The sequence below is a fragment of the Sorex fumeus genome, unplaced genomic scaffold (genome assembly GCF_029834395.1).
Source record: "Sorex fumeus unplaced genomic scaffold, SorFum_2.1 ptg000050l, whole genome shotgun sequence".
Taxonomy (NCBI): Eukaryota; Metazoa; Chordata; class Mammalia; order Eulipotyphla; family Soricidae; genus Sorex; species Sorex fumeus.
The window spans coordinates 4,457,684-4,529,772 of NW_026606107.1; positions in this window are offsets into that span (position 1 = coordinate 4,457,684).

The window sequence follows — 72,089 nt, forward strand, 5'->3', positions numbered from 1 at the left end:
AATAATGCTTTAAAAACCCTTTAACATGATTTGTACATTTTCTGAAACATTAGTGCTACCATTGTTTCTCTATTATGTAGGAAATAATAATTAAACATATTATTGAATCACCTTGTTTTTCCTAAAAGTTATAATTCCATGAACACTTAATTTTGATAGCTATTGATTTTACACAGAAAAAGATTGCATCTGTGCAATATTAAGCATCTCCTCCTTTCTTATAAAACATGTTTTGAAATTATGAAGAGTGACTATACTCTTTTGTATAGAATGCATAAAATTTTAGAAAACATATAGAGACAATTTTTTCTGTTTGTTGTATTTACTTCAAAATGTCAATATCTTGTAGGGTAGTGAATCACAAATTCTGTGCACAGTTATTTATCATTATTTTTAAAGTTATAACATTTATGGTATTGTTCTATAAAATTTCTGCATACCAACAACCACCAAAGATTCCATGACCCTCCACCACTATGCCTATGCCACGTATGTTCTCATCTTCTTTAACTACAAACATAGCATTTTAATTTTCTTAAAACTTCTAAAATGTTTATTAAACATCAACTACTAGGTAGACCATGAAATAAGCAAAAAAGTGAGTCAAGTCCATGTTATCAAGATTTCAATTGTTTTTTCGATCAAACCTTTGCTTGCATCAATGTCCTTTACAAAAAAAAAAAAACACTCCAAAAGCACCATCAATAGGATCCACTTTCAAAGTATAAAATTATTGTCTTTTTCTTTCCGTCGCCCAAGCTGAGCTGGTCTCTTCTCCCCACCCAGGTAGAGGATGAGGAAACGAGTCCAGAAGGCTCAGTAGGTGCTAGCCACCTAAAGGACCTCTCTGACAAAGAATTCAGATATGAAGTCATCGAGATGTTCAATCAACTCAATGAAACAGTCAGACAGATACCCAGTAAATAGAAAGAAGACATGAAAGAATCAATGGATCACACAATCGACAAAATACAGGAAAAAATGAGAGCAGAAATTGGAAAGCTGCGCACAGAAATGGCACGGATCAAAGATTCCATAGATGAAATGAAACACTCAGTCTGTGCCCTCAAAAATAGAATGACCACAGATGAGGAAAGAATCAGTGAGCTGGAAGATCAGCTGCACCAAGCCAACAGGCAACAACAAACTGGCAAAGGACCTCAAAATAACTCTACAGAGAATCCAAGTCCTAGGAGACGATTCCAAAAGAAACAACATTCGAATCATTGGATTACCAGAAGCTCAAGGAAAAAATCCCAATGAAAAATCCATGGTTAAACAAATCATCACCGAAAAATTCCCAGAGCTCCACAATGCAGCCATTCAGATTCAAGAAGCCCAAAGGGATGCCAGCTAAGAGACCAGAACAAAAAAACTCCAAGACATATCATAGTTAGAGTGATGGATGCTGCCAATAGAGACACAATACTGCAAGCAGCAAGGGCAAAGAAGGAAATAACATACAAAGGAGCACTCCTTAGATTCACAGCAGACCTATCAGAGGAAACCCTCCAAGCACGAAAGCAGGGGTGAGGATAGTGAAAAAACTCACTGAAATGAATGCTTCACCAAGAATACAATACCCGGCTAAACTCTCACTCAAAATCGAAGGAATGGTACACTATTTTCTAGATAAATAGCAGCTCAGGAACTTCATAGACTCAAAACCAAACCTAAAAAATGGCTAAAGGGGCTAATATAAGAAAAGACAAACCCTACAACCACAACATACCCTTAGAGAAAGATGACACAAAACCCCATAACAATAATCTCTCTCAATGTCAACGTTCTAAATTCACCATTTAAGAGACACAGAGTGGCAAAAAGGAATACAGAGACAGAACCCAACATTCTGCTGCCTACAAGAAAATCATCTCAACAGTCAGAGCAAACACAGACTCAAGTCAAAGGACGGAAAACAATCCTGCAAGCATACAGCTCCGTCAAAAAAGCTGGGGTGGCCATACTAGTATCCGACAACATAAATTTCACATTGAAAAAGATTAGAAGGGACAGCGAAGGCTATTTTCTCTTCATCAACAGACGAGTACAACAGGAAGAAATCACACTCTTAAATGTATACACACCTAATGAGGGAACAGCTAAATATTTAAAACAACTGCTAACAGATTTTAAGGAGGACATTGCTAGCAACACAATAGAACTCGGAGACTTCAACATCGCCTTATTACCTCTGGATAGATCAACAAGAACAAAACCCAGCAAGGAATCATTGGCTTTGAAAGAAGAAATAGAAGAGAAAGAGCTTGTAGACCTATACAGGGCTTAACACCCCAAAAAGAAAGAATATACATTCTTCTCCAGTGCACAAGGAACATTTTCGAAAAAAGACCATGTGCTAGGACACAAAACATACCTCAACAGAATCAGGAATATAGAAATAGTATCAACCATCTTTTCAGAGCACGATGCACTGAGGATAGAAGTCAATCACAAAGAGACATGGAGAACCAAATCAAACACCTGAAAATTAAACTACTCAATGCTGAACAACTAGTGGGTCAGGAACGAAGTCAACGACGAAATCAAAAGATACCTGGAAACAAATTAGAATGAAGACACGAGCTAACAGAACCTACGGGATGCAGCGAAAGCTGTATTAAGGGGAAAATTTATAGCTCTGCAAGCATACCTTAGTTATGTAGAAAGGATGCACATAAACAACTTGACCTCGCAGCTCAAGATCTTAGAAAAGGATCAACAGAAAGAGCCTAAATCAGGCAGAAAGAAAGAGATCATAAAACTTAGAGCAGAAATCAATGCCATGCAAACCAAAGAAACAATCCGAAAGATCAATGAAAACAAGAGCTGGTTCTTTGAGAAAATAAACAAGATAGATAAACCACTAGCAACACTCACAAAGAAACAGAGACAGAACCCTAACAAACCGAATCAGAAATGAGAAGGGGGATATCTCAACAGAAACAAAAGAGATCCAAAAGATCATCAGAGACTACTTTGAAAGTCTGTATGCCACGAAACAAGATTACTTAGAAGAAATGGATAAATTCCTGGACTCCTATAATCTCCCAAAGCTTAATCAAGAAGATCTAGACTATCGGAAACCTATTAACATCAAGGAAATTGAAACTGTAATCAAAAGTCTTCCCAAAAACAAAAGCCCAGGTCCAGATAGATTCAGTAGCGAATTTTTCCCAACATTTAAAGAGGACCTACTTCCAGTCCTTCTCAAGCTTTTCCAGGAAATAGAAAAAACGGAAACTCTCTCAAACAGTTTCTATGAAGCCCATATCTCTCTAATACCAAATGGAAAAAAAGACACCACAAGAAAAGAAAACTATAAGCAGATATCCCTGAATGAACATGGGAGCGAAGATTCTCAACAAAATACTAGCAAATAGTAATAATGGAAAAGATCATACACCAAACCAAGGGCGATTCATCCCGGGGATGCAAGGCTGGTTTAACAATTGGAAATCAATCAACATAATCCACCATATCAACAAAAGAAAATATAAAAATCATATGATCATAACAATAGATGCATAGAAAGCATTTGACAAGATCCAGCACGTATTTATGATGAAACCTTAGCCAAAATGGGGATAGAGGGGACTTTCCTCAATATAGTTAAAGCCATATACCACAAGCCTACAGCAAGCGTCATCTTCAATGGGGAAAAACTGAGAGCCTTCCCCCTAAGATCAGGGACTAGAGAAGGATGTCCACTCTCTCCACTGCTGTACAATATAGTACTGGAAGTACTTGCAATAGCGATTAGGCAATAAAGAGATATTAGGGTCATCCAGGTAGGAAAGGAAGAAATCAAGCTCTCACTATTCGCAGATGATATGATACTATTCTTAGGGCTGGAGCGATAGCACAGCGGTAGGGCATTTGCCTTGCATGCAGCCAACATGGCCGACCCGAGTTCCATTCCTCCGCCCCTCTCGGATAGCCCGGCAAGCTACCGAAAGTATCTCGCCCACACGGCTGAGTCTGGCAAGCTCCCCCTGACGTATTCGATATGCCAAACACAGTAACAACAAAGTCTCCAATGGAGACGTGACTGGCCCGCTTGAGCAAATACTATACTTAGAGAACCCTAAAACCTCTACCAAGTAACTCTGAGAAATAATAGACTTGCAAAGTAAAGTGGCAAGCTATAAAATCAATACCCAAAAGTTCATGGCGTTCCTATTTGCAAGTAGTGAAAGAGAAGAAAGTGACATGAAGAAAACAATCCCGTTTACAATTGTGCCCCAGAAAATCAAGTGCTTAGGAATCACCTTAACTAAGGAAGTAAAGGACCTGTACAAAGACAACTACAAAACGCTACTTCAGGAAATAAAAGAGGATACGAGGAAATGGAAAAATATTCCCTGTTCATGGATCAGGAGAATTAACATTGTCAAAATGGCAATACTTTCCAAAGCACTCTATCAATTCAACGTGATCCCTATTAGGATGCCCATGACATTCTTCAAAAAAATGGAGCAAACATTCCTGAAATTTATATGGAACAATAAGCCCCCACGGATAGCTAAAGCAATTATTGGGAAAAAGAAAATGGGAGAAATCAACCTCCCTAACTTGAAGCTCTACTACAAAGGAGTAATAATTAAAACAACATGGTACTGGAACAAAGGCAGAGTTTTAGACGAATGGAACAGGGTTGAATATACTGACATCTCCCCCCAAGCATACGAGCATCTAATCTTTGATAAGGGGGCAAGAAAAGTGAAGTGGAGCAGGGAAAGCCTCTTTAACAAATTGTGCTGGCAAAACTGGACGGCTACATGCAAAAAGGTGGGCTCAGATCTCTGTCTAACTCCATGTACAAAAGTAAGATCAAAGTGGATTAAAGACCTCAACATCAGACCGGAATCCATAAGGTACATTGAGGAAAAGTTGGCAAAACCCTCCATGACATAGAAGCTAATGGTGTCTTCAAAGATGTCACACCGCTGGCCAAGCAAGTGAAAACAGAAATAGACAAATGGAACTATCTTAAACTAGGAAGCTTCTGCACTTCAAAAGAAAGAGTGACCAAAATACAAAGACAGTCTATAGAATGCGAAAGGATATTCGCCAAATACACATTCAATAAGGGTTTGATATCAAGGATATACAAAGTACTGGTTGAACTTCACAATAAGAAAACATCCAACCCCATCAAAAAATGGGGAAATGAAATGAATAGAAACTTTCACAAAGAAAAAATCCGAATGGCTAAAAGGCACATGAGAAAATGTTCCACATCATTAACCATCACAGAGATGCAGATCAAAACCACAATGAGATATCATTTCACACCACAGAGACTGGCTCATATCCACAAGAACCAAAGCAACCGGTGCTGGCACAGATGTGGCAAGAAAGGGACACTCTTTAACTGTTGGTGGGAATGCCGACTGGTTCAGCCCTTTTGGAAAACAGTATGGACGATTCTCAAAAAATTAGAAATTGAGCTCCCATTTGATCCCAGCAACACCACTCCTGGGAATATATCTCAGAGAGGCAAAAAAGTATAGTTAAAGTGACATCTGCACTTGTTTGTTCATTGCAGCACTTTTTACAATAGCCAGAATCTGGAAAAAACCTGAGTGCCCAAGAACAGATGACTGGTTAAAGAAACTTTGGTACATTTACACAATGGAGTACTATGTAGCGTTTACAAAAGATGGAGTCATGAATTTATATACAAGCGGTACTACATGGAACGTATCATGTTAAGCAAAATGACTCAGAAAGAGAGGGATAAACAGAAAGATTGCATTCATCTGGGGAATATAAAGTAACAAAATAGGAGACTAACACCCAAGAATGGCCAAGATTAGTACCAGGAATTTTACTCCATGTCTTGGAGGCTAGCCACACATGCTAGGGGAAAAGGGAGCTCAGATAGATCAGGGAACACCAAATAAAGGTGTTGGGAGGATCCACCCAGGATGGGAGAAGCATGCTGAAAGTAGACTATAGACCAAACATGATTGTCACCCATTGCCTCTTTTGCAAACCACAACACCCAATAAGAGAGAGAGAACAAAAGGGAATGCCCTGCCATCGAGGCAGGGTGGGATGGGGGTGGGGATGGGGAGTGGTAGGGATCCTGGGATCTGTGGTTGTGGGAAATGGGACTGGTAGATTTATGGGTATTTGATCATTGTATAATTGAAACCCAAGCACAAAAATTTGTAAGTCTGCAACTGTACCTCATTATGTCTCACAAAAAAAAAAAAAAACAGTAACAAGTCTCACAAAAAAAAAAAATTGTTGTCTTTAACTTAGTGGTGTGGGTCTCCATCTTGACAAATCTTATGTTTATTATTCTGACTAAATGAAATATTTCGAAATGTTGTCAACTGAATTTTATTCTGGGAGTGGGAAAATAGAGGAATATACTGATAAATGAATGCCTATAGAAAAATATTCACTCTTATTTATTTTTTAAATTATTTACTTTCTTAAAAAATTTAAAAAATAATAAATTATTTACTTTCTAGTGGGTGTCATCCAGCAAGGAGTAAGGCTTTTAAAAAATATTGATTGCTAATTATTTTACTTTGCATTTTTTTTACACTCTGAGCAACTATAGCTCTAAATTAATATCTGATTCATCTTTTTCTTAGTTAGGAATCATTTTATACAATCTAATATATATTATATATTTAAATTAAAAAGGTTATTTATTAAATGATGCCATAAGCATATTTGTGAACATCTACCCCTCTCGTTTATAATATTAAAATAAGGGGAAGTGTCTGGCAAGATAATACTGTAGGTAGGGTGCCTAGCTTGCATGTAGCCACCACAGGTTCAATCCCGGGCATTCCAAATGCTCCCCAGTTCATAGCCAGTAGTAATTTCTACTGCAGAGCTAGGAGGTACCCCTAAACTATAAATCTAGATTGTAGTAATGTAAAATTCATTTAAACGTGATCATATACATCCATTTATACTACTATAACTTTCAATTGCGATTATTTTTCTTTTATTATTATTAAGGGCTGGAGCTATAGCACAGCAGTAGGGCGTTTGCCTTGCACGCAGCCAACATGGCTGACCCGAGTTCGATTCTTTCGCCCCTCTAGGAGAACCCGGCAAGCTTCCAAGAGTATCTTGCCTGCACGGCAAAGCCTGGCAAGCTCCCCGTGACGTATTCGATATGCCAAACACAGTAACAACAAAGTCTCCAATTGAGATGTTACTGGGCCCACTCGAGCAAATCGATGAATAACGGGAGGAACGTGATTATTATTAAAGACTCAAAATTGTCTTCAGTTTTTACTTTTTCCCGTATACTTGTTTCTCAACTCAAATTTTGCTATTGCAATTCTTTAAAAATGTGAGGGGACAGAAGATAGTACTGTGAGTAAAGTGCTTCACTTGCACTTGCAAATGGCCAATGCAAGTTTGATCCCTGACTCACATATGATCCCTTCATCCCTGCTAGAGTAATCTCTGAGTTCAGAGCAAAGTGTAAGCCCTGAGAACAGATGGGTGTAATACAAATACAAACATAAAATTAAATTAGATCAAATCACTCATTTGATCAACACTTTCCAATTGTATCTCTTTTCACTTAGAATTTAAGCAAAATTTTATCAATGAAATAAAAGTCTGTATATGATTAACACCCACACAATCTCTCTAGCTTCATCCCCTCTCTTTATCACATTTCCCCAATTTAATTTTTTCTCTAGTGATATTTTGTATCCATGGTATTATCACTTATATATTCAATTCACATATTTTATTCAGATAGTTTTCTGCATGAAAATCACACCACCTAGATAGAAAAGAATTTTTCTTCTGCACTTATATCACTTAACCCTACTAATCCATATACCTGAGCTGTGTCACATATAATCAGTATTATTTATAATTTCTTTTATTACCACAGTATTTATTACCTTTCTACCATAGCATTGATTACCTCTGTCACTTCTGCAAGTTCTTTTTTCTTTGTTGTCTTCTCTCTTCCACAACAGAAATGCGAAATGCAATATTCAAGCATTACAATTTAATAGTGTCTGTTACATTGACCTTTGTTTTTGTTCACAAGTATATTAATGACTAGTGGAATAACTTTTGACATTTAAGTGTTATTTGTTGCACAAATGAATTATGTGTGTGGAATAACAGATTATTGAAGAGATAGAAAATAGTCCTAGGTGGTAATTGACTCTTTAATTAGGATTCAAAGGGATCTCCCAATGTATTATTGATACTGCAATATTCTTTTCTTACATATCTATATTTATTATGTATATATAAATAATAAATAAGTAAATAATCCTTTCAGTGACATTCTTCAGTGACAAATATCAGATCTGGAATCCAGATGTCATTTTTAACTGTGGAGATGGTGATAGCTACACACATATAGGTGAATAGAGCTAAATTCCTGGGATTTAAAAAAACAATAACACAATGATAATTGATACATTGTTTTAAAATCTATCTTTTTACAGGTACGTAAATTAAAAATGTGTTATGAATAATTTTGTGCTAATAGTTGTGAACATGTACATGAAATAGAAATCAAGTATTTTTTAAAATGTATTTACATTTGACTATTTAAATGTGATTTTGTTTAGATTCAGTTTTATATATGTATTGTCTAGAACAATTGTTGAATTTACATTAGTTCTGCATTCTGAAATCTTGAAGAAATTAATTATTAGCTCATATTTGTTTATATGACGTTCTTGAGATTTTCTGTATATAAAATCATATTACTGTAAGTAGCAATTAAATATTCTTTATTAATCCCAATGCAGTTTTCTGGCTTACTGTTTTGTTTGTCCAGTCTAGAACCTATAAGACATTATAACAGTGGTAAAAATGTAATAGTCTTGATCTTAGTGTGAAATCTTTTGATAATTTATTAGTAAATATTCTAATTTTGATTTATTTTATTGATTTCCTTTATGATGTGAATAGGTTTCTATTTACTACCATTTTATTTAACATCGTGGTCTTTGTTTGCATTTTTGTTTTTTGGGCCATCCCAGGCGGTGCTTTTGGTCTCAACTCAGGAATCACTCCTTGCAGTCTCAGGTGACTATTGAGGAAACTGCCTATTGAACCAGTTTGGGAGCATGCAAAGCAAGTGTCTTACAAGTTATACTACTGCTGCAGCCCTGAGCATTGTTTTATTATGAAAAGATATTATTTTGTGTCAGTAATTTTCTGTATACTCAATATTGCATGCTATACTGGTCATATCAAATATTGGATCAATACTGCATACCTGGAAACAGTCTTACTTTGTCACAGAATATAGCCTTCAACATATTATATGTACCTTATTTAAAACTCAGTCGTAAAAATTTGCTGATTATTGTGACAGATTCATAAGAAATTAATTTCTAATTTTATTTTATTGTGATACCTTTGGCTTGTTTTAATATTAAGCTAAAATTTTCCTAATAAATTTGGGAAATATTACATTTTTAAATTTTAGAAATTTAAACGTTTATTGATGATATGTCTTTTGTTTATAAGAGTTAGAATGTTAATGATTAACAGATGCAACATTGTCACATTAAAGCACTCACAAAATTTCAGTGACTTCACTAATGTCCATATGAGTCTTCTTTTATTCTTTCACATTTACAGCCTGATTTTGTAGTGAGAGATTGGTATTTCTATTCATTTGTTTTGATATTTTATTGTCTTTTTTGCTTCTTTTTCTAATTGATTTCTCATTAGAGAATAACCTCTAGTAACACCCAGATTATCACGGTCTTTCCGTTGTTCATTGATTTGTTCGAGCGGGACCAGAAACATTGTGAGACTTGTTACTATGTTTAGCATATCGAATACATCACGGGTAGCTTGCCAGGCTTTGCCATGTGGGCGAGATACTCTCGGCAGCTTGCTGGGATCTCCGAGAGAGGCAGAGGAATGAAACTCGAGTCAGCAATGTTGGCTGCGTGCAAGACAAATGCCTTACCCGCTTTTATAATGAGGTAATATTTCATGTTTTAATAGCTGATGATCACTTGATCACTTGACTTCCCGTCAATCATCGATTTGCTCAAGCGGGCATCAGTAACGTCTCCATTTATTCCTGTCACTTGCTACTGTTGCCCAGTGGCATCTATTCATTCTAGGAACACAAAGAGCCTCAAAACAATCGTTCAAGATCTTGATGAAGAAGTCTGACCAACTGGTAGGTCGGCGAGCATGAGGTCTTTTGACATCCCGTGGAATCAAGTCAGTAACGGCTCTAGTCCAGTGGTTGTCTCCAAATCTCATTACGTGTCCAGCCCATCTGATTTTTGACACCTTGGCAAACGAGACAGTATCCCTGATTCTTGATCGTTGATGGAGGTCGGAACTCCGGATTCTTTCTCTCATTTGAGTAAAACGTGATATTCTAAGCATAGCTCTTTCGATTCCTCTTTGAGAGACCCAAATAGCATTCTCATCCTGTTTGCATAGGGCCCAGGTCACTGAGGCATAAATTAATGCAGGAAGAACAGTGGAATTAAAGAGATGTGCCCAGAGCCAGAGGTTCTTCATCCTCTTAGCTACTTCTTCGACGCTCTTGAAGGTGATCCAAGCCACTCTCTTCCTCCTGTGCAACTCAGGTGCCAGGTCATTCATCATGTTGATTTCTAGACCTAGATACACGTAACTGTTGCATTCAGAGATGGTCGTTCCATTGAGAGCGAATAGAGCATCAGGAACGAGGCTGTTTCTCATAAACATTGTCTTTGTGAGATTCAGCTGTAGTCCGACCTTTCCACACTCACAGTCGAAGTCGGCCAGCATTTGTGCCACTTGGGTAATGTTTGGAGTTATTAGAATGATGTCATCAGCAAAGCAGAGGTGGTGTAGTTGCCGACGGTCTAACTTTACTCCCTTTCCATCCCATTCCAGTTGTTGCATGTTCTCGAGGGTGGCACTGAAGAGTTTTGGTGAAATGATATCACCCTGCCGAACCCCTCTCTTGACATCAATGATCACTTCTTCGTTTAATGGTGAGATCCTGGAAGTGAAACTGTAATACAGCTCATGGAGGATCCTGTTGTATTGATTTTAAACACCCTGATTGGCTAGGGCCTCAATGACCGCTTCCATCTCAACAGAAACAAAGGCCTTCTTTAAATCAATGAACGTTAGACAGAGCGGCATCTTGAATTCCCGAGAAACCTCAATGAGCTTAGTTATTGTGTGTATATGGTCAGTGGTGCTGAATCCTTTTCGGAATCCGGGTTGCTCGCATGGTTGTCCTTCATCTAGTGTTCTGCCAATCCTCTTCAGGATGACTCCAGTGAACAGCTTGTAGATGACAGACAATAGGCAGATTGGGAGATAGTTGCCAATGTCGTGGATGTCTCCCTTCTTGTACAGTAGTACAGTTCTGCTGGTTTTCCATTGGGATGGAACCCTGCATTCCGACAGGTAGCATGTGAAGAGTAGAGCCAGTATATTGATAAGTACTAATGGCAGGTTCTTCAAGTGTTCAGGTCTGACCTTATCTGGGCCAGTAGTACGGTCCTGCTGGTGTTCCATTGGGACGGAACCTTGCATTCAGACAGGTAGCGAGTGAAGAGCCGAGCCAGTGTATTGATGAGTACTGACGGCAGGTTCTTCAGGTGTTCAGGTCTGACCTTATCTGGGCCAGGTGCTATTTGTTTCTTTACCGACGAAATGGTGTGTCATTTTTCAAAGGGAGAACATTGGGAATGACATAACCATCCTGCGGAATTTGGTATGTCGAAGGTGGACATGGCTATCAAAGAGATATGAGTAAAAGTCATAGATAATCTTCTCCATTGCCCTTCTTGAAGATGTCATAGATCTATCAGGACATCGGAGCGCAGTCATCTTGGTCTTGTAATTGGCGAGGGACAGGTGGGTGTTACAAATACTTTTCCCAGCTTCTGCCACATCTACCAACACTTCTGCTCTTCTCTCTTTGAGGTCTTCCTTTATCGTATCTCTGCACTGCTTTGCGAGCTCAGACTTTAACTTTCTGTTGCCTGTGGCATGCACCAAATGACGTTGGTGAATATGCTCAAGAGTTTTCTAAGACAGGCGGTTTTTTGTGGCTATCTTTCTCTTGGCGTTCCTCTCACAATCATGCAAGTGCTGAACCAGTAAATCATATTCCTCATCAATGTTGTCAACAACGGCATCTTCCCATGTAGCAGCAATAGTGTCAAAAAGCTCCCAGTTGGTGGTTGTTCTGGGAGTTCCCTTCTTAAACTTTGTAGCCCATTCTCCCTGCTTTGTGAAGTAAAATTTTGCAGTAAGGAAACGGTGGTCCAATCCCGTTTGGAATTTTGGGACAACAGTGACATCGGTCAAACAAAGACAACAATTGAATATGATGTGGTCTATTTCATTGTGGTACTGTCCACCGGGAGATTTCCATGTCCAACGTTTAGATTTGGCTTTCAGGAACTGTGAGTTAACATGGATGGTCTTGGTCGACATGATGAACTCAGACAGTCTCTCACCCTGTTCATTCCATTCTAAGCAATAGGTCCCAATGTGGAGTTCTTCGGCTGATCTTCTTGGTCCTATCTTGGCATTAAAATCACCAACAATGATCTTGTAGAAGGTGTGGTCTTCTTTATAGTATCCCAGCTCCATGTAGAACTTCTCAATTTATCCTTCATCATAATTGGATGTTAGTGTGTAGACAATGAAGATAGAAACTGCCGGCAGTGAGCCACATCTATCCAAGTGTAAACATCTGATTCGGGTTGTTAGACATTCTAGTGAATCAATGCTCATGGCCAAGTTTATTTTATTTTATTTTATTTTGACAAGGACACCGACGCCTCTGACACCTCTTTTATCGCATGTTCCGAGGAACAATTCTTCTCCAGTGTCGAAAACAGTGTGATGTGACTGATTCCTTCTTGTCTTAGTCAGACCAATGATGTCGTACTTGATCTTTCACGCTTGTACCATCAGGTCCTCAATGGATGCATCCAATGCTTGCGTATGTGCATTGAAATTACAATCATTTTTGTCTTCCTTCATTTTGGCAGCCTAGTTCAGTCTTGAGATTTTATCTGCCTCTCCTTCATCCTTCTCAACGCTGCCATATTGGTGACAACTTCAGGGTTAGAGGAATTAGACCCATTGTAATTACTGGTTTTGGCATATTGAATACACAATGGATAGCTTGCCATGATCTTCCATGTGGGCAGACTTCTCTTGGTAGCTTTCCAGGCTCTTCTAGAGTGATAGAAGCTTTTGAAGAGGCCTCTAATCGCCCTTTTATGTGTTCCCATGGTTCAAACCATATTTGAACCCTATCGAATATGGTGCGGCAATTCTGGAAGATGTATATTAAATGTCTTATAATGTGTCCGGAAAGCGTCCTGGAGCGTGGCGGTGGCTGGGTAATGGAGGTAATGGAGGTAGTGGAGGTCTGCCAGTGAGGTATTTATCTGGTAACAGTAGGGGTAGGGTGGGTCTTCTGTGCGCAATCCAATCCCTGGGTCTCTTGCGATTGGTGGAAGCAGACAGGCAGGGTACGGTGGGGCTCCTAATCTGATGAACATTATGTCATTATGTCATTTATTCATACACATATTTATTTACTCATCATATGATACATATATTATTTCACTGGCTTTTGTAAAGAAATTACAATTAAAAATTGCACAGATATATGTATTATTAATATTGTTACTGTGGGATAGAATCATTAAATGATTTGCAATACTAATTTTAATTTTCGAGAAAACTCTATACCATTTTCTATAGAACATGATTCAGTTTGCATTATTGTTATATATATTTTCTTCCACATTCCAATTTCGTTATATAAATCATTGCCACTTCTTTATGATAATTTTTCTTTAAGACTTTCTAACTAGTAAGACATCATATATTTCATTTTGATTAGCGTATCTTTCATTTTGATGAGCATATCCTTGATTTTCAGTTATACTAAACATTTTTCTCCACGTAACTTATAGCCATGATTATGTTTTTTTATTTTATTTATTTAATTTTTTTATTAGTGAGACATATGAGGTACAGTTGTAGACTTACAAATTTTTGTGCTTGGGTTTCAATTATACAATGATCAAATGCCCATCCCTCCACCAGTGCCCATTTCCCACCACCACGGATCCCAATATCCCTCCCACCCCCCATGCCCCCCATCCCAACCTGCCTTTGTGGCAGGGCATTCCCTTTTGTTCTCTCTTATTGGGTGTTGTGGTTTGCAAAAGAGGCAATGGGTGACAATAATGTTTGGTCTATAGTCTACTTTCAGCATGCTTCTCCCATCCTGGGAGGATCCTCCCAACACTTGATTTATGACTGAGTAGTAAGGATATGTCTTTATCAGAGAGATGATCTGCAAATATTCCCTTCTAAGGCATAGTTCCTTTTCTCTTTCTTTTCTTCTGTTGTGTGGCATCTGAGCTGTGCTCCAGGGCTATTTCTGTGTTTGGGACTAACCCCCTGACTGTTCTCAAGAGACCCTATAATAGTGCCAAGGACTTAAATCTTAAGAGCCTCAGTTAGGGCAAGAGCCTTACCAATTGTACTTTCTCTCTGGCTGATTTTCTTAAGCAACCCATGTGAAAAACACATTGTATTTTATGTTGATAGTTTAAATTACCATTTTTCCCTTTTATCATTTAAATATCTGCTCTCCTTTAATTTTTTTCTAAATAGACCATAATTTTGACTTTAAAATGTAAAATAGATACATTTTTCTTACATCCTCCCCAACTTTGGCTTCTGGAATAAGAGAAGTCACACTGACAGAGACCACTCCTGGCTCAGTGGTAGGAGAACAGTCACTCCTGGTGGTGTTCAGAGAGTGTATTAAATCTGTTTCCAGCGGTAGAATCTTGGTCTCCTGCACACAGAGCCTCTGCCCCAGTCTGTTCAGCTGTGTCTCTGGCCCTGTTTTTTCGTTTGGGGACTTTTTTTTAGGGGGGTGAATATCCAGTTATGCTTGGGGCTTACTCTGGCTCTGTGCTCAGAGATCATTCCAGGCAGTGCTTGGGGGAATCACATGTGGTGTTGAGGATTCAAACCAAGCTTGTCTGAGAGAAAGTGCCTTCTTTAGAGAAGTGTCTATCAACTTTTCTCCAAAATTTCATGTGATTATATTTTTAATTACTGTGTTTGATTTTTACTACTTCTTTGATTATTGTAGATATTAAATCTTTGTCATATTTATAATGTGTGAATTTTCTCTCTCTTGAACATCTCTTAAACCCAAAACCACATTAATACTCCTTGATGCCAGGCAATTCACTCGAAGTGAAATATTAAATACTTAACTATCAGTGAAATAACATTACAAGTGCAAAGGTATTTCTTGAATAAGAGATTATGAAGATTATTGCTTGCTAAAAACTGTTAAATTAAATAAGATATCAGATATTGTGAAATATGATCACATATTATGTCATAATTCAAATATACATATACTTACAAACATAAAAAGTGTCAAACTACCTTCTCAGACAACAGTGTCATGAAAGTAGAAATTAACCACATAAAGAGCATAAAGAAATTTTATGACACTTCAAAGCTGAACAAAATACTACTAAACAATTATTTGCATCAATGAGGAAGTGAAGGAAGAAATAGAAATATTTATTGAAATTAATGAGAATAAAGAGTCAGGCAACCAGAATCTATGGAATACAGAAAAAGGTAGACTAAGGAAATTTGTAGTAATGCAGGCATACATTAGGAAAAAAGCCTAAATAAGAACATGGGCACACATCTCAAAAATATGGAGAAGAAACAAAAACAAATTCAAAAAGTAGTAGTAGGACGAAAATAGTGAAAACAAGAACAAAAATCAACAACATATAAACCAAGAGAGCAATTCAAATAATCAATGAAATCAGGAGTTGTTTCTTTGAAAAAACACGATAAATAAACCTTTAGTTAGACTCATGAAGAAAAAATGAGAAAATGTTCAAATAAATCAGATTAGATATGAAAGGGGAGAAATTTTGACAAATCCTTCAGAAATTCAAAATAAAATGGGAGACTCTATCAACAACTTTATACTCCTAACTGACGAACCTAAAAGAAATGATTACATTATTAGAGTTATATAATTTCCCAATGTTGAATAAGGAAGAATTAGAAATATACCAATCATAAGATAGAATCAATAACTAAAATCTCCCCAAGAATAAAAAAAATCCCACTGATTTTTCACTGGTGAGTATTCTATGCAACGCGCAAAGATTTACTTACCATACTCCTTCAGATCTTCCAAAATATTGAAGACACAGAATTCCTTCATAACACCTTATAGGAATCTAAAATTACACTAATACCTAAAGCAGAAGAGAAAATATCATATCGATCTCCATAATTAATATCAATTCAAAAGTCATTAATAATTTTAGCTAAATAAATCCAATAATTATCAAAAATAATATAGCCCAATAAAGTTTTATTCATCTTAGGGATGAATGGAACTTTATTTATTTATTAATTTTATTTTGCTTTTTGGGCCACACTTTGCGATTCTCAGGGGTTACTCCTGGCTTTGCGCTCAGGAATCACTCCTGGTGGTGCTCACGGGACCATATGGGATGCTGGGAATCAAACCCGTGTCAGCCGCATGCAAGGCAAACGCCCTACCCACTGTGCTATCACTCCAGCCCCATGGGATGAATGGAACTTTAAACATGAGCAAATTATTTATCATAATACACTATATAAGAAAAAGATAAAAATCGTATGATCATATAATTTGATGAAGAAAAAGTCAACTAGATCCAACATCCATTCATGATTTTAAAAACCTCAACAAATAAGGGTAGAAGGAAGCTTCCTGAAGATACAGCATACAAGTTGACATCCTTTATTATAATTAATGATTAAAAACAGGAATAAATCCCTCTGAAATCAGGTACAAGGTAAGGTACAAAATATTCTGAGTAAATGCTAGCACCAACTTTATGCTCTTAAACTGGAGAACCAAGAAGAAATGGATAGATTCTTAGCCATATAATCTCCCAAAGTTTAATGAGCAGAATAAAGAATGTCTAAATAGGTCAATTACAAGTAAAAAATTAAATTCTTACTGTCTTCTCTTTTATTCAACATAGCATTAGAAGTTCTGGCTATTGCTATAAGAAAAAAAGATCAAAGGGATCCAAATTGAAAAAAATAGAACTAAAATTATCACTATTTATAGACGACTTAATGATATACACAGAAGGCTAAAGTGTTCACAAAAAAGCTCGTGGAAACTATAAATCAATACAACAAAGAGTCCAGTTGCTAAGTCATTGAAAAATTGGGGGTGGGAGACATTTTATATACATAGAATGAATTAGAAGAAAATGTAAACAAGGACTATCTCCATTTAAATTGTCTAGGGATCAGTTTAATGTAAAGACATAGATCTATGCAATGATAGTTTTAAATTACTTATAAAACAAAGTTGCCCTTAGTAAATGAAAAAATTCCCATGTTCAAATATTAGAAATTTAATAAATATTATAAAAATTAAAAAAGAAATATAATAAATATTATTAAATGACTATCCAACCTATCTGTTACATGGATTCAATTTAATCCCCATCCAAATTCAGATAACGTTCTTTCAGGATCTAGAAAATTCAATTATAGGGCATGGCTAGAGCAACATCCAACAGAGAGGCCCCCAATACAGTCACAGGTGCTCAGATAAGCCCCTAGGTAAGAGGTGATACCTGCGTTTTCAGAAGTGTGTCAGCAGTGGAATTTCAACTGTAAACCAGAATCTGTGCCAGTGAGTGTCCCTTCCCCATACCAGGTACTTCAGTAGCTGTTGGCATGGCCTCAGGGGCAGCAGCTACTCATGTGGCTGTCACTTAATTTCGCCCTCCTATACTGAATTTTGACAAGGGCAGCCTGGTTACCTCAACCATATTAGACAATAGTCTATTAGACAGTCCAAATCAAAATACCCCCCCCCAAACTCACCAAAATAACGGTGAACACAAGGATCTGTATAATCCAAATCTAAAAGAACAGATCCCATGAGTCAGTGCTAGAGGACCTACACAAGTCACACAAGAGCACAAAAGAGGAAGACAATATCCCTGAAAGGAAATGAGGACAGTACCATCTACCAAACTTGCCCAGATTCCTTCCTGGTACTGAGATGAGAACACTGATAGTGAACTGGAAAGATCCACCTCCAGACTACAACATCATCATTGGGAAACATAGAAGATCCACAGCACAAGGACTAGATGAAGTAAGGAGCCTAGAGGCCTCAACAAGGAATACCCACATACTAAATCTCTATGATAAAGAATTCAGAGATGAAATAGTGAGGATGATTAATGAGCTCAAAGAACAGTGAAATGGAAAACCAATAAAATCCAAGAGTAATTGAGAGCAGAAATGAAAAAATAAACTACAAAAGGAAGTGTCACCAATAAAAAATTGGTAGATGAAATAAATAACTCAGCAGGTACTCTCAGCAGTAGAACGACAACAGTAAAAGTCAGAATCAGTAAGGTTGAAGTTGAGCTACATAAAGCATCCTGGCAACAACAGAAGACAGAAAAAAAAACCTCCAAGTAGCTCAAGAATTGATAAGAGATATCTGGGATGAATTCAAGAGAAACAAAATAAGATACAGAGGAGTACTGGAGGGACGGTGAGATAGCACAATTAAGTAGTAATAGTTAAATACATCATTGCTGAAAAGTTCCCAGAGCTAGAGGATGCAGGCATCCAGATCCAGAAAGTCCGAAAGGCACCAGCAAAATGAGACCTTAATAAAAATACTCCAAGATATTTTATAATCTGAAAGATAGATACCATAGATAAAATGCAATAATGCAAGCAGCAAGACTAAACAATTTTATTACATACAAAGGAACATCCCTTAGATTTACAGTAGACTTATCAAATGAAACCCTCCAGGTCCTAAGACAGTGGAATAGAGTGAAAAAATTCAATGAAATGAACGTTGCACCAAGAAAACTTTATCCAGATAGACTCATTCTGACTTAAAGGTATGATACAAAACTTCATGGATAAACAAAATCTCAGGAACTTCATAGAGTCAAAATCAACATTAAAAGAAGGAATTAAGGGGCTACTCTAAGACAAGACAAACACTTACAAGCACAACAAACCTCTACAGAAAGATGGCAAAACCCCCATGGCAATAATCTCTCTCAATATCAATAGTCTAGATACATCAATTAAGAAACACAGAGTTGCAAAATGGATTAAAAATCTGAATCAAACATTCTGCTGCTACAAGAAACGCATTTGAAGATTCAGAGCAAGCGTAGACTCAAAGTCAAGGACTGGAAGACAATCCTCCAAGAAAATAAATTCTTCAAAAAAGTTGAGATAGTCATGCTAGTATCCAATAACATAGATTTCAGGCTGAAAAAGATTAGAAGGAAGAGTGAAGATCATTTTTTTATAATCAAGAAATATATTTGTCAGGAGGATAGTATACTCCTTAACGTATATGCACCCAATGAGGGGCCCACAAAATACTTAAAAAAAAAAAAAACAACTGGTAATATATTTCAAGGAAGACAATGATTGCAACGCAATAGTGACTGGAAATTTCAACACTATCTTGTCACCTCCTAATAGATCAACCGACTAAAATTCAGCAAGGATGTACTGGCTCTCAATGAAGAAATGGAAGAGAGGAGGCTAGTGAATATATACAGAGCTTTTCATACTATCAAAGCTAAATACATATACTTCTCCAATGCACATGAAACATTTTAAAAGATAGACCACACATTGGGCCCACAAAATACCCCAATAAAACCACAGTTTAAGGTATAAATTGTATCAACTATCTTTTCAGACCGTGATGCACTGAAAATATAAGTTAACTACACAAATAAATGGAGAATCAAACCAAAGACCTAGAAATTAAACACCTCATTGCTGAACAACCAATGGGTTGGAGAGGAAATCAAAAAAGAAATCAAAAGATTCCTGAAAACAAATTAGATTGAGGACACCAGCTACCAGAACTTCTAGAACACTGCTAAAGCACTGTTAACAGGAAAGTTTATAGTCATGCAAGCATTCATCAGGAAGGAAAAAAGCGCCTACGTAAATAGCTTGATTTCCCACCTTAAGATCTTAAAAAAAGACCAACCAAAGAATCGCAAACCAGTCAGGAGAAAAGATATAATAAAACTTACATCAGAAATCAATGAGCTGGAATCCCAAAAGCTATTCAAAATATCAATGAAACTTAGAATTTGTTCTTTAAAAATAAGCACGATTGATAATCTGAAAAGAAATAGATGGATAAACCACTAGATTCACAAAAAGCATAAAGAGAAAACCCCAATAAACTAAATCAGCAATGAAAAGGTGAGCATCACAACAGAAACCACAGAAATTCATAAGATCATCAGAAATTACATTGAGAGTCTCTATGCCATGAAACAGGAGAACCTAGAAGAAACAAATGAATTTCTGGGTTACTATAACCTAGAAGGCTGAGCCAAATAGACTTGAATATCTGAATAAGCCTATACTACTGAGGAAACTGAAACAGTAATCAAAAGTCTTCCCCAAAACAAAAGCCCAGGTCCAGACAGGTGCACTCGTCAATTCTTCCAAATATTTAAAGTGTAGTTATTACCAGTACTTTAAAAACTTTTACAGGAAATTGAAGAAACAGAAACACTCCCAAACAGTTTCTATGAGGTATGTATCACCCTTATACTAAAAGCAGAAATAGATACTGAAAAAAATTGCAGGCCGGTACCCTTGATGAACACAGATACGAAGATTGTCAACAAAATATTAGCAAATAGAATCCAACGTCTCATCAAAAAGATGACGTACCATGCCCAAATGGAATTCACCCCTGTGATACAAGGATGGCTTAACATTGATATAATTCATCATATCAATAAATGACAAGATAAAAACCACATGATCAAATCAATAGACACAGAAAAAACACTTGACAAGATCCAGCAACCACTCATGATGAAAACTCTCTGTAAAATGGGAGTTGAAGGAAAATTTTCTCAATATAGTCAAAAACCTCTACCACAAATCCACAAGTATATTTCTCAATGGGGAAAAATAGGAGCCTTCCCTCTAAAATCAGGGATGAGATAAGGTTTACCACTTTAGCCATTTTGATGTTTATATAGTACTGGAAGTATTTCCTACAGCAGTTAGGGAAGAAAAACATATTACAAGCATCCGGATAGGAAAGGAAGAAGTCAATCTCTCACTATTTGCAGGTGATATGATACTACATTTAGGGAGCCCTAAAGCCTCTACCAAGAAGATTTTAGAAACTATTCATTGGTGTAGCAGGTTACATAATCAATACCCAAAATTCCAAGGATTTTCTATAAACAAATAATGAAAGAAAAGAAATTAATATTAATAAACAATCCCATTCACAAGAATGCCCCCCAAATAGACTACCTCAAATTAGCTTACCTAAGGAGGTAAAGGACCTGTATAAAGAAAACTACAAAACACTACTTCAGGAAATAAAAGAGGCCACATGTAATTGGAGACATACCCCCTTCTAAAGTTTTTTGATAATTAACATTGTGAAAATGGAAATATTCCCCAAAGCATTATACAGCTTCAATGCATTCCCTATAAGGATACCTATGACATTTTTCAAAATATAGATGAAACATTACCAAAATTAATATGGAACAATAAACCCTCATGAATAGCTATAGCAATCCTTGGAGAAAAAAAAAACGACAGGAGGCATCACCTTCTCTAACTACAAACTGTACTAAGTATTATACAATAGTAATTTTAGCATCATTGTATTGATATAAAGGCATGCTCACAGACCATAGAATAGACTTGAATATACTGACACATACCCTCAAACATCTGATCATTTATCTTTGATAAGGGAGCAAGATATGTGAAGTGGAGCAAAGAAAGCCTCTTCACCAAGTGGTGCCTGGAAATCTGTACAGCTACATGCAAAATGCACTGGGACCTAATGTCATGAACACAAGTCAGATCCAAATGGATTAAGGCCTGTAACATTCGACCCTAATCCAAAAGGGACATGGAAGAAAAAGTAGGCAAACCCCGCATGATATTGAAGCTAAAGATATCTTCGAAGATGAAACACCACTGACCAGGTAAGTCGAAGCAAAATAAACAAATGAAACTACAATAAACTAAAAAGATCCTGCACTTCAAATGAAACAGTGATCAATATACTAAAACAGCCTATAGAATGGGAAAGGCTATTCTTGCGATATACTTGTGACAAGGAGTTAATATCAAAAATGTATAAGGCACTTGTAGAACTTTTTCAAGAAAAAAGACCTTCTAACCCCTATATAAAATTGGGGAGAAGAATTGAACAGAAATTTCCTCAGAGAAGAACTAACTTCAAATGGCCAAAAGGCACATGAAAAAATTCTCTCTATGACCAATAATCAGGGAGATACAAATCGAAACACCAATTAAATAAAATTTCGTTCCACAGAGACTGGCACAGGTCCAAAAGTATAAGAACAACCTGTGCTGGTGCAGATGGGGGGAGAAAGGATCTTTTCTTTATTGTTGGTGGAAATATTTACTGGTTCAACCTATTTGGAAAACAGTACAGACAATCCTAAAAAATCTAGAAATTGAGTTTCCATTTGAACAGCAATATGACTTCTGATATTATATCCGTGGGCCCCCCCAAAACAGCAGAAACACTATCTGCACCCCTATGATCTTTGCAGCAATATCCACAATAGTCAGAATCTATAAACATCCTTGGGGCCCAAGAACACACGAATGGATAAAGAAACTCTGGCACATCTACACAATGGAATAATGATGCAGCTATTAGGAAAAACTGAAGTCATGAAATTTGCCTAGAAATTGATGGACATGGAGAGTATCTGGATGAGTGAAATGAGTCAGAAGAAAAGGGATGATATAAAATGACTGCAGTCATTTGTGATATATATATGTACATATATATATATATGTGTGTGTGTGTGTGTGTGTGTGAATGATGACACAGTTGGGAAAACAGGGGCTGGGACGACTATTCCATTGTTGGAATCTACCACAAACGTGTGTGGGGCGGAGGGTAGGTAAGATAACGAAGGGACCAGTATGAAAATAATAGTTAGAAATGATCACGGTGGACAAGAACTGAGTGTTAAAAGTAGGTAAAGAGATATACACGACGACTTTTCAGTATCTGCATTGCAAACCACATTGCTCAAAAAGAGAGAGACAGAGACAGAGACATAAAGAGACAGAGATGGAGACAGAGAGGCAGAGAGTAGGGAATAGAGGCAAATGAAGAATATGACAAGGAGCAGGAGGAGAAGGAGAAAAATGCCTGCCATAGAGGCAGGCTGGGGAAGAGGGTGATGGGAGGGGGGACAATGGAGTTGTGAAATGTACACTGGTGAAGGTTTGGGTGTCGGAACACTATATCAACGAATCGTAATAATGAACAGCTTTGTATGGGTTTATCTCACAGTTATTAAATTAAAAAAATCTTGAAATAAATAAAAAGGCCCTCCCGTTGATCGTCGATTTGCTCGAGCGGGCCCAGTAACGTCTCCATTGGAGACTTTGTTGTTACTGTGTTTGGCATATCGAATACTCTCGGTAGCTTGCCGGGCTCTCCGAGAGGGGCAGAGGAATCGAACTCGGGTCGGCCATGTTGGCCGCTTCTAAGGCGAACGCCCTTACCCGCTGTGCTATCGCTCCAGCCCATAGAAAATTCAAAATAAGAAAATTTATACAGAATCAGAAAGGACCACAGATAGCCAAAGCCATAATGACAAACAAGAAATTGGGAGGTATTTCATTTCTTAGTTTGTAGCTGTCTGAACTGCTTGTTACTTGAATAAACATAGACCTGATCACTGGGTCAGAAGTAAAAAAAAAATTAAAAAACCATATATATGGATAGTTATTTTTAGACAGGGTAGTTAAGAACACGAAATGGAGTTAAAAATATCTTCTTCACAAATGGTCCTAGGAAAATTGGACTACTATGTATATGAAATTAATTCTGGATCAATATCCTACACCTCATACAAAAATCAACATAAAATGTATCAAAGACCTTGTTATTTGACCAGCAACTATAAAGTACATTGAACAAAATATGGAATACTGCTTCAATATTTGGACCTCAGTGGCATCTTCAATGACATGATACCCCTGGTGAAGACAGCAAAATATAAAATAACCAAACTGGACAACAAAAAAGTTAAAGAGTTGCTGCATGGTAAAGAAAGGACAGGCTAAAATATACAGCTCAATGAATGGAAAAATTCATTCAACACATTATATAAATTTTGAAATCTAGGATATATAAAGAATGCAGAAAAAAATCAAACAAAATATATAAAAATCTTATTCGATATTGGGAAGGGGAACTGAAGATACGTTTCTCAAAAGAAGACAGGCATATGGCCTGTATATTCAGAAAAATGCTCAGCATCACTTATCCTCTGAGATATCCAAATCAGGAAGACAATAAGATATCGTATCTCAAAAGTGAGAATGGCACATATCAAAAATAGTAGGAGCAATGTGTGTTGGCAGGGATACGGTGAAAAAGGAACTTTCATCCAATGTTGGTGGTAATGTTGTCTGGTTCCCCTGTGGGAAAAAAAGTATGAAGAGTTCCCAGTAAATTTAAAAATAAAATTGCTGTATAACCCAGAAATTCTACTTTTAGGCATCTAGCCCTAAGGAATTAAAGAAATGACCATATGCATTCAGTACAATAGGTTAGAATGGAATCAACCTCATACCCAATGACAAAGGAATAAGTTTTGAAGATGTTATATATATATATATATATATATATATATATATATATAGAGAGAGAGAGAGAGAGAGAGAGAGTCCAGCGGTTGTCTGTAAACTAGAGCTGGACTAGAGCCATTACTGATTGGATTCCACGGGACATCAAAAGATCACGTGGATGCCCACCTACAAGATGGTCAGACTTCTTCGTCAAGAACCTGAATGATCGGTTTGAGGGTATGCATGTTCCTAGAACGAACAGATACCATTGGGCTACGCTAGCACGCAACCAGGATGAATGGAGACGTTACTGGCACCCGCTAGAGTAAATCGATGAATAACGGGGATTAAGTGATTAAGTGATAAGTGATATATATATATATAGAGAGAGAGAGTATACTCAATGAAAAATTATGCACCTGCAAGGAATGATGATATAATACAATTTGCTGAAATCTTGTTGAGGAAATCTAGTTGGATCATGTTAAGTGAAGTCAAAAGAAGAAAGAGAAGCGAAAGCCATATTAAGGGGAAAATTTATAGCTCTGCAAGCATTACTCAAGACAGAAGAAAGGATGCACATAAATAACCTGATTTCATAGCTCAAGAACTTATAATAAAAGGATCAACAGAAAGAGCCCAAATCAGGAAGAAGGAAAGTGATCATAAAAACCAGAGCAGAAATCAATGACATGGAAACCAAAGAAACAATCCGAAAGATCAAAGAAACCAAGATCTGGTTCTTCGAGAAAATAAACAAGATAGATAAACCACTAGCAAAACTCACAAAAAAAGAGACAGAACCCTAATAAACCAAATCAGAAATGAGAAGGGGGATATCACAACAGAAACCAAAGAAATTCAAAAGATCATCAGAGACTACTTTGGAAGTCTGAATGCCACGAAACAAGAGAATCTAGAAGAAATGGATAAATTCCTGGATTCGTATCATCTCCCAAAGCTGAATCGAGAAGATCTAGAGTACCTGAATAAACCTATTAACATCAAGGAAATTGAAACTGTAATCAAAAGTCTTCCCAAAAACAAAAGCTCAGGTCCAGATGGATTCACTAGCGAATTTTTCCCAACATTCAAAGAGGACCTACTTTCAGTCCTTCTCAAGCTTTTCCAGGAAATTGAAAAAAGAGAAATTCTCCCAAAGAGTTTCTCTGAAGCCCATATATCTCTAGTACCAAAAGGAAACAAAGACACCACAAGAAAAGAAAACTATAGGCCTATATCCCTGATGAACAAGGATTCAAAGATTCTCAACAAAATACTAGCAAATAGAATTCAACTACTCATCAAAAAGATCATACACCATGACTAAGTGGGATTCATCCCGGGGATGCAAGGATAGTTTAACTTTCGGAAATCAATCAACATACTAAATCATGTCAACACAAGAATAGTTAAAAATTAGTTTAAGCCATCTACCACAAGCCTACATCAAGCATCATCCTCCATGGGGAAAAACTGAGAGCCTTCCCCCTAAGATCAGGGACTAGAGAAGGATGTCCACTCTCTCCACTGCTGTTCAATATAGTACTGGAAGTACTTGCAATAGTGATTAGGCAAGAAAAAGATATTAAGGGCATCCAGTTAGGAAAGGAAGAAATCAAGCTCTCAGTAGTCACAGATGATATGATAGTCTACATCTGGAGTGATAGCACAGCAGGTAGGGCGTCTGCCTTGCACGCAGCCAACATGGCCGACCCGAGTCTACATAGACAACCCTAAAACCTCTACCAAGAAAGTCCTAGAAACAATAGACTTGAATAGTAAGTTGCAGGCTATAAAATCAATACCCAAAAGTCCATGGCTTTCCTATATGCAAATAGTGAAAGAGAAGAAAGTGTCATGAAGAAAACAATCCCATTCACAATTGTGCCTCAGAAAATCAAGTACCTAGGAATCAGCTTAACTAAGGAAGTAAAACACCTGTACAAAGAAAACTCGAAAACACTATTTCAGGAAATAAAAGAGGAAACAGGGAAATGGAAAAATGTCCCCTGTTCATGAATCGGTAGAATTGACATTGTCAAAATGGCAATATTTCCCAAAGCACTGTACAAATTCAATACGATCCCTATTAGGATACCCATGACATTCTTCAAAGAAATGGAGCAAACATTCCTGAAATTTATATGGAACAATAAGCCCCCACGAATAGCTAAATCAATTTTGGGGAAAAAGAAAATGGGAGGAATCAACCTCTCTAACTTCAAACTCTACTACAAAGCATTAATAATTAAAACAACATGGTAATGGAACAAAGGCAGAGCTGCAGACCATTGGAATAGGGTCTAATATTCTGGCATCTCCCCTCAAGCATATGATCACCTAATCTTCGATAAGGGTGCAAGAAACGTGAAGTGAAAGAAGGAAAGCATCTTTAACAAATTGTGCTGGCACAACTGGACAGCTGCATGCAAAAAAAAATGGGTTCATATCTCTGCCGAATACCCTGTAAAAAACTAACATCAAAATGGATTAAAGACCTCAACAGCAGACCGGAATCAATAAGGTACATTGAAGACAAAGTTGGCAATACCCTCCAAGACATTGAAGCTAATGGTATCTTCAAAGATGTCACGCCACTGGCTAAACAAGTGAAAACAGATATAGACAAATGGGACTATCTTAAACTAAGAAGCTTCGCACCTCAAAAGAAATAGTGACCAAAATACAAAGACAGTCTACAGAAAGGGAAAGGATATTCTCCAAATACACACCCGACAAAGGGTTGATATCTAGTATATACAAAATGCTGGTTGAACTCCACAAGAAGAGAACAACTAACACATCAAAAAATGGGGCGATAAAATCAACAGAAACTTTCTCAAAGAAGATATCCGAATGGCTAAAAGGCACATGAGAAAATTCGCTACATTATTAATCATCAGGGAGACGCAGAAGAAAACATCAATGACATATCATTTCACACCACAGAGACTGGCCCACATCCAAAACACCAAAAGCAACCGGTGTTGGCGTGGATGTGGCAAGAAAAGGACTCTCCTTCACTGCTGGTGGGAATGCAGATTGGTTCATCACTTTTAGAAAACAATATGGAGGATCATCATAATATTAGAAATTGTGCTCCCATTGATCCAGCAATACCACTCCTGGGAATAAATCCCAGTGTGGCAAAAAAAAGTATTGTCGAAGTGATATCTGCACTTATTTGTTCATTGCAACACTGTTAACAATACCTAGAATATGGAAATAACCTTAGTGCCCGAGAACAGATGACCGGTTAAAGAAACTTTGGTACATCTACACAATAGAGTACTATGCAGCTGTTAGAAAAGATGAAGTCATGAAATTTATGAACAAGTGGTACTACATGGAAAGTATCATGCTAAGTGAAATGACTCAGAAAGAAAGGGACAGACATAGAAAGATTGCATTCATCTGGGGAACATAAAGTAACTAAATAGGAGACTAACACCCAAGAATAGCCGAGTTAAGTACCAGGAGGATTACTCCATGGCTTTGAGGACAGCCGAACACACTAGGGGGAAAGGCAGCTCAGATAGATAAGGGAGCACCAAATAAAGGGTGTTGGGAGGTTCCTCTCAGGATGGAAAATGCGTGATGAGAGTAGACTATAGACCGAACAAGATTGTCACTCAATGTCACTTTTGCAAAACACAGCACTCAAAAGTAGATAGATTAAAAAAAGGGAATGTCCTCCCACATGGATAGGGTGGATGGGGGTATGGGGTATGATAAGGGGATATGGGGGGTGGGAAGGATACTGGGACTGGTGGTGGTGGAGAATGGGCACTGGTGGAGGGATGGGTATTCGATCATTGTATAACTGAAACCCAAGCACAAAAATTTGTAAGTCTACATCTTTACCTCATGGAGTTTCACTAATAAAAATTTATGGAAAAAAAAAGAAGAAAGAGAAACACTTCATGTTATCATTTATCTGTGACATAGAATATTAGATAAATGAATGTAAATGAAGCATGACTAGATCAACTTTGACCCTTTTTGTTTAGAACCTCCAGCTACGAGCACTTATCTTTGATTCCACTGTTCTCCCTGCATTAACATATGCCTCAGAGATCTGGCCCTACGAAAACAGGATGAGATCGCTATTCGGGTCTCTCAAAGAGGAATCGAAAGAGCAATGCTTGGAGTATCACGCTTCACTCAAATGAGAGATAGAATCAGGAGTTCTGATCTCCATCAATGCTCAAGAACCAGGGACGCTGTCTCATTTGCCAAGGCATCCAAAATTAGATGGGCTGGACACGTAATGAGCTTTATAGACAACTGCTGAACTAGAGCCATTACTGACTGGACTCCACAAAATATCAAAAGATCGCATGCACGCCCACCTACAAGATGGTCAGATGTCTTTGTCAAGACCCTGATTGATCGGTTTGAAGCTCTGCATGTTCCTAGAATGAGCAGATGCCATTGGGCTATGCTAGCAAGCAACAGGGATGAATTGAGATGTTACTAGCACCTGCTCGAGTAAATCAATGAGTAACGGGGTATCAAGTTATCAAGTGATCATTATTCAATGCCTAGCCTATCCCTGTCACTTTTTTTTTACTTCCTTATGCTTTTTTCTTTTTGCTTTTTAGGTCACACCCAGCAATTCTCAAGGGTTACTCTGCATTTAGGAATTACTCCTGATGGTGCTTGGGGAATCATATGGGATGCCGGGGATTGAACTCAGGTTGGCTGTATACAAGGCAAAAACCCTACTCGCTGTAGTATTACTTTGGCTCCACTGTTTTTTCTAATTCAATAATCTCTATCTCTTCTTTTGTTAGTTTACTATTTGTGTGATTGCTTACAATTTCTAACTTTTAAAAAAAATTTTATTAGTGAGACACCATGTGGTACGGTTGTAGATTTACAAATTTTGTGTTTGGGTTTCAATTATACAATGATCAAATACCCATCCCTCCACCAGTGCTCATTTCCCACCACCATGGATCCCAGTATCCCTCCCACTTTCATCCCCCCATCCCCCCTGCCTATGTGGCAGGACATTGTTCTTTGTTCTCTCTCTCCTTTTGAGTGTTGTGGTTTGCAGAAGAGGCATTGAGTGGCAATCATGTTTGGTCTACAGTCTGCTTTCAGCATGCTTCTCCCATCCTGGGAGGATCCTCCCAACACCCTTTATTTGGTGCTCCCTTCTCTATCTGAGCTGTCTTTTCCCCTAGCACGTGTGGCTAGCCTCCAAGCCATGGAGCAAAACTCTTGGTACTAATCTCGGCCATTCTTTGGTGTTAGTCTCCTATTTTGTTACTTTATGTTCCCCAGATGAATGTAATCTTTCTATGTCTATCCTTCTCTTTCTGACTGATTTCACTTAACATGATACTTTCCATGTAGTACCACTTGTATGTAAATTTCATGACTTCATCTTTTCTAACTACTACATAGTACTCAATTGTGTAAATGTACCAAAGTTTCTTTAACTAGTCATCTGTTCTCTGGCACTCAGGTTTTTTCCAGATTCTGGCTATTGTAAAGAGTGCTGCAATTTTTAATGTTATGAATGGGTGTTAAGTTTTTTTTAAAAACTTTACACTTGTTGATCTATAGAATTATATCATTATGTATGATTATTGTATTGTTTAGTTGTTTTTCTTTTTTTAATTTTTATTAGTGAAACACCATGAAGTACAGTTGTAGACTTAAAATTTTGTGGCTTGGGTTTCAATTATACAATGATCAAGTACCCATCTCTCCACCAGTGCCCATTTTCCACCACCACGGGTCCCAGTATCCCTACCACACCCAGCCCCATATCCCACCCTGCCTCTGTGGCACGGAATTCCCTTTTGTTCTCTCTCTCCCCTTTGGGTTGTTATGGTTTGCAAAAGAGGCATTGAGTGGCAATCATGTTTGGTCTATAGTCTACTTTCATCATGCTTCTACCATCCTGGGAGGATCCTTCCAACACCCTTTATTTGGTGCTCCCTTCCCTATCTGAGCTCCCTTTTCTCCTAGCATTTGTGGGTAGCCTCCAACTCATGGAGCAAAATTTCTGGTAAAAGGATATTCGCTGAATACACATCCGACAAGAGGTTGACATCAAGGATATACAAGGTACTGGTTGAACTCCATAAGAAGAAAACATTCAACCCCATCAAAAAATGGCGAGATGAAATGAACAGAAACTTTATCAAAGAATAAATCTGAAAGGCTATAAGGCACATGAAAAAATGCTCTACATCATCAATCTCCAGCCAGTTTTTTTCTTCGCTGCTGTGTGCTGTAAGTTGGTGCTGGGGGTGGGCTGTGGGCATGACTTTAGGAATCAGAAGTTGTCTGGGAGCCGGGGCTTCCCCGTTAAAATTCAGGAAAACAGTCCTAGTACCCGCATGCCAGAGCCATGCTTGTATAAGCTCATGGTCACTGGGATCCCATCTGGGGAAGGCGGGAAGACAGCACCTATCCCATCTGGGACCTCCTTCTGATATCGACTCTGGACGGGTCCCAGAGCATTGTCAGGGAGCTGTGGGTCCCTCCAACCAGTTAAGCTTCTTAGTTTTAGATAGTACCATTTTTCTATCTCTGTTTTCACTTTCTTGGCCAGTGGCATGACATCTTTGAAGATACCATTATCTTCAATGTCGTGGAGGGTTTTGCCAACTTTCTCTTCAATATACCTTATGAATTCCAGTCTGATGTTGAGGTGTTTCATCCATGTTGATCTTACTTTTGTACATGGTATTCGGCAGAGATATGAACCCATTTTTTGAATGTAGCTGTCCAGTTGTGCCAGCACAATTTGTTAAAGAGGCTTTCCTTGCTGCACTTCACATTTATTGCTCCCTTATCAAAGATTAGATGATCATATGTTTGGGGGGAGATGTTAGTATATTCAACACTCTCCATTGGTCTGCAGCTCTGCCTTTGTTCCAGTACCATGCTGTTTTAATTATTACTTCTTTGTAGTAGAGTTTGAAGTTAGGGAGGTTGATTCCTCCCATTCTCTTTTTCTCAAGAATTGCTTTAGCTATGTGTAGGGTGTGGATGTGTTAAGAAAGGGACCCTCCTTCACTGCTTGTGGGAATGCCGACTGGTTCAACCCCTTTTGGAAAAAACTATGGACGATACTCAAAAAAAATTGAAATTGAGCTCCCATTTGACCCAGCAATACCACTCCTGTGAATTTATCCCAGAGAGGCAAAAAAGTATAGTCGAAGTGACATCTGCACCAGTTTGTTCATTTTAGCACTGTTTAAAATAGCCAAAATCTGCAAAAAACCTGAGTGCCCAAGAACTGATGACTGTTTAAAAAAACTTTGGTACATTCACACAATGGAGTACTATGTAGCTATTATAAAAGATGAATTAATGAAATTTACATACAAGTGGAACTACATGGAAAGTATCATGCTAAGCAAAATGAGTCAGAACAAGAGGGACAGACATAGAAAGATTGCATTCATCTGGGGAACATAAAGTAACAAAATAGGACACTAACACTAAAGAATAGCCAAGATAAGTACCAGGAGGTTACTGCACATGCTAGGGGAAATGGCAGCACAGATAGAGAAGGGATAACCCAATAAAGGGTGTTGGGAGGATCCTCCAAGGATGGGAGAAGCATGCTGAAAGTAGACTACAGACCGAACATGATTGACACTCAATGCCTCTTTTGCAAACCATAATAGCCAAAAGGAGAGAGAGAACAAAAGGTAATGCCCTGCCACAGAGGCAGGGTGGGATGGGGAGGATGGGAGGTGGGAGGGATATTGGGATCTGTGGTGGTGGAAAATGGGCACTGGTGGAGGGATGTGTACTTGATCATTGTATAACTGAAACCCAAGCACAAAAATTTGTTAGTCATAGAAAGACTGCATTCATCTGGGGGATATAAAGTAACAAAATATGAGATTAATACCCAAGAATACCTGAGATCAGCACCAGGAGGATTACTCGATAGCTTAGAGGCCAGCCCGGCATTCTAGGGGAAAGGGCAGCTCAGATAGAGAAGGGAGCAACAAATAAAGGGTGTTTGGAGGATCCTCCCAGGAGGGGAGATGCATGTCGAAAGTAGACTGTGGACTGAACATGTTTGCCACTCAATGCCTCTTTTGCAGACCACAACACCCAAAAGGAGAGAGAGAACACAAGGGATTGCTCTGCCACAGAGGCAGGGGGGATGGGGGGGGATGGGGGTGGGAGGGATATTATCCATGGTGGTGGAAAATGGGCACTGGTGGAGGGATGGGTATTTGATCACTGTGTAATCGAAACCCAAGCACAAAAAATTGTAAATCTACAACTGTACCTCCATGGTGTTTCACTAATAAAACAAAAAATGAAAGAAAAAAAAGAGATTAAAAAAAATTGTTAGTCTACAACTGTACCTCTTGGTGTTTCACTAATTTTTTTTAAAAAAAATATAGTACAGCTTTGTACATGGCTGGTCTGGGCTTTATACCCAACACCCTATGTGTTTTCATGACCCTGCCTGTAATGATTTCTGAGCACATTTATCGGAATAAATCCAAGCACGAGGTGGTATGTTCCTGAAACCCAATCAAAATCAAATGCTGCTATGTATTTTCTATTTATAACATTGGCATCCTTACTCATCCTTACTATTTATAAGGTTTGTTTTAGCATTTTTGTAGAGGTGGTGAAGGGTCTCAACTCTTTCTTTTTTCAAAACACTTCTCAAATCTGAGTGAGAGCCTGGAGGAAGTTTTTTATTATATGTTCCTTTTATTCAGTCATTTGAAAATTATTTTGTCATTTCCATAATAAATTATTATGTCTTGCACATAGAGTATCAGTTGAGAAAAACAGATGTAAGTTTCAGGGGGTTCTTTTATTGTGACATTTTTTCTACTCATTTCTTTCTATAATCTCTCTGATTATTTGAATTGTCATATAAGTGTGCTTCGTGGTTTGTTGTTTTGGTTTTACAAAAATTAGTGGTGCCCACCTGGTCATATTCAGAGGTTACTCCTGGCTCTGTACTAATGAATTCCTCATATGAGGTGTACTGGGGACCATATGTGATGCCTGAGATATAACCCTGATGGGTAGCATGGAAGAGAAATCCCCTATCCACTGTATTATCACTGTGGTCTTTGTGCTACTCTATTATCACTCTGATCTTTGTGCTTACAAATATTGCAAAAGTCTCCTTTCTTAAGATTGTGAAGTTCTACATTATTATTTTTAATTTCTTTTTGGTAATTTTTTATTTGTAACATTCTGACAGGAATGGAATAAAGCTACTTCTTTTTATCTTTCCAACTTTTATTTACCATGTTTTGCAATATTGTTAATTATTGAGATTCAGTCATCAGTTTTCCAATTCTACAATAAGCACCCTTGTTTGTGTCCATCCACCAATATCTTAAGGTCCCCTACCATTTCCCCTACCCACTTGGGCTGGAGCGATAGCACAGCGGTAGGGCATTTGCCTTGCACGCAGCCAAGATGGCCGACCTGAGTTTGATTCCTCTGCCCCTCTCAGAGAGGCCGGCAAGCTACCGAGAGTATCTCGCCCGCACGGCAGAGCCTGGCAAGCTCCCCGTGACGTATTCGATATGCCAAATACAGTAACAACAAAGTCTCCAATGGAGACGTTACTGGGCCCGCTCGAGCAAATCGATGAACAACGGGAGGGCCTGGAAAAATAACTTGTTAAATTATTATAACCCAGCAATGTATTTACCATTGTGGTAGTAGTTAAGGTTTGCAGAACTTCAGCTCCCCACCACCAATGTGCCCAGGTTACTTCACCAAAGTTCTTATGTTTCTTCCAGTATAGTTCATAATTCTCTCTCCCCCTGCATTTTTACCTAGAATACTAATACTGGTATCCAATACCAAGGAATTTCCATCATTTGATAATTTCATTCATTTATCTTATTTAATTATATGGGCTGGAGCGATAGCACAGTGGGTAGGGCGTCTGCCTTGCACGCAGCCAACATGGCCGACCCGAGTTCGATTCCTCCGCCCCTCTCGGAGAGCCCGGCAAGCTACCGAGAGAATTCGATATGCCAGACACAGTAACAACAAAATCTCCAATGGAGACGTTACTGGGCCTGCTCGAGCAAATCGATGATCAACGGGAGGGCCTTTACTCTACTTTACTTTACTAATTATATGAAAAAGAGTAGTATCATCACTTGTCATTCTCCCTCAGATATATTTTACATAACATTATGCCCTCCATTTCCATCCACATTGCATAAAACTGCATAGTTTCATTATCTTATAAATGGATATACATCCTAAATTATTTATCCATTTATCAGTCATTTGATATTTGGGTTGTTTCCATATCTTGGCTTTTATATTCAGCACTGCTATGAATATAGTTTTGCATATATCGATTTGACTTTTTTTTATTTTGGGAGCATATATAAAAATGCATAATTTCTGGATCACAAGAAAAATCCATTCTTACTATTTTGAGAAATGTCCATATTTTCTTCGATGTAGTCTGAACCAGATTACAATCATGAATCACAGTTCTCTTCAGTATATTCCTGCCAACACAGATTCCTTTCCGTGTTAGCCATTAACATGACATGACATATTATTGTTTCATGCCAATAGCCATTAGCAGAAATGACATATTATTTTCTCTTTTTAATTTACCTGATAAGTAATGATGAACAATTTTTCATATGAAAAATGGCTATTGATATTTTCTCTTTTATGGAAGTTTTTCTGTAGAATAAACAAAATTAACAAACCCAGACTAAGGAAAGAAAGATAAAACAGTACATTGGATAGAGATGAAAGGAGAGCAATAACTACAGACACTTGAGACATACAAAAGATTGTAAAATGTTACCATGAACAACTCTATATGAATAACCTGGAGAAACTAAAGAAATGGATGAACTTTTAGAATTACACAACATCTCAAGTTTGAATCAGAAGGAAGAGGAAAATGTGAACGAATCAATAACAATTCAGGAAATATGAGCTGTAATAAAAAATCTGTCTAAGGGTTAAAAGTGGAAGGACAGACTTTAATGCGTTTTCCTTGCATATAGCTGATCCTAGTTAAATTCCTGGCATTGCTTGTGGTTCCCTGAGTATAACTAGGAAAGAGCACAGATCCAGGAATAATTCCTGAGCACCACTAACTTTGACCAGACCACTCCCACACACTCACAGTAACACATTAAAACACTCTGAAACTTTTACAAAACAAAAGTTAGGCCTACATGGGTTCACTAGGGAGTTCCACTAATTCTTAAAAGTATATACTCCTTTAGCTTTTCAAAAGAATAGAAATACTTTCTAGCACGGCCTACAAAATCAACATTACCTGAAGTCTAAATGAAGACAAAAATACTACAAAAACAAAAAATCAAATATGGATATCCCTGATGAACACTGACACAAAAAATTTCTCAACAGAATCTTACTGAACTAAATACAGTGTCATAAGAAGCATACACCAGATTGCAGTGGCATTTATTGCAGAGGAGCCAATAAGTTTTACTATGTGTAAATAAATTATCATGATATATAATATCAATAAAAAGAAAAATAATAAACATATGAACATATCCACAGAAGCTGAGAAAGAATTTTTACTGTATAGAACACCCACTTAATGAAAATCACTCAACAAAATAGTGATATAAAGAATATTAGTCTGATGTTATGCCATAACTCCATTAGACTTTCTTCATTTCTGAATTATCAATTTTAGTTTTTATATATGATGTCATGTTCATTGCTTTCATCAATGATAAGCTTCTTCCTTCTTGTGTTTAAGATTTGTTAATGGTCACTTCCCATAGGTACCACCATGTAAACTCACCCAATGACCCTTTGTTCAGGTTCACTACATAAATATTTGAGGAAATTCACAGCAAGCAGCTAAAATTCATGGACACATTGGTACACCTGGCTGAAAACTCAAGGGTACCCTTGAGCGGGTTGAGGTGTTACTCCTCCCTGCTGAAGTCCTAGAAGCTTCACTCACATGCCCTCCTACCCCCATGCCAGTGGCCTATGACCCAATTTTATGACTGAAGTAAAGATTTCTGCAGAGACACCAAACTGCATAAATCCCAGATATCCCCGTATTTCACCGAGAACTCTGCAGTCTTCTTTAGTTGGGTCAAACAGCCTTCCCCCCACACTTCTAGTACTTCTAGAATCCCTGGCAGCCATACTCAACTCTAATAGCCTCCAACTTGGGCACTCAGCCAACAGCCATCCTCTTCAGATTCATAATTCAAATCCCTGAGTATATGCATGCCAAGCAGTTGAAATTTATGGACACACCATTACGCCTGCTGAAAACTCTGGGGTGCTTTTGGGAGTGGGGTGCACCATGTCTCCACCCTGCCAAAGTCCTTTCAGTTGCATCTACAGACCACTGCTGCTGCCAGACCAATTATCTATGGCCTAACTTAACAGCCTCATTAAGAATCTCTGCAGATTCATCCCAGTTCTACAGATCCTAAAGTTTCTGAACCTAGCAGCCACATACATGGTATGCGACACCATCAAATTTCACAGTACTGAAATTTCAGTAGGTATACACAAAATTAGATGAGAAAGTATCACAGAGGCATCTAAACTCAACAACAGCAATAATAACAAAAAAAAACAACAATTACATGCAAGTCTCAACTTGTTATATTTTAGTAAATCCTCACAGAGAAAGACTTAACAACCGCATGGTAAGATATAAGGATTTTTCAAACATCTCATTGTACTGAAATATTTTTGATAATTGCTTTATCCATTTGGTTGTAACAAGTAATATAAACCAGATTATTGTGTGCCTGAAAAATGGGCAAGTTTGTAGAATGGTTGGGAAAATGGGGACACTGGTGGAAGGGATTTGTGTTGGAACACCAAAAGTCCATAACAGCTGTATTATAAACAACTTTGTAAACCATGGTGTTTAAATAAAGTAATAATATGTAAAATAATTGTTAATGTATTTTAGCTCCTTTATTTGTGTTTAAATTGTGTTTAAATATTGTTTCGTTTTTTTCCATTAAGCTTTTATTCAGATTGTTTGTGGAGTTTTCTACTGTTTTCTTTAATTCAATAAACATCAAAAAGAATGGATGATCTGATACACTGCTTAGCCAATTTCTTATGTAGATGACTACCTTCATGAGATGTTGTCACCGTTCACTGATTTAGCCATATTTCTTCATATTTTAAATTTATTTCTCTCTGGTATTCCTCAGGGAACGGAAGTGTAGCTCTGGGTTAAAAATTTACTGAGAAGGATTTTGGACTCCTGTTTGCAGATTGATTGGTTCTTTTAGCCCTGGTTTAGTGAGTTTCTGGATGACTGCTCTGGATGACTGCTAGTGTCTTAGAGCTATTGTATCTCTGAGGTCTAATTTATATGGACTTCGGAGCAGGATTTCCTACTGTTGGAGACTAACAAGTGAAAAGTTTTTCACAGTCCAGTTTTCTTGGCAGAAGCTGATCCTAACTGCTATTGGTAGTTTCTTAGCACTAGACTACAATTGAAAAACCAAAGTTCAACTATACTGGGTATAAACTAACTGTGTGATACTATTATTGTCTATATAGACATTTGCCACTAAGTTTAGATAAACACTTGCTGCTGCATTATGGAAGGGGGTTACAGTCAAACAGATATGATAAATATTCAGAGAGCAGAGTTCCTGATACTCAGTGATATGCTTGTTTTAAGTTTGAAATGGTATGTTGAGTTGCCTTCTGTACTGGTTTTCTCATAGCCATGAAGCCCATTCACATGTTTTGAAGGATTTGGGCTGAAGCTTGTGAATAGCCTATTATGGAAGTGAGTCAAAGTTTGATCAATTTTGTGTTACTGGGACTTAGATTATAAGTAGTCCTAGGTGCCAGAACCCATACATTGGATAGAAATGAATGGCATGTGGGGTCTTTCTCCATGATCACAGATTATTAAACTGATGTCTGCTTTCCATATATTTTGGGTACTCTGAAAGGACTTTTGGTAATTTCCGAATCTCTGGGGGTCCCGATGAAATAGGTGAGGATCAAGTCAGTGAGTATGGATCTGTGCCCTTGTACCAGAAAGGCTGAATTGTTTTGGTTTTCTTAAGGACAACCTGCTAAGGTAAAAAATGTTGCACTAGCATATTTAGTTTTTATCCCAAGGATAAGGTGAGCTGGACCGGGCTTTTTTCCCATCTACCAAGTAAGTTGAGCCACACTGGACATTAAGTACGATTGCTTGCCTAAAGTACTAAGAAGCAAGACAAGGCTAAATTACCAAGTTTATCTGTGAGTCTATGAACCGGTGCTCAAAGTTGAAAAAATAGGTTGGGCTCAGTTCTTGTAGGATGGGCAACACAAAACAGCAGTTTCAACTAAGCACAGCAATCATATTTCAATAATTTGTTCTTCTACTTATTGTTCTGGTAGTGATGATGGTTTACTTCTGACTTTTAGTTAAATGATCAGCCTGGGCTGACTCAAGAGGCATAAGGAGTACTTGGGAATAAACCCAGGTCAGTTGTGTGAAAAGAAAGGACCTTACTTGTTTTACTATTTCCCTTCTATCTCCTTTTTTATTAAAATAAAAATATATTTTGGGCCAAACGCAGCAAATTCCAGGACTTACTCCTGGCTCTGTGTTCATGTATCCAACCTTATGGAGCTGAAGGGATCATACATGATGCCGAGTATCAAAACACCATCGCCACATGCAAGGCAAATGCCTTGCACCATGTATGATATCTTGCAGCCAACATTTTTACTTTTAGTGAAATCTCCATACTAGTTTTCATAGAGGCTATGCCAATTTGTAATTCAATAATGATATGAGATATTCATAACTTTTAAACAATGATAAGTGCCAAAAGATCAGTTACTTGATTAATTCAAGGGAACAAAATGAATGACAAATGAAAAAGAATATAAAATATGAGACAAAGATACAATCAGTCACATAATAGCAGACACTAACTCAAGTATATCTTTAAGGTATATGAAAGTCATGACATGCAATAATAAGACAAAAAATGTTTTCTATAAGACCTGAACTAGTACTTACAAAATAAATATTTAGCAAAATTTAAAACAATGACAAATAACTTGTATATTAGTACTGTAACATTGTCCTCCCATTCTTTATCTATTTGCTAGAGTGGGCACCAGTAATGTCTCCATCGTGAGACTTGTTACTGTTTTTGGCATACTGAATATATCATTGGTAGACTGCCAGGATTTGCCATGTGGGTGGGATACTTTTGGTAGCTTGCCAGGCTCTCCGAGAGGGACAGGGGAATCGAACCCGGGTCGGGCACATGCAAGGCAAACACCCTACCTTCTGTGCTATTGCTCCAGCCAAATTTGTATATAAAAATGATTAAAATTATAATTATGATATCAAATTATAAGAATGCTCAGGTATGAGCCAGCGGTGACATTGTCAGGGCAACTGCGGCCTCATGGGATGGGGTCAGAACCGGCACGTCCTTCCCACCCCATGGGGACCAGGAGTTGCCCCCCACAAGCGGCTCTCTGGCATGGCCATGGACCCAGAGCCACACAAACCAATCTCGTAACTATGCGGCTTTTGGCAGAAGTCCGTTCAGACTTCGTTAGTAAAATATCAGAAATCCAAAATTGTGTGGCCGCAATAGTGGCCACGTGACATCATATGGTCTTCATAACTAGCAATAGGAAACAAATTATTTCACGATGCCTTTTAAGCAGTTTGATTGTTGGGGTAAAATTCCAAATAATAATTGTGCATCTTTTGTCAAAATAATGAATGTAATCAAAGTAGAGAGAGAGTTAAGTGGAAATCTTCTACCTCACAGGCATGGGAAAGTATGGGATGGGGGGCATATTGGGGTTCTTGGTGGTGGAAAATATGTACTGGTTAAGGGATGGTGTTTGATCATTGTATGACCGAGACTTAAACCTGAAAGTTTTGTAATTGTTCTCACGGTGATTCAATAAATAAATTTTTAAAAAATAAATAATTAAATAAATAAATAAAAATAAAAAATAAGAATGCTGTAAAATAAATTTACAAATATAAAGTCCACAGATTTGTCTGAAAATTATCAACCTTACCTAAAATTAAATAAAACTTTATAACAATTTAACAAAGAAAATAAAATTCTCATTTTTTGTGACTGCCAATCATAAAGGTTGATATATTTTTAAAGCATTGCAACTGTGTACTATTATTTAACTGGTTATATCTTTCTGAATGTAAAACTTTTACTTTTTCTAGAAATCATTTAATTTGGATACTTATTACCAAAGAAAGTTAAGTTACTCTGTTTTTCAAGTTTAAGAAACACATTGACTGAGCTGCCTTTTCCCCTAGCATGTGTGGCTGGCCTCCAAGACATGGGGCAAAATTCCTGGTACTAATTTAGGCCATTCTTGGGTGTTAGTCTCCAATTTTGTTACTTGATGTTCCGCAGATGAATGCAATCTTTCTATGTCTATCCCTGAAGGGTGTTGGGAGGATCCTCCCAGGATGGGAGAAGCATGCTGAAAGTAGATTATAGAACAAACATGATTGCCACTCAATGCCTCTTTTTGCAAACCACAACACGCAAAAGGAGAGAGAACAAAAGGGAATGCCCTGCCACAGATGCAGGGTGGGATGGGGTGGATGGGGGGTGGGAGGGATACTGGCATCCGTGATGGTGAGAAATGGGCACTGGTGGAGGGATAGGTCATTGTATAATTGAAACTCAAGCACACATTGTAAGTCTACAACTGTACCTCATGGTCTCTCACTAATAAAAATTTAAAAAAAAAGATAATAAAAGAAGAAACACATTAACAAAAACTTCAGTCATTTAAATAAATGAAAGAAAATAACCAGCCTATGTTAATTGAATGACAGCTCAAGAATAAATCAGAAATATGTATAAGATAGGCAAAAATAATTAATATTAAGTTACACAACAGATGTAATTTTATAATAAAACTGAGCTTGTAAGCTATTTTACACTTTGTTGACATGTTCACACAGAATTTCACACTTCATTGAGAAAACATTATGACAATTACCAGGTCATTAGTGTACATGTCAAATCTTAGCTCTGAATCCCTATTTGCCAAAGAAAATTTTCCCCTACCAATTCAACATATTATTTCTTTCATAAAACATTCTAAAAGTCTGGTACTCATTTGTATTAAAATATATCAAGTAGTATTTAAAATTAAGAACATTAACTACAATGCATACTGATATTAGTTATTATGTTCATTATTTATTATTATTTAATTAATGCACTTGATTTGTAAAGTTGGTATTTGAGTTTAGGCATTTATTAATTGAACACGAATCCCCCACCAGTGTTCCTATTTTCTCTATTTTCCCCAACCCCAAACCACATCTGTTACCTTGACAGGCATATTATAAAATTCCAGTGGTTGCAGTTTAGATCTCACATTATCACTGCTGTTTAATCTATGTTTTGTATATATAGACATACCAGTCTCCAACATCACCAGTATAAATGAAGTCCTGACCCCTTTTATACTATCATTTACCATTTTCTTCCTCTTTCCCTTTGATTTTATTCCTTCATTGTCTTCTCTAAACTCTGGGGTCAGGAGTGAATTAGGCATCTGACCTTTACTACAGTTCACTTCCTCTTCAATTTATTCTATATACCACAGATAAGTGAAATCATCTTGTATTTTTCATTCTTCTTCTGGATTACTTCATTCAGCATGGTATCTTTAGATCCCACTAGGTTGCAGCAAATTGCATAATTTCATTAGTACTTGAAGCTCCATAATATTTCATAGTGTATATATGCTACATCTGTATCATCTATTTGCTGTTGGACACCTTGGTTGATTCCCAATCTTAGCGATTTTATTGAGTGCAACAATAATAATGGTGCACATATATCCTTTTGAATAAATGTTTTAAGTGCTGGGGGTAGACGCCCAAAAGTGGGATTCCTCTGTCATATGGCAATTCAATTTTAAGTTTACCGATGACTCTTCATACTTTTTTCCACAGGGGTTTTACAGATCAACGTGCCAACCAGCAGTGAATGAGAGTTCCTTTCACCACATCCCTGCCAACATAGATTGCTTCTACTATTTATGTTATGTGACATTCTCACTAGTGTGAGATGGTATCTCAGTGTCATTTTGATTTGTTTTTCCTCTAATGATAGTAGATGGCGAGCATTTTTGCATGTTCCTACTTGCCATCTGCTTGTTTTCCTCTGTGAAATGTCTATTCATTACCTATTTCCAGTTTTGGATAGAGTTTTTTAGTTTTTAAATTGATCTTTGTAATTTTATATCCTCAATATCAATCATTTATCTGACTTGTTAAATGCGATTTTTTTCTCATTTAGTTATCTGTCTTTTAGTTTAAGCAGGAGTTTCCTTTTTAACCATGCGAAGCTTTTTAATTTTACGTGGTCCCATTGGTTTATTTTTATCTGTCTTTGCTAATGATATAATATCATTGAAAACTGTCTTGAGGTCTAAAACATTCTGAATATAACTCTATGAATGCATTATATACTTTCTGGTCTTATCTGAAGGTTTGAATTCACTTACGATTAAGGTATCATCTGATTTTGAATAAGTTATATATGAATACACTTTTAATTTCTTACATGTAATTATTCAGTTTACCGAGTACCATTTTTTGAAAATGTCATATTACTACATTTCACGTTCTGACTTCGCTCATTGAAAACTAACTGTCCACATGGAGGCAGTTTTGTCATTTTGTATTTCATGCTGACCTATTGATTAGGGATCCTATCTTGATTCCATTATCATGCAGTTTCGATCACCATAGCTTTAAAATACAGTTCCAGATAAAATGCTTCGCAATTTCTTATTTTTAAGTATGGCTTTCGCTACATTTGTTTTTTTTTTCTAATTCCATACAAACTAATAAAGTTGACTTTTATCAGTCTTGGATTAAAGTCATGTTAATTTGCATGGAAATTATACTGAATGAATGTATATAGCTTATGCAGATTAGCAATTTTAGCAATATTGACTCTTCAATATCATGAGCATCAGATATATTTCTATTTCCTAAAGTTTTCATTTTTCCTATTTAGTTAACTGTCTTTCAGTTTTAATTTGTGTTAATGTTATCATGCAGAAACTCTTCAATTTTATATAGTCCCTTGTGTTTAATTTTTCATACGTTGCCTTTGCCAGTGGTACTCAGATCACTGAAAATATCTTTGTTCAAATCTTGAAGTGTTTTGCTTATAGTTTCCTCAAGATACTTAAGAATCAGATCTCAAGGTCTTTGATGCACTTTGATTGACTTTTGTTTGATGTGTAATATATAGCTCCAACTTTAATTTCTGTCATGTAGTTATCCAGTTTTTCCAGCTTAAGAGGCTTACTTTACTCCATACCATGTTCTCAACACCCTTATAAAAAATCAACTGTTCATATATATGGGACTTTCTATTTTGCAACTTTATTGAAGATCAATTTATAATATACCCAAGGCTGTGCTCCAGGATATTTAACTCTACTCTATTGATTTGAGGGTCTTGGTTTGATATAGTTTGCAGTTGCAGAAAGTGATGATTACTATCTTCTTTTTTCCCAAGGATTATTTTACCTATTGATGGAAGGGTGCTTATTGTTATTGCAAATTATATTGACAGCTAGGAAGAGCAATTTATGGATCTTCAGTCCAGAATGATGAAATACAGAGATAGAATGGTGCCCTGGATTGCTGCCCCTGGAGGGGGTCCTGTACCTGTTTACTAAATCCTTCCTTCAAGAACATCCTATTGTGACTACTCTTTGCAATGAGATGATTATCATAACTTCAGGCCCTCAGATATGTGAAAGCCTAAGACATTTTACAAAATAATAATGTTGTTCCTCTTTTTGTTCTTCTTAATGAATAAGAAGTGGAATAACATTAATCCTATGTCCAGGAACAAAGCTTGTAAGAAAGGTTGAAGGTAAAATATTTTGGTGTAATACTGGGGCTTCAATCATTATGAGAAGAATATTTGAACTTCAGTGCAAGCGGAAAATAGCACTGAACTGTAGTACTGTCCTCCCGTTATTGATCGATTTGATCTAGCAGGCTAGTAATGTCTCCATTGTGAGTCTTATTCAGAACATAGTTAATTAAAATAAAAAAAACTTCATCTCACTTTCTTTATCCTATGATATTTTTTAAAAATTTTTTATTAGTGAAACACCATGAGGTACAATTATAGACTTATAAATTTTTGTGCTTGGGTTTCAGTTATACAATGGTCAAGTACCCATCCCTCCACCAGTGCCCATCCTCCACCACCACGGGTCCCAGCATCCCCCCCCACCTTCCATTCCCCCCCGTTCCACCCTGCCTCTGTGGCAGGGCATTCCCCATTGTTCTCTCTCTCTTCTTTTGGGTACTGTGTTTTGCAAGAGAGGCATTGAGTGGCAATCATGTTTGGTCTATAGACTACTTTTAGCATGCTTCTCCCACCCTGGGAGGGTCCTCAAAACACCCTTTATTTGGTGCTCTCTTCTCTATCTGAGCTTCCTTTTCACGTAGCACGTGTGGCTAGCCTTCAAGTCATGGAGCAAAATTCCTGGTACTAATCTCAGACATTCCTGGGTGTTAGTCTCCCTTTTTGTTGCTTTATGTTCCCCAGATGAATACAATCTTTCCGTGTCTATCTCGCTCTTTCTGACTCATTTCACTCAACATGATACTTTCCATGTAGTACCACTTGAATGTAAATTTCATGACTTCATCTTTTCTAACAGCTACATAGTACTCCATTGTGTAGATGTACCAAAGTTTCTTTAACCAGTCATCTGTTCTCGGGCATTCAGGTTTTTTCCAGATTTTGGCTATTGTAAAGAGTGCTGCAGTGAACAAACAATTGCAGATCTCACTTCGACTATACCTTTTTGCTTCTCTGGGATATATTCCCAAGAGTGCTATAGCTGAGTCAAATGGGAGATCAAATTCTAATTTTTTGAGAATCGTGCATACTGTTTTCCAAAAGGGTTGGACCAGCCGGCATTCCCACCAGCAGAGAAGGAGGGTCCCTTTCTCGCCACATCCGCGCCAGCACCAGTTGCTTTTGTTCTTGTGGATGTGGGCCAGTCTCTGTGGTGTGAAATGATATCTCATTGTTGTTTTGATCTGCATCTCTGATGATTAGTGATGTAGAGCATTTTCTCATGTGCCTTTTTGCCATTCAGATTTCTTCTTTGAGAAAGTTTCTGTTCATTTCCTCGCCCCATTTTTTGATGGTGTTGGGTGATTTCTTCTTGAGGAGTTCAACCAGTACCTTGTATATCCTTGATATAGACCCCTTGTCGGATGTGTATTTGGTGAATATCCTTTCCCATTCTGTAGGCTGTCTTTGTATTTTGGTCATTGTTGCTTTTGAGGTGCAGAAGCTTCTTAGTTTAAGATAGTCCCATTTGTCTATCTCTGTTTTCACTTGCTAGGCTAGTGGTGTGACATCTTTGAAGATACCATTACCTTCAATATCATGGAGAGTTTGGCCAACTTTGTCTTCAGTAAACATTATGGATTCTGGTTTGATGTTGAGGTCATAAATCCATTTCGATTTTACTTTTGTGCATGGCGTTAGGCAGAGATCTGAGCCCACTTTTTTGCATGTAGCTCTCCAGTTTTGCCAGCACAGTTTATTAACGAGGCTTTCCCTGCTCCATCTCACTTTTCTTGCCCCCTTATCAAAGATTAAATGATTATATGTTTGGGAGGAAATGTCAGTATATTCAACTCTGTTCCATTGTTCTGCAGCTCTGCCTTTGTTCCAGTGCCATGCTGTTTTAATTATTACTGCCTTGTAGTAGAGTTTGAAGTTAGGGAAGTTGATTCCTCCCATTTTCTTTTTCCCAAGAATTGCTTTAGCTATTCGTGGGGGTTTATTGTTCCATATAAATTTCAGGAGTGTTTGCTCCATTTATTTGAAGAATGTCACGGGTATCCTTATAGGAATTGCATTGAATTTGTAAAGTGCTTTGGGAAGTATTGTCATTTTGATAATGTTGATTCTCCCCATCCATGAACAGGGGATATTTTTCCATTTCCTCGTGTCCTCTTTTATTTCCTGAAGTAACGTTTTGTAGTTTTCATTGTACAGGTCCTTTACTTCCTTAGTTAAGCTGATTCCTACGTACTTGATTTTCTGGGGCACAATTGTGAATGGGATTGTTTTCTTCATGTCACTTTCTTCTCTTTCACTATTTGCATATAGAGAAGCCTTGGATTTTTGGTATTGATTTTATAGCCTGTCACTTTTCTATACTAGCCTATTGTTTCTAGGGCTTTCTTGGTAGAGGTTTTAGGGTTCTCTAAGTATAATATCATATCATCTGCGAATAGTGAGAGCTAATTTCTTCTTTCCCTATCTGGATGCCCTTAATATCTTTCTCTTGCCTAATCGCTTTTGCGAGTACTTCCAGTACTATATTGAACAGTAGTGGAGAGAGTGGGCATCCTTGTCTCGTCCCTGACCTTAGGGGGAAGGGTCTCAGTTTTTCCCCATTGAGGATGATGTTTGCTGTAGGTTTGTGGTAGATGGCTTTAACTATATTGAGGAAAGTCCCCTCTATCCCCATTTTAGCATGAATGGGTGCTGGATCTTGTCAAATGCTTTCTCTGCGTCTATTGATATGATCATATGCTTTTTATCTTTTCTTTTGTTGATGTGATGGATTATGTTGATTGATTTCCGAATGTTAAACCATCCTTGCATCCCTGGGATGAATCCCACTTGGTCATGATGTATGATCTTTTTGATGAGTTGTTGAATTCTATTGGCTAGTATTTTGTTGAGAATCTTTGCATCCGTGTTCATCAGGGATATCGGCCTGTAGTTTTCTTTTCTTGTGGTTTCTTTCTTTCCTTTTGGTATTAGAGAGATATGGGCTTCATAGAAACTGTTTGGGATAGTTTCTGTTTTTTCAATTTGCTGGAAAAGCTTGAGAAGAACTGGCAATAGGTCCTCTTTAAATGTTTGGGAAAATTCGCTAGTGAATCCATCTGGGCCTGGGCTTTTGTTTTTGGGAAGACTTTTGATTACAGTTTCAATTTCCTTGATGTGAATAGGTATATTCAGGTACTCTATATCTTCTTGATTCAGCTTTGTGAGATGATAGGATTCCAGGACGAAGAGAGCAGCATGGAATGCTTTTAAGAGCATCAAAGAAGATTTTAATAGGATGAAGAACCTCGATCTCCAGGTACAGCTTTTCGCCTCCACTGTTCTTCCTATACTAATAATATGCCTCAGAGACCTGGGCCCTATGAAAACAGGATGAGAACAAAACCTGGGTCTCCCAAAGAGGGATTGAAAGAGCTATGCTTGGTGTATCATGCTTCACTCAAGTGAGAGAAGGAATCTGGAATTCTGACCTCTGTCAACAATCTAGGATCAGGGACACTGCCTCCTTTGCCAAGATGTTGAAAACCAAATGGGCCAGAGACGTACAGCAATTTGGAGACGACAACTGGACTAGAACAGTTGCCGACTGGATACCACAGGATGTCAAAAGAATGCATGGCCACCCACCTAAGAGATAGTCAGACTACTTTGTCAAGAATCTATATGAGGTTTATTTTTCCTCCCCCAGGTCAGTCATTGTTTGAACCCGGGACTCCGGTTTCCCTGTGCAGGTGTCCCAGGCGTCCTCTAGGACCCTGAGATGCCCTCCATCCCTGAGCCTCTTCCTGTTTGTCCACAACATTGATTCCAGCTTTCTCCTCCCTCAGGTCAGTCATTATTCCAACTCAGGACTCCTGTTTCCCTGTGCAGGCACCCCAGGAATCTCCTAGGACACTGGGCCGCCATCCATCTCTGAGCCTCTTCCTGTTGGTCCTCAGTGAGGCGCCAAGCATTCTCTTCACCCAAGATATAAACTCCCCACATACACCAGGTACCTTTAGGGGGTGTGGCCTCTTCAGAAGTGGGCATGGTCTCTGCAGAAGTGGGCATGGCCTAATTTTGGGCCTGGAGGACAACTCACGCTGCCGCAGGTAAATTATCACATGCAAAAATCTCGTGTAAAATCTCAGTCTCCATACCACCACACCAATATGAAGAAACAACACAAATCCCCACCACAAGGAGAGTATGATGAAAAGAGTCCAGAAGCCTCATTAGGTGTTACTCACCTAAGGGAGCTCTCTGATAAAGAATTCAGATATGAAGTAATGAAGATGTTCAATGAACTAAATGAAACAGTGAGACAGATATCCAGTAAATTAATGGAGGACCTTAAAGAAACAATCGACAAAATACAGGAAGAAATGAGAGCAGGAATTGGAAAGCTAAGCACAGAAATGTCACGAATAAAAGATTCAGCAGATAAAATAAAAAACTCAGTCTGTGCCATCAACAGTAGAATGGCTACAACAGAAGAGAGATTCAGTGAGCTGCACGAAGCCTACATGCAACAACAAACAATGGCAAGAGAACACAAAATAGTTTTAGAGCGAATCAGAGTCCTAGGGGATGATTCTAAGAGGAACAACATTAGAATCATTGGAGTACCAGAAGGTCAGAGAAACAGTCCCAATGAAATAGCCACGGTTAAACAAATCATTGCTGAAAAGTTCCCACAGCTGGAGAATGCAGGCATCCAGTTTCAAGGAGCCTGAAAGATGCCAGGTAAAAGAAACCCTAACAAAACACTGCAAGACATGTCATAGATAGAATGATGGATGCCACGGATAGAGACACAATACTGCAAGCAGTGAGGTCAAAAAAGGAAATCACATACAAAGGAGAACCCCTTAGATTCGCAGCAGACCGATCAGAGGAAACCCTCCAAGCCCAATGGCAATGGTGGGTTACAGTGAAGGAACTCACTGAAATGAATGCTTCACCAGGAATATTTTAGCAGCTAAAATCTCACTCAAACTCAAAAGAATGGTACACTATTTTGTGGATAAATAACAGCTGAGGAACTTCGTATAGTCAAAACCAAACCCAAATGAAAGACTAAAGGGGCTAGTGTAAGACAAGACAACCCCCTACAAGCACAACAAAGCTTTACAGAAAAGATTACACAAAACCCCATAACAATAATTAATCTCAATGTCAATGGTCCAAATTCATCAATTAAGAGACACAGGGTGCCAAAATGAATTCAGAGACAGAACAAAATATTCTGCTGCCTACAAGTAACACATCTGAACAATCATAACAAACACAGACTCAAAGTCAAAGGATGGGAAACAATCCTGCAAGCAAATAATGCCCTCAAAGAAATGGAGTAAACACTCCTGACATTCATATGGAACAAAAAGCACCCACGAATAGCTAAAGCAACCCTTAGCAAAAAGAAAATGGGAGGAATCAACCTCCCTAACCCCAAACTCTACTACAAAGCACTACTAATTAAAACAGCATGGTATTGGAGCTGCAGACCAATAGAACAGGGTTGAATATACTCACATCTCCCCCAAACATACGATCATGTAATCTTTGATAAGAGAGCAAGAAATGTCGAGTGGAGCAAGGAAAGCCTCTTAAAACAAATTGTTCTGGCAAAATTGGACAGCTACATGCAAAAAAATGGGCTTATATGTCTACCTAACACCATGGACAATAGTAAGATAAAATGGATTTAAAGACCTCAACATCAGACCGGAATCCATAATTTACATTGAAGACAAGGTTGGCAAAACCCTCCACGACATTGATGCTAACGGTATCTTCAAAGATGACACACCACTGGCCTAGTAAGTGAAAACAGAGATAGACAAATGGTACTATATTAAACTAAGTAGTTTCTGCACCTCAAAATAAACAGTGACCAAAATACAAAGACAGTCTACAGAATGGGAAAGGATAATTGCCAAATACCCATCTGACATGAAGTTGATATCAAGGATATACAAAACACTGGTTGAACTCCAAAAGAAGAAAACATCCAATCCCATCATCAAAAAATGGTCTACGAAATGAACAGAAAGTTTCTCAAAGAAAAAATCCGAATGATAAAAAGGCACATAAGAAAATTCTCTGGATCACTAATCATCATGGAGATGCATATCAATACAACAATGAGATATCATCTCACACCACATATACTGACCCACATCCAAAAGAACAAAAGTATCCGTGTTGGTGTGGATGTGGCGAGAAAGGGAGTTTCCTTCACTACTGGTGTGCATGCTGACTTGTGTGAACACAAAAAGACAGCAGTGGACTATGTCTTCCTCCGCCCATGTTTGGAAGATTCAGGTGACGGAAGGAAACAAGAGCAGGCTGTTTGTTCTTAGTTGTAGTTTATTCCAATCCTCTTTCCATTCACTCCTGTCTCTCCTCTACCTCCCCCAGCCCACTCTTACTATCTCATCATATCCCTCAGCATGAGGGGTTGGTGTTGCGTGAACGTTTGTTCAGTCGGAGGTGTTCAGACAAGGAAAGTGAAAGAAATTTACGTCATAGAGGGCCCAGGTTCTCTCAGGCCTGTGACCCATGTAGAGAGCCCAGAAATCTCTTTTAATTGATCATGGTACTCTTAAAGGGAGCAATGCAGTGACATCATCAAAAGGAGTTACAGAAAAAACATTGAGGCAGCAAAACATACATTGTTTCCTTATATCTGCAGGCCAGTAATTTCTGCCTCAAGAAAGAAGATACAAAACCAAAACTGAAACCTTTCTTGGCCTATAAGCACTTGGATTTGAATCCCGAAGACTAGTTGGCTAGAGCTTGGAATCTACATCCCAAAGAAAAGTAGCTGAACTTTGCATCCCAATGACTAGTCTGGCTAGAGCCTGGAATCCAAATTCCAAAGATCAGGCCTGGCTAGCACCTGAGATCTGCATGTCAAAGATCAGCCAGATTTCTGTGAGAAAATGAAAACTGCCCCTTAGAATATACTGAAATTATTTACTGAAGGAAGTTTGAAGGAGAAAAATGCTCAGTCTCATCCAAACTAGTCAGGACACAGGATAAATCTCACCCATTTTCATGGGCCCCTATGTTCCTGCTCATTGTGCGGTGCAGTCTAAATGGGCTCATACTGACAGCTCAGTCCAGCCCCAACAGGTTGGGGTGACAATTAAACATAGGTGTGGTCACAATCAATAGGGGTTGAGTTCTTTCCCTCGGGGAAAGCCACTTCTAGGACAGATTCTCATTTAGCAGATAGATACACACTTAGAATGGAATCCCCTGGGTATGTTTCTCCTCTCCTTGTCCAACAAAGGTATAAGCATAGGTAATATAAATCATTTTGTATGGACACAGTAAGAAATACTTTAAGTTTATAGAATGTTCTCCTAGGGCCAACTCGAACCGAGACTACAGTGCTCAGGACAGACAGTCTTTCCTATCCCTAGCAGGGTCCTAGTCTAGTCGTTAATTTTGGATCATGACTGCATTTGTCTATGATCAAACTCTTAACTTATAGTTAAGAATCGTGGCACTTTGACCTGGCCCATTTCGATGCGAGGGTAGCACATAGCTTATCGCTTGCCCTGGTTCCATCCAGTCCCTCGTTGAGACCCTGCTTTTGGGAGCGCTAGGAAGGGAAGGCAACTGAGGCTTAAGTTGAGAAAGCAGATGCCCGGGAATGAGTAATATCCAAAGCCAATTAAATCCTAAGTCACAAAGCATAATATTAACTGTCTTCCTGCATCTATACAAAAAGGACATTGCATTAAAGTAAACTATTCAAAAGACATAAGGAGAGGAGAAAGGTAATATTAACTTACAATACAAGTACAGTGTCCAAGAAGTATCTGACCTTACAAATTAACAGATTCTGATTAGGGCAAAAACTGATTAACTGTTTGGGGTGGAGAACACAAAAGTGGTTACAGATAAACAAAGGAATTGAAGTGAATAAGAAGCACTGTGATGGGTGTAACCTGATAAACCTAAGTTCCTTCTGGCAAGAAAGGACAAATCAATTGTTTTCCTACATCCCTGGTTCAACCCTTTTGGAATGCAGTATGGATGATTCTCAAAAAATTAGAAATTGAGCTCCCATTTGACCCAGAAATACCACTGCTGGGAATATATCCAGAGAGGCAAAAATGTACAGTCTACAAGATATTTGCACTTCTATGAAAGAGCCACCAATACAGCATGGTTAAGGAGGATGAGGAAGGAGAAGCTGATAAAATCTAAGGGCCGAACTAGGCTACCAAAACGAAAAAGGAAAAAAAAATGACTGTCTGTACTTTCAATGCACGTATACAGGCATCAGATGCATCCATAAAGGACCTGATGGTGCAAGCACGAAAGATCAAGTACGACATCATTGGTCTGACTGAGACGAGAAGGCATCAATCAGATAACGCCATTTTCAACACTGCAGAGCTGTTCCTCGGAACATGTGACAAAAGAGGCATTGGTGGTGTCAGAGTCATTGTCAACACAAACTTGACCATAAACATTGATTCATTCAAATGTCTAACAACCCGAATCAGACTATTACACTTGAATAGATGTGGCTCACTGCTGGTAGTTTTTATTTTCGTTGCCTATGCACCAATATCCAATTATGATGAAGGAAAAGTTGAGAAGTTCTACATGAAACTGGACAAGTTCTATAATGAAGACCACACCTTCTACAAGAACATTGTTGGTGATTTTAATGCCAAGATAGGACTGAGAAGATCAGCCAAAGAACTCCACATTGGGACCCATGGCCTAGAATGGAACGAACAGGGTGAGAGACTGAGTTCATCATGTAGACCAAGACCATCCATTTTAACTCAGAGTTCCAGAAGGCTTAATCTAAATGTTGTACATGAGAGTCTCCCAGTGGATGGTTCCACAATGAAATTGACTGCATCATATTCAATCAATGTTACTGCCTGACCGAAGTCGTTGTTGTCCCAAAATTCCAAAAGGGATCAGACCATCGTCTCCTTCGTGCAAAATTCTACTTCACGATGTGGGGAGAAAGAGCTGCAAAGTTTAAGAAAAGAACTCCCAGAACAACCTCCAACTAGGAGCTCTTTGGTACTACTGCAGCAACAAGGGAAGATGCCGTCATTGACAACATTGATGAGGAATATGATAGATTGCTTCAGCACCTCCATGATTGTGTGAAGAACACCGAGAGAGAGATAGCCACAAAATGACGCCTGTCTTCAAAAACTCTCGAGCTCTTTCACCAAGGTGGCTTGGCACAACCCTCAGGCAACCATACACGAACGTCTGAGCTCCCAAAGCAGTGCACAGAAGCGATAAAGGATGACCTCAACAAGAGAACAGCAGCAGTGCTGGCAGATGCTGCAGAAGCCGGGAAAAGCATTAGCAATGCTCGCCTGTCCTTCACCAAATACAAGACCAAGATGACTGCCCTCCGATGTACTGATAGATCAATCACATATTCCAGAAGTGCAATGAAGAAGATTATCCATGACTTCTACTAGGATCTCTTCAATACCCATATCCACCTGCCCACATACTAAACTCCGCAGGATGGATTTGTCGTTCCCAACGTTCTCCCTTCCAAAATCTGACATGCCATTTCATCAGTAAAGAAGCAAACAGCACCCGGCCAAGGCAAGTTCAGACCCAAACACCTGAAGACCCTGCCATCAGTACTCATCAATACACTGTCTCAGCTCTTCACACACTATGTGTCTGAATGCAAGGTTCTATCCCAATCGAAAGATGGCAGGACTGTACTACTGTACAAGAAGTGAGACACCCACGACATTAGCAACTATTTCCTGATCTGGCTGTTGTCTTTCGTCTAAAAGCTGTTCTCTCAAGTCATCCGGAATAGGATTGGCAGACCACTAGATGAAGGACAACCATGTGAGCAAGCTGGTTTCCGAAAAGGTTCAGCATATTCAACCATATCCACACGATAACCAAGCTATTGAGGTTTCTCAGGAGTTCAAGATGCCGCTCTGTCTAACGTTCATTTATTTATAGAAGGCCTTTGATTCTGTTGAGACAGAAGCGGCCATCGAAGCCCTAGCCAAACCGGGTGTTCAAACTCAGTACATCTGGATCCTCTGTGAGCTGTATTATGGATTCACTACCAGGATCTCACCATTCTACAGGAGGGTGAACATTGATGTCAAGAAAGGGGTTAGGCAGGGTGATACCATTTCACCAAAACTCTTCAGTGCCACCCTCGAGAATGTCATGCGATGACTGGAGTGGGAAGGAATGGGATGAAGATAGACGGTTGGCAACTACACCACCTCTGCTTCACTGATGACATTGTTTTAATAACACCAAACATCAACCACGCAGCAGAAATGCTCGTAGACTTCAACCGTAAGTGTGGAAAGGTCGAACTACAGCTGCATCTCACGAAGGCAATGTATATGAGAAATGATCTTGTTCCTGACATTCCATCCACTGTCAATGGGAAAAACATCTCTGAATGCTACACTTATGTGTACCTAGGTTGAGAATCAACATGACGAATGACCTGGCACCTGAGTTGCGCAGGAGGAAGAGAGCAGCTTCAAATGCCTTCAAGAGTGTTGAAGAAATAGCTAAGATAATGAAGAACCTTCAGCTCCAGGCACATCTCTTATATTCCTCTGATCTTCCTGAATTAACATATGCCTCAGAGATATGGGCCCTATGAAAAGAGGATGAGAAAACTATTTGTGTCTCCCAAAGAGGAATCTAAAGAGCTATGCTTAGAGTATCACGTTTCACTCAAATGAGAGAAAGAATCCAAAGTTCCAACCTCTGTCAACGATCAAGTATCAGGGAAACTGTCTCATTTGCCAAGTCTTCGAAAATCAGATAGGCTGGACACATAATGAGATTTGGAGATGACCGCTGGACTAGAGCCATTAGTGATTGGTTTCCACGGGATGTCAAAAATCATGTGGCCGCCCACTTATGAGATGGTCAGACTTCTTCGTCAAGACCCTGAATAATTGGTTTGAGGCTGTTTGTGTTCCTAGAATGAGCAGATACCATTCAGCTACACTACACGGGACACGGACGAATGGAGAAGTTACTGGCGCCTGCTTGAGCAAATAAATGAGTAACGGGATGTCAAGTGATCAAGTTCATTGCTGCACTGTTCACAATAGCCAAAATTTGGAAAAACCTGAGTGCCCAAGGACAGATAACTGGTTAAAGAAACTTGGTACATCTACACAATGGAATACTATGCAGCAGTTAGAAAAGATGAAGTTGTGAAATTTACATACAAGTGGTTCTACATGGGAAGTATTATGCTAATTGAAATGAGCCAGTAAGAGATGGACAGTCATAGAAAGACTGCACTCACCTGGGGGATACAAAGTGACAGAATGGAAGTCAAACACCCAAGAATAGTTGAGATAAGTACCCGGAGTTCTGCTCCATGGCTTGGAAGCCAGCAGCACATGTTGGGGGGAAAGGCAGCTCAGATAGAGAAGGGAACACCAAGTAAACGATATTTGGAGGGCTTGTTCGGGATGCGAGATGTGTGCTGAAAGTAGACTATAGACTGAACATGATGGCCACTCAATACCTCTTTTGCAAACTACAACACCCTAAAGGAAAGAGTGAACAAGAGGGAATGCCCGGGTACAGAGGCAGGGTGGGGCGTGGGGGATGGGATGTGGGGATGGGAGGGCTACCGGAATAATTGGTGGTGAAGAATGGGCTGTGGTTGAGGGATGGGCACTCGATCATTGTATAACTGATATTGAAGCACGAACATTTGTAAGTCTACAACTGTACCTCATGGTGTTTCACCAAAAAAAAAAAAGAAAAGAATTGAAAAAAGAAAAAGAAGTTAAATGAATGGTTTTATGCTCTTTGTGTTCCTGGAGCTAGAAGATGCCATTGGTCTACACTAGCATGCGAAAGTGATGAATCGAGATGTTACTGGTATCCCACTGGAGCAAATCGGTGAATAATGGAATGACAAGTGATTCAATTGACAAGTGTTTTTTAAGTATTGTTTTAAAGATATAATCGTTTCCAGTGTATAAGACTACCTAAACTTTGTATAAGTGATACCTAGACCATATCAGATGTATTGTTTTCAGAATTTAAAATTAAAGAAATCAGGACATCATCTGTGTCTGAATAGCCTCATGACTTTTGTCAACATGGTACGGATTTTAAATGGTGATCTTGTTTGTAATCTTGAATTCTTCTCTCAAATGTGTCTCTTTAATTAAAGTGCAGTTAAATAGCTTTTAATAAATCATTTGTATGAATTCTGGGAAATGTGTAAGTTTATAAATTTGACTTCATAAATTTAAACAATTTGGTTTGAGATCATATCATATGCTTGCTTACAAGATCTAAGAAACTTTTTTGGAAGACCTGCTTTATGATATAATTGAAATAATTTCTCTACTCTATATATGCTTTTTAATTTTAGGACAATGTCTCTTTTGTATAGTCACAGGAAAATTGATAGTGGTATGCTTCTCTAATGTGGGAGTTAATTGACTCAAAAAATTACAGGTTTGCCAACGTGTCCTGAAACTCATGATATTTACTTGAATTGTGCTTCAGTTGTCCTAAGATCAGCCTTAATTACTCACACTACAAAAGGTGAAATCCATCGAGTGCCTTGGATAAACCTGGGGCAAGCATTAAGTTAACCTGGTTTCAGCATGGGAGGGCCTAAGGTCATATAAAAACTATAATTGGTCAAGTGCATGATCATGAAACAGGCTCTCCTAAGTAAGCAACGAAAATGGACCCTATAGGAGGAGGGTAGGAGAAGCTAACCTGAACTGAGGACTGTAGTCTGAGATGTATGCTAATATGCTCAGGAAGAGCCACCTGCTCTAAGCTTTACCATTAGTCTAGAGAGACCATTTTAGAGTATAGATAAAAGGAATCTATATTTCTTACTGTTGTTATACACAATGATTCAATATTTATTAAAAGTAAATTTAATCTGTTATTTTGATTGTTTAGTAGATTACCAGTTTGGAAGTGAGAAATCAGTACATTTATGTACTTTACCCTTTTGTATAAATTAGAGCCTGTAGGAAAGACTTCTTAAAGCAGCCCATTTAGTTCTTCTTGTAACAATGATTTTGAGTCAATGAAGTTCCTGATTTGTTTTTTATCTGTGAAGATGTGTACTGTTCATTCAAATCTGAATGAAAATCTGGCTGGGTATTCTTGGTAAGGGCTTTATATCATTAAGTGTTTATAGTTTATCCCACCATTGATCTCGGGACTGGAGGATTTCATTCGATAGGTAAATCTAAGGAAGGGATGCTTCTTTTTTATGTAATTTCCTTCTTTGATTTTGCTGCTTTCAATATTCTATCCCTATCTGTGATTTTCATCATTATAATTGGGATGTGCCATGGAATCTTTTTATTTCAATTTCTTTTTGCCGGTATCCATTAGGATACTTGGATCTGTGTTCATGCACTCTTTGTAGTTTCTTCATTTCTGTTCTCATATTCTCTTGATTTTCATTGGTTGACTGATTCATTGTCTTTTTGAGCTCCCTAAATATCTGCAACAATTCCTCTCTAAATTCCTTACTAGAGGTTATATAGCTCATTGGTACTATGCTAGTTGAGTCTTTGAGGCTATCTTTACTCTTTAAACCAGGTGCGGTTCTACACTGCTTTCCAATTGTGTTTTGCCATTGTGATATTTGTAGTTAGGTTTTGTTTTTGTTTTTGTTATTGTGTGGTTAGATGGCTGTAGTTAGGATTTTTTAATTGTATGGAGAGGCAGCTGGAGATAATCCTTCCTGGAATACAACATGGAGATTCTGAGTACCAAGTCTCCAACCCCACTCATGCACCACGTTTATGCCAGACACTGCTGTTTTCAACTCAGTATCCTGGAACAGAGGCTGGATGGAGCTGACGTCATGATCTCTGAGACTCAGTATGTGGTCAGTCATCAAGAATATTCCATATGCGCTGGGACAAAACATGTAGACAGTCTTTGGGGGAATGTACACATCTGTAAATGTCTATTAATCCTAGCTCTTCCATTTCTTTCTTCATTTATTGTCTGTTTCCCTATTAATTCTCTGTCTAGTTGATCTATGCTATGGTGTTAGGGGAGTACAGAAACTTTCTGCTACTATTCTGCTGCTGTTGGTATTTGAATAAAGTTTTATTAGTTTTTAAATATGATAGAAATAAGTGGTGCTTGGAGCTAGAGCAATCATACAGCAGGCAGGGCACATGCTTAACACGTCAGTGACCAAGGTTTGATACCCAGGACCTGATATGGTCCCACCAGAATTAACAATGAGCACCGTTGGGTGTGACCATTAAAAAACAATGAATATGATATTAATTTTAAAGTATTCTTTGCTATAACTAATCCGATTTTAGGAACATTTTAAAATCCTGATGATTATTTTGATGTTAATAGATATGCTGACTGTTATATAGGTAACATGCCAATTTACTTTCTCCAAAGAGAGTGCTCTTCAAGGAAGTTTACGTTCACGTACCAATTTATTAAGCAATGAAGAGAAAGTTAGTTGATTCTCATCCTATCCTAAGGTTTATCTTCAAATCTCTGAGGTTGAGTGACATGAATGATACCAATAATACCAATTTTCCCTTAAAGACTCTCTTATCCATTTTGGAAAATCCTTGTTCAATACCCTGAATGAAATAAAATGTATTTTAATTATTTAAGTGATATAATAAATGCATACAATTATAAATAAATCTATTTAAATTCAATCATTCACATAATTTATATTAATATTTAAAGTACACACATGATTGAACATTTGTAATTTAAATTCATGGATTAAACTGCACACCTGGTTTGTGTGTGATTGTTTTTATCTTGTTGCAAGATAAATTATTTCACAGAATTTTTTCACACAGAAAAAGATATCTTAGAAATAGTTATATCTCTGCGCACATGGATACTGTGTTTAATAAATTCTTATCATAGAGTTTAATGATTTAATAATACAAAAATTTACTTAATATAGGTCATTTGAATTTTTTTGGTTTTTTTATTCTAACATAATTGTGAACAAAATTGTTAAGAACATCCTAGTACATAATAATGTGAATATATTTATATGTTCCTGAATTTGATTTGTCCTCTAGATCTAAAAGTGTGAAGACCTTATATAACATATTTGTAGAAATATAAACCCTTATTATGAATGCTTCTGCAAGAATTTTGTTCTTAAAATGAAAGAAATGTGCATGCAAGTTCAATCACAAAATTTTACAAAATATAATATCTGTTCATCATCTTTGTAATATTATTCAATTCTATGAGGGAGATTAGCCTTCACCTATTATGACGCCTTTATACTGAAATGATATAAAATCCACCCATCCATATATATTTATTTATATAATTTTCTGATCTGTGGGATATGTTAGTTTATTATTTTCAAAAGGCTAATCCCGCCCCCTCTCTCTCCCACACACCTTTTGGACATTACGGTTTTCAATGCAGATGCTGAAAGTTTAACATGTGTATCTCTTTACCTACATTCAACACTCAGTCTTGTCCAATGTGATCATTTCCAACTATTATTGTCATACTGGTGTCACTAATTCTTTTAAATTGGATTTCCCAGAGCATGAGAAATAATATATTCCTTAAGCACTTGCCTTCAACATGACCAATGACCAACATGGTCAATCTAGAAGGACCAGGAGTAATCTCTGAGCATAGGGCCAGGTACACTCATTTAATACCTAGTAGCTCATAAAATAACTACAGTGTTTTTTTTTTAAAAAAAAACCTTGTTAGTCTTATAAAAAAAAGCATATGTAAGTATGAAGATATAACAATGCAACAAAAGCTTTGTTGATAGGGGACATTTTGTTGTTTTTGTTTTCACACTGTTTCTATAATTCCTAATCTTTTTCTACTGACATAAATATAGAAATGTATAAGAGGTTGATATAAGGGAACTAAAGAAGACCACATCATAAATCTATAGTTTTCTTATTATTGGTTTATATAATAAGACAGGATTACACACATGTGCATATATGTATATATGTATATATATATATATATTTAACATTATTCCACTTGGTTTTGCCATTCTATCAGTAGTCTCCACATGAATCTGATTAGTGATGAATGTATAAATCTGAATCCACATGACATTAATATGTAGGTGAATTTGTCATATGACTCGTGTTCTTGGTAGTTCATGGTATTGAACCACCAAGGTATTATCAACAACTTTTTAAAATGTAAGTTAAATCAATGTTGCATGTATTATAATTGTTTTGTTTGTTTGTTTTCTGTTTGGGACCTCACCCAACTGTATTCCTGGCTTACTCATGGCCCTATCCTCAGGGATTGATCATGTCATGGCTTTGTGGTGTTCAAATCAAAGCCAAGTTGGCTGCATGCAAGACAAGTACTTTACCCACTCCTGCTGTACTATCTTTCATATTCCCATGATCCCTGCCAAATGATTGGAGAAAAACACATTCAATACCTTTTATGTGGTTTATATATTTTAAGTTAAAAATGGTTTTTTAGACTGTTCGTATTTTTACAAGTAAAGAAATTTTAGGGACTGGAGCAATAGCACAGTGGGTAGGGTGTTTGCCTTGCATGCGGCAGACCGTGTTCAATTCCAGCATCCCATATGGTCGCCTGAGCACCGCCAGGAGTGATTCCTGAGTGAAGAGCCAAGAGTAATCCTTGTGCATTGCCGGGTGTGACCAAAAATCAAAAAAAAAAAGAAATTTTTAAACTACTAGTATGAATAATTCTATGATAACACAGTTTAAAAGTTTTCTGAAGGAGGCAAGCACTACATATGCAATTTAATATGACGATAGGAAAAATAAAAGTTATAAGGGAAATACTTAATAGGCCTACGAAAGTATAAAAGTATGTTTTATACTTAAAGAGATCATTGGTTTTATTAAAATATTGTATTGTAGGTAATTCTTTTTTTATTTTTATTTTTATTTTTTATTAGTGAAACACCATGAGGTACAGTTATAGACTTATAAAATTTTGTGTTCGGGTTTCAGTTATACAATTATCAAGTACCCATCCCTCCACCAGTGCCCATCTCCACCACCACAGGTCCCAGCATCCCCACCACCCCCCATCCCCTCCGTCCCACCCTGCCTCTGTGGCAGGGTATTCCCCCTTGTTCTCTCTCTCTTCTTTTGGGTACTGTGTTTTGCAAGAGAGGCATTGAGTGGCAATCATGTTTGGTCTATAGACTACTTTTAGCATGCTTCTCCCACCCTGGGAGGGTTCTCAAAACACCCTTTATTTGGTGCTCTCTTCTCTATCTGAGCTTCCTTTTCACCTAGTACCTGTGGCTGGCTTTCAAGTCAATGGAGCAACATTCCTGGTACTAATCTCAGCCATTCCTGGGTGTTAGTCTTCCTTTTTGTTGCTTTATGTTCCCCAGATGAATGTAATCTTTCTGTGTCTATCTCGCTCTTTCTGACTTATTTCGCTTAACATGATACTTTCCATGTAGTACCACTTGTATGTAAATTTCATAACTTCATCTTTTCTAACAGCTACATAGTACTCCATTTTGTAAATGTACCAAAGTTTCTTTAACCAGTCATCTGTTCTCGGGCACTCAAGTTTTTTCCAGATTCTGGCTATTGTGAAGAGTGCTGCAATTCTTGTCTGAATAAATTGGTAAACTTTATCATGATAAAAACCTCTATAGATAAAAACGTCATCTGAATAGACATACAACATTCAATATAAATGAAATCATTATGGAGCCACAGCAAGAGCAGCAGGTAGGGCATTTACCTTGCATGCAGCTGACTTGGGTTCAATCCTCTGAGGCCCATATGGTGACATAAGCACTGCGAGGAGTAATTCCTGAGTGAAGAGAGGAGTACTCCCTGAGTATCACCAGGAGTGACTCAAAAAGAAAAAAAAAACACCTGAAACATTCATTAATTATTGAAAAAGTATAAAAATCACTTAGGAATATAAGAATAAATAAACATTTCATAAACTTATAGAGCCCTACTATAAGTACCATGAGCGAATGTTATAACCAGTGGCAAAATGCTGAGGCTTCTTTCTTTCTTTCTTTCTTTCTTTCTTTCTTTCTTTCTTTCTTTCTTTCTTTCTTTCTCTCTCTCTCTTTCTTTTTTTCTTTCTCTCTCTCTTTCTTTATTTCTTTCCTTCTTTCTTCATTTCCTTTTGTTACACCAAGTTTTGCTTTGGGATTACTACTGGCTCTGTGCTCAGGGTTAACTGTTGGTGGTGGTCAGGGGACCATATGTGGTTTCAAGGAATCGAACTCAGTTCAGCTCTGACTAAGGAAAGTACCTTACCCACTGCACTATCTCTCTGGACTCAAACTCGTCTTTTATTTTTGTTCTATATTTGTATAGAATCACCATGATATACACAATTACAAAACTGTTCATGATTGGGTTTCAGTAATATAATGATCCAATACCTATCCATCCAAAAGTGTACATTTCCCACCACCAATGTCCTCAGTTCCCCTCTTGTCTTTAAATAAGCTTCTTGAAAGCTTTTGAAAAAAATGATTTCAAGACAATGAATTCCATAAATTGTTGCTTGTCCATGAGGTTCTTTAAAATCCCTTCAATCTGAATGATAATCTAGCTTCATAGAATTTTTTGGTGAGGTGTTTAATTAATTTCATTGAATTTTTGGTTGCTATTGTCACTTTTTTTGCAGGGCATGAGAGTGTGTATCATTGTTAACAGTTATGTATGTAACATCTGGTCAATTACCTACACTTCTAATGACATCATCATCTAATTACTTAGCTAGAAATAAATTAAATTGTTTGCCAGTGTTATACATTAATTTTCTACAACATATCCATTTATGAAAAATATTTTTTTAAGTTTCAGAAAATTTTAATGAGATAAGAGACTCCTTTGAGTTTCCAATCTTTTATCACTAGATCACTTGACTTCCCGTTAATCATTGATTTGCTCGAGCGGGCGCCAGCAAAGTCTCCATTTGTCCTTGTCGCGTGCTGGTGTAGCCCAATGGTGTCTGTTCGCTCTAGGAACACGAAGAGCCTCAAAAAGATCGTTCATGATCTTGATGAAGAAGTCTGACCATCTGGTAGGTGGGCGGCCATGCAGTCTTTTGACATCCCGTGGAATCCAGTCAGTAACAGCTCTACTTCAGCGGTTGTCTCTAAATCTCATTACGTTACCAGCCCATCTGATTTTTGACGCCTTGGCAAATGAGACAGCGTCCCTGATTCTTGATCGTTGACAGAGGTCGGAACTCTGGATTATTTCTCTCATTTGAGTGAAACGTGATATTCCAAGCATAGCTCTTTCAATTCCTCTTTGGGAGACCCGAATAGCGTTCTCATCCTGTTTGCATAGGGCCCAGGTAGCTGAGGCGTATGCTAATGCAGGAAGAACAGTGGAATCAAAAAGATGTGCCCGGAGATGGAGGTTCTTCATCCTCTTAGCTATTTCTTCAATGCTCTTGAAGGCGTTAGAAGCCGCTCTCTTCCTACTGCGCAGTTCGGGTGTCAGGTCATTTGTCATGTTGACTTCTCGACCTAGGTACACATAGCTGTTGCATTCAGAGATGGTCGTTCCACTGAGAGCGAATGGGGCATCAGGAACGAGGCTGTTTCTCATAAACATTGTCTTTGTAAGATTCAGCTGTAGTCCGACCTTTCCATACTCGCAGTCGAAGTCGCCAGCATTTGTGCCGCTTGGCTAATGTTTGGTGTTATTAACACAATGTCATCAGCAAAGCGGAGGTGGTGTAGTTGCCAACCATCTATCTTCACTGTCATTCCTTCCCATTGCCGTCATCGCATGATGTTCACGAGGGTAGCACTGAAGAATTTCGTTGAAATGGTATCACCCTGCCGAACCCCTCACTTGACATCAATTATTACTTCTTCGTAGAATGGTGAGATCCTCGTAGTGAATCCGTAATACAGCTCACCGAGGATCTTGATGTATTGAGCTTGAATGCCCTGATTGGCTAGGGCTTCAATGACCGCTTCCATCTCAACAGAATCGAAGGCCTTCTTTAAATCAATGAACATTAGACAGAGCGACATCTTGAACTCCCGAGAAACCTCAATGAGCTTGGTTATCGTATGGATATAGTCAATGGTGCTGAATCCTTTGTGGAACCCAGCTTGCTTGCATGGTTTTCCTTCATCTAGTGTTCTGCCAATCCTATTTAGGATGACTCGAGTGAACCACTAGTCGATGAGAGACAATAGGCAGATCAGGCGATAGTTGCCAATGTTGTGGATGTCTCCCTTCTTGTGCAGTCCTGCTGGTTTTCCATTGGGATGGAACCTTGTATTCAGATAGGTAGCGTGTGAAGAGCTGAGCCAGCGTATTGATGAGTACTGACAGCAGGTTCTTCAGGTGTTTAGGTCTGACCGAGACTCACGCACGACTGAAGCCTCACAGAACAAGATAAGCGGAACTCTCTGAGACCTTGGACTCCAGACTCAACGGACCCAGGGACAGAGATTCTCTGCTTGCTCCCACCAACCACAGGTGTTGAAGGGATTATAATCAGGAGCCTCACCCTACACTGCCCTGTCTGCTTCCACCAACCATCAGAGCCCCAGGGATTGGATTGTGCACAGAAGACCCACCCTACCGCTACTGGGACCAGATAAATACCTCACTGGCAGACCTCCACTACCCGCCACTACCTCCACTACCCAGCCACCACCACACTCCAGGACGCTTTCCGGACCCGCACGGCCTCAAAGTGGCTGCGCAACACATTATAAAACACTAAATACCCATCTTCCAGAATTTCCCTACCATATTTGATACGGTTCAAATATGGTAACACCTACGAGGGTGATTAGAGGCCACCCCAAAAGCCTCTATCCCTATCGGAAAGCCTGGCAAGCTACCGAGAGTATTTTGCCTGCACGGCAGAGCCTCGCAAGCTATCCGTTGTGTATCTGATATGCCAAAACCAGTAATTACAATGGTCTCATTCACCTGACCCTGAAGGCTACACCAATATGGCAGCATTGAGAAGGATGAGAAAGGAGAGGCCAATAAAATTTCAAGGCTGAACCAGGCTGCCACAATGAAGGAATACAAAAGTGATCCTCTGTACTTTCAATGCACGTACGCTAGCATCTGATGCATCCATCAAGGACCTGATGGTACAAGCTCGAAAGATCAAGTACGACATCATTGGTCTGACCGAGACAAGAAGGCACCAATCTCATCATGCCATTTTTGACACTGGAGAAGAATTGTTCCTCAGAAGATGCGATAAAAGAGGTGTCAGAGGTGTCGGTGTCCTTATCAACACAAACTTGGCCATGAACATTGATTCATTCGAATGCCTAACAACCCGAATTGGACGTTTACATTTGAATAGATGTGGCTCACTGCCGGCAGTTTCTGTCTTCGTTGTCTACGCACCAACATCTAATTATGATGAAGGAGAAATTGAGAAGTTCTACATGGAGCTGGAGAAGTTCTATAAAGACCACACCTTCTACAAGATCATTGTGGATGATTTTAATGCCAAGATAGGACCAAGAAGATCAGCTGAAGAACTTCACATCAGGACCCATGGCCTAGAATGGAACGAACAGGGTGAGAGACTGTCTGAGTTCATCATTTAGACCAAGACCATCCATGGTAACTCACAGTTCCAGAAGGCCGAATCTAAACGTTGGACATGGGAGTCTCCAGGTGGATGGTTCCACAACGAAACAGACCACATCATATTCAATCGACGGTTTTGCTAATCTTTTATAAATTCTGTAAATGCTTTATTCTGTAGAAGAGGGATGAGATAAAATGGCCCCATAGGGGAGAAAGGTTATTCTCCTTTGTTCAATTTTTAATTTTAATTTAAGAGCCCTAATTTATAAAGTTATTGATAATTGAGTTTTAGGCTTAATTACTGCTATTTTTTTACTATTTCAACACCAATGCCATCATCAGTGTTAACTTCCCTCTACCAACATTCCCACATTCTATCTTTGGTCTCCCATCCCTTACTGCCTCTCCCAGTCTTTTGCCCTAACACACACATTACAATGTTATGGTGGTTGCAGCTTAGATCTCAAGTTTTCAGTGTTGTTGAGTATATGGTTTGGATATACAGCTATACCATTCTCCCATATCATTTTGGAGAATTTATTTTTATACGCATATATGTTTATATATACATTTTTGCTCTTTAATATTTAACAAGAATCTATATTTTACTCTGAAGAAATAAAAGTCTTTTTGAATATTTCTTCTTATGAAACAAATATTTGGTTGATTAAATTGGAATTATTTAAGTTTCTCTTAGACTTTAGCTAGTGTGGATAAATGATTACAGAGTGAAACTTTATGATAATTTTGCAAAATTTATATTATAATATTTTTAACTTGTTGGGCTGGATTGATAGTGCAGCAGGTAGTGTGTTTGCCTTGCACGTGGCTGACCCAGAATTGATTCCTATCATCCCATATGGTCCCCTGAGCACCACCAGCAGTAATTCCTGAGTACAAAGACAGGAATAACCCCTATGCATCGTCGGGTGTGACCCAAAAAGCAAACTAACAAACTAAATAAATAAATAAAATAATATTTTTAACTTGTTTGGCTACATTATCTGCTTTTTCTATCTTTAGCTCATAAATATATTGTTATTATTTTTCTTGATATTTACTTGTGGGAACTGGAGCGATAACACAGCTAGTAGGGCATTTGCCTTGCATGTGGCCAACATGGTCGACCCGAGTTCGATTCTTCCACCCTTCTCAGAGAACCCTGCAGGCTACACAGAGTATCTTGCCCAAAGCTTGGCAAGCTACCTGTGAGTATTTGATATGCCAAACATAATAATAACAAGTCTCACAATGTTACTGGGCAGGGGGACAGTGATTGTGACAGTGACAGATATATTTATGGAGATGTAACAAATTACTAAAATAGTAAGTTTAGATAAAAAACAAATATTACTCAAATTCTGACATTATTTATGGCCTCTAAAGATTTGAATAATTTTATATCCATATCCTTATTTCATTACCAATAAAATGGGGTTGTGAAATTATTTCTTTTGTTCGAGACTATTTTGGGACCATAATAAATTTTAATATCAAATTATATATATTATGACAACAATAGTGGAAGGATTTATAAAATTTAAATATTATGCTATATTTTCTATTTCAAATAATTTTTTGTATTTTTGATCTCTCCAACCAGAATTTTAATGATCATAAAACTCAACATTATTGAGGTATAATTTGCATATATTAACATTTATTTTAAGTGTATAGCTTAATATAATTTTAAAAAAGTATAAAATCATGTAACAAGTAATATAACATCACATTTTCATCACACCTCAAAGTTATTTTATGTCCCATAGCAAGTAAATACCTTGTCTTATGAAGAAATCAAAAATAAAATATTAATAATTATAATAATTAATAATTAAAACTATTATAAAGAATTAACTTGAATTTTATCTATATGTTTTTTCTTTTTATTTAATTTTTATGGGCTGGAGTGATAGCACAGTGGTAGGGCGTTTGCCTTACAAGCGGCCAACATGGCCAATTCGAGTTCGATTCCTCCGCCCCTCTCAGAGAGCCCGGCAAGCTACCGAGAGTATCTTGCCCGCATGGCAGAGCCTGGCAAGCTACCCATGAGGTATTCGATATGCCAAACACAGTAACAACAAGTCTCATGATGGAGACGTTACTGGACCCGCTCGAGCAAATCGATTAACAATGGGAGGACCGATTTAATTTTTATGAGAGAAACACCATAAGGTACACTTGTAAACTTACAAATTTTTGTGCTTGGGTTCCCATTATACAATGACTGAGTACCCATCCATGCACCAGTGCCCATTTTCTACCACCACTGATCCCAGTAACCCTCCTACCCCCCATACCTCCCATCCCACCCTGCCTCTGTGGCAGGGCATTCCCTTTTGTTCTCTCTCCTTTTGGGTACTGTGGTTTGCAAAAGAGGCATTGAGTGGCAATCATGTTTGGTCTATAGTCTACTTTCAACATACATCTCCCATCCTGGGAGGATCCTCCCAACACCCTGTATTTGGTGCTCCCTTCTCTATCTGAGCTGCCATTTCCCCTAGCATTTGCGGCTCGCCTCCAAAACATGGAGTGAACCTCCTTGTACTTATCTCGACTATTCTTGAGTGTTAGTCTCCTACTTTGTTACTTAATGTTCCCCGGATTAATGCAATGTTTCTATCTCTGTCCCTCTCTTCCTGACTCACTTCACTTAGCATTATACTTTCAATGTAATGCCACTTGTATGTAAATTGCATGAATCCATCTTTTCTAACAGCTGCGTAATATTCCGTTGTGTAGATATACCAAAGTTTCTTTAACCAGTCATCTGTTCTCGGGCACTGGGTTTTTTCCCAGATTTTGGCTGTTTGTGAAAAGTGCACCAATGAACACAGAAGTGCAGATGTCATTTCTACTGTGCTTTTTTGCATCTCTGGGATATATTCCCAGGAGTGGTATTGAGGGACCAAATGGGAGATCAATTTCTACTTATTTGAGTATCATCCGTATTGTTTTCCAAAAGGTCTGAACCAGTCAGCATTCCCACCAGCAGTGAAGGAGGTACCTTACTTGCCATATCTGCGCCAAGACTGGTTGCTTTTGTTCTTTTGGATGTGGGCCAGTCTATGTGGTGTGAGATGGTATCTCATTGTTGTTTTGATCTGCATCTCAATGATCCCTAGTGATATAGAGAATTTTCTTATGTGCATTTTTGCCATTCGGATTTTTTCTTTGAGAAAGTTTCTGTTCATTTCGTCACCCCATTTTTTTGATGTGGTTGGACATATTTTTTCTTGTGAGTTCAACCAGTGCTTTGTATATCCTTGATATCAACCCCTGGTAGGATGGTATTGGGCGAATATCCTTTCCCATTCTGTACACTGTCTTTGTACTTTGGTCACTATTTCTTTTGAGGTGCAGAAGCTTCTTAGTTTAAGTAGTGCCATTTGTTTAACTCTGTTTTCACTTGCTTGTACAGGGATATGTCATCTTTTAAGATACCGTTAGTTTCAATGCCATGGAAGGTTTTGACACCCTTGTCTTAAATGTACCTTTGGATTCTGGTCTGATGTTGAGGTATTTAATCCATTTTGATCTTACTATTGTCCATGGTGTTAGGTAGAGATCTAAGCCCATTTTTTTGCATGTAGCCATACAGTTTTGCCACCACAATTTGTTAAAGAGGCTTTCCTTGCTCCACTTGACATTTCTTGCTGCCTTGTCAAAGATTACATGATCATATGTTTGGGGAGAGATGTCAGTATATTCAAACCTGTTCCATTGGTTTGCGGCTCTGCCTTTGTTTCAGTACCATGCTGTTTTAATTATTGCAGATTTGTAGTAGAGTTTTAGGTTGGGGAGGTTGATTCCTCCCATTTTCTTTTTCCCAGAAATTGTTCTAGCTTTTCGTGGTTGCTTATTTTTCCATATGAATGCCATGAATGTTTACTGCATTTCTTTGAAGAATGTCATGGGTATCGATATACGGATCACATTGAATTTTTACAATGCTTTGGGGCGTATGGCCATTTTGACAATGTCAATTCTCCTGTTCCATGAACAGGGGGTATATTTCCATTTTGTAGTGTCCTCTTTTATTTACTGAAGTCCTTTTTGTAGTTTTCTTTTTACAAGTCTTTCACATTCTTAGTTAACCTGATTCTTAGCTACTTGATTTTTTGTGGCACAATTGTGAACGGGATTTTTTTTTCATGTCACTTTCTTCTCTCTCACTCTTTTTGTATAGGAAAGCCATGGAAATTTGGGTATTGACTTTATAGCCTGCAACTTTACTATACAATTATATTGTTTCTAGGAGTTTCTTGGTAGAGGTTTTAGGGTTATCTAAATTTAAAATCATATCATCTGCGAGTAGTGAGAGCTTGATCCCTTCCTTTACTACCTGGATGCCCTAAATATCTGTTTTCTTTTTATTGTCTAACTGCTATTGCAAGTACTTCCTGTACTATATTGAACAGCAGTGGAGAGAGTGGATTTCATTGTTTCATCCGTCATTTAAGAGAGATGGTTCTTAGTTTTTACATATTGAGGATGATGTTGGCCATAGGCTTATGGTAGATGGCGTTAACTATATTGAGGAAAGTTCCTTCTATACACATTTTGGCAAAGGTTTTCATCATAAACAGGTGCTAGATCATGCCAAATGCTTTCTCTGCATCTATTAATATGATCATTTTTTTTATCTTTTCTTTTGTTGATTTGATAAATTACGTTGATTGATTTCCGAATGTTAAACCATTTTTGCATCCCCGGGATAAATCCCACTTGGTCATGTTGTATGCTCTTTTTGATAAGTTGTCAAATTCTATTTGCCAGTATTTTGTTGAGAATCTTTGCATCCGTGTTAATTGGGGATATCAGCATCAAGTTTTCTTTTCTTGTGGTGTCTTTGTTTCCTTTTGAAACTAGAGAGATAGGACCTTTATAAAAACTGTTTGGGAGAATTTCTGTTTCTTTAATTTACTGGAAAAACTTGGGAAGAACTGGCAATATGGCCTTTTTAAATGTTTGGAAAAATTCACTAGTGAATCCATCTGGACCTGGGATTTTGTTTTCTGGAAGACTTTTGATTAGACTTTGAACTTACTTGCTGTTAATAGTAGTGTTCATTTATTCTAGATCATCTTGATGCAGCTTTAGAAGATTATAGGAATCCAGGAATTTGTCCATATCTTCTAGGTTCTCTTGTTTTGTGGCTTACAGACTTTCAATGTAGTCTCTGATGATCCTTTGAATTTTTTGGTTTCTGTTGTGACATCCCCCTTCTAATTTCTGATTCTATTTATTATCAATCTCTCTCTCTTTCTTTGTGAGTCTTGCTAGTGTTTTATCTATCTTGTTTATTTTCTCAAATTGTCAGCTTTTGGTTTCATTGATCTTTTGAATTGTTTCTTTGGTTTCCATCTCATTGATTTCTGCTCTAAGTTTTATGATCTCTTTCCTTCTGCCTGGTTTGGGCTCCTTTTGTTGGTCCTTTTCTAAGATCTTTGCCAGACTCTGGCAAACTCCCCGTGGCGTACCCAATATGCCAAATACCAGTAACAATTATGGGTCTCATTCTCCTAAAGAGCCTTGAATATAATCTCAGGGCTAGAATGAAGGAGACATTACTGGGGCCTGCTCTAGGCAATCGACGAATAACAGGATGGTCGTGATTCGTGATTCGTGATTTCTAAGATCTTGAGCTGTGAAGTCAAGGTCTTTATGTAGGCCCTTTCTTCCATCCTGAGAAATGGTTGCAGACCTGTAAATTTTCCTCTTAACACGTTTCTAGCTGCATCCCATAGGATCTGGTAGCTTGTGTCTTCATTCTCATTTGTTTCCAGTTATCTTTTGATTTCGTTCTTGACTTCCTTCCTGACCCACTCGTTGTTCAACATTGAGTTGATTTATTTTCAGGTGTTTGATTTTGTTCCTTGTGCCTGTGTCTGATTTGCTA